This window comes from Silene latifolia, chromosome Y, assembly GCF_048544455.1.
Source record: "Silene latifolia isolate original U9 population chromosome Y, ASM4854445v1, whole genome shotgun sequence".
Classification (NCBI taxonomy): Eukaryota; Viridiplantae; Streptophyta; class Magnoliopsida; order Caryophyllales; family Caryophyllaceae; genus Silene; species Silene latifolia.
The window spans coordinates 394,043,233-394,115,321 of NC_133538.1; the positions used below are offsets into that span (position 1 = coordinate 394,043,233).

Consider the following 72,089-nt stretch of genomic DNA (forward strand, 5'->3'; position numbering starts at 1 on the left):
TTCTTTTTCTTTCTGTGTCATCACCTCCAATGTTCTTATGTTGGTTTGGATCTCGACATTGTCGGATAGTGCTTACGTAACTCCACCGTAATATCTTCGAAAGTGGGGAAGTTCTTAAGGTCCAGATTGTAGAACCACGCCTTTGGGTGTTCATCCAGAGATTGGGCGAAAATTTCGAGAGCATGTCGCAGTACTCCCTTCAGTGCTAAGTACCCCTTATAGGCCTTAACATGGTGGACTGGATCTTCTGTGCCCTTAAACTTTGGGATATCAGTGAGTACCATGTTCGTGGGCAACTTATCTTGAATTGGGGCATAGGCCCTAGCATTTTCGTGATGGATGTTCTTCCCCTGGGAGAGTTTCAGACGGTCCTCAATGAACTTGAACCGTTTCTCCAGATCAGTCACAGGTGGGGTAGATGAAGAGGAATCTTCACCCAGCTTGGATTCGATCACATCCATTCTAGCCATCATGAGGTTCACGGCCTCAGTGAGTTTGTTAACAGCATCTTCCATTGCTTGAAGTCGGGTTTTTGGCGGCCTTTCTACAAGAAAACCCCGAACTGAGTCAATATTCAAATGTAAGAGCCTCTGCACACTTAAGGACACGACACCAACTTGACTCAAGGAAAGACTCGACTTAAGACTGACTAACCAAAAGGTTCGACTCACGGTTGGATTTAGACCTCGATTCATTTTAGACTCGACAAAACAACATGACTCAAGCTGTCATAGCTTGATTCTAAATTGGACTCGGTGTGACTAAACCCATGATTGGACTAACATAGCCCATAGGTTTAAGTGAAACGCCCTAAATGGCCTAGCTTGGACGTTTCTGTGGACTATCCTAGACCAACTGGTCGACCAACATGACTCGAATCCCAAGAGGTGAGCTTGGGTGACCCAACAGGATCGTGTTCTAGATACTTAGAACGAAACACGCCTAGCCAAACACGGCCAGGACCCGGACACGACTCGACGCATTTCATGCTTGGTTAAGGTTCGAGAAACATTTCGGATTGAATTTGAAAAAAAAAAACGAGAGATCGATTTGAAAATGAGATTTAAAATGGGCAAAGATGCGCTATAAAAGCTCATTTTGGGCCGAAAAATCTAGTCCTACTTGGGCAGCATTCCGCGTTTTTAAAACCATGCTATTTTGAAAGTAAGTTGTTCAAAAGTTCGGTTTTGAAATCGATACGGAAAATTTGAAAAGGCTCGGGAAATTCATTTCGCACATTGTCATTCTCATGTTATAAGGATGTATGCTCCTAGACATCTCTAAGTCTCGGCAAGTCTTCTATAAGAAGGTCTATGCCCTCCATCCTTTTTGGGTCTTATAGAGCAAGGGCCTTTAGGTAGAGTACCTAGAAGAGCATCCCCACCATCAAGAACCACGACAAGGCGGAGCGGAAGCAAGCAATGTGCAAGTTCCTGGCATAGTGGGACGTCGCCCCCCACGCGTCACAAAGAAGCGCTGGGACGGCCCGGGAAAGTCCTTAAGGGTTTATGCATGAATCGTAGCACTATGAGTAATGTTTTACTTTCCAACACTTTCTTTTCAAGTTTCACCTCGGAGGAAAAGACCCTAGAAACAAAGTGTAACTAGTCCTCTTTTCCCCGGTGAGTCGCCAAATCAGGACAACGCCCTCGAACTCGCGTCCTCGGGATCCACACTAGGCATAATCGACTCGAGGTTCCTTCGAATCGAATTAAGACAAATTAGAGTCGCCACCAAGTTTTTTTGGGAACTTGGAACCGTTCAAGTCAACTTTACACCTTTCATCGAAAAGCATAAAGCCAATTGACTACGAGTGATTAAAGATAAAGACTTGTACCCTATATCACTCGATTTGAATGACTCTCGTAATCCAATGGTATTTAGACGGATCCACAAACCATAGATCTTGAGTAAGGGGTGAGGGTACGTGTTAGGAAGCCCATAAGGACACCTAACCCCGCCCGTCGATAACGGCCTCTACTAAGTCAAGTATCGGATTTCAAACAAGGTCGTAGCTACTGCGATATATGATATGCAAACATCGTTTTAAAACCCTAACATATGAGGTTTCTATGTCGATTTAGATGCAACTAAACTAACTTTGTCAAAGTTGTAATTTAGCATGTGGGTTGATTGATCTAACAACACATAAAACAGAGCAAACAAGGCTTAAGGGGAATGGGGGAGCCGTTGGGATCTACCCTATTACAACCCAGGCATTTCATGCCGACACAACGAGAAATTAGAGATACAACTCGATCTAAATACAATTGCTATATACGACACCATACACGATACATGGCCATTCGGCCTAGGAAAACGTGCACAAAGGGGTGGCCCACGATTTACATAACTCACGGCCTTGGGTCACTCCTCGTAATGCGTGCTTTCGCTTAATCTTATCGAATTAGACATTAGGCCACACACCAAAGCATGCATTAGCATAAATCGGGCCATGTCGCTTTAAACAACATGCGATTTACTACGCTCCTACATGAATTAGAGCACAACTATCTAACCAAATAAAACTAAGGTTTTTGAAGAAGTTTTGACTCGATAAAAGTAAAACAAACTTGAAAATTACAACTCGATGAACAAACTATAAATTACAAGCTACGAAACCACAAAGAACAAATGATATTAAAAAGACGAAGCAAGAACGACAAAAGGCACGGCCACCCTCACGGCCAAGCCACGTCCACCCTAGTTCCAAGGTTAGGTTTATTAGTTAGATCAAATGATTGCGAAACGAGTTAGGAAACGAGTTAGAAAACAAGTTAGAAACGACGTTGATCGATTGAGAAGATGTCACGCGAATGTGTATCCTACACGGCCTAAAGGGTCCAACTAGGTCACAATATTACAAGATTAACGCTTACTCATCGAGTGTTAATAGGAAGGTGCTAATCACGCACTCCTATGCTAGCGAGAAATCGAGTGAAAAGAGAGATGTATTCAATTAGGTTATAGAATTGTTGATCATTTTTAATGCTTGTGTCGAAGCACCCTAACATGTCTAATTAGGTTATTTAATCTATCTAAAGTCGTCTAATTAAGTCATATGTTAACAATCAGAGGTCGAACTAACATGTGAAGGGTCCTAGGGTAGGTCGAATTGAACGAAACAAGCAAGGGGTCAAAAGCGAGGAACGAAGTTAGGATTCGTTTTATTAATGCCCTACCTTGAACACGAGGATATGTAAATGAGACGAGGGATACGACCGACCGATGTGGCTGATTTCTTTCCCATCTCAAGTCAACGCGGGTGTTCATGGTGGTACTTTAACTCATACTCGGACTAAACTAGTTTCATAGTTAACGATGTCAAACGATAAACAAAACGATAAACAACGTAAAACTAACAATAAAAAACAAACATAAAAAGAACGAAATAAAAGAGAGAAGAAGAGGATTTGATGCACCCTCAACCTACATGTGTCGTTGACACCGTCTTGGGTCGTAATCGATCGTAGATTTTATCTCGAGAGGCCGTCGTCAACGAAGGAACAAAGCAATAACACGTTTTTTTTGCAAATCTGGACAGCAACTTTCAAACTGCAATTTCTCACTCGTTTCACGGTGAAAATTAGATTTAAAAGATGTTTTGAAAACTATAAAGAGAGTAGAACAAAGATCTTAAAACAATCCCTGCTTGTTTTGAATTATTTGGCACGAAAAACGAGCACAAGCAGAACTGGACAGACAGGAAAAGCCGCGAAAACAGAGTGTATGTCACTCTGCTTTTTGAGGGGATTCGTGTACTCTCAAGGGCAATTTGGCTCGTGAATCTTTGTCTAAGATGTATATGAATGTTGTGTGGTTAATTAGGAACAAGAAACTCGAATTTTGATGGAGGTTTGAGGGTTGAACGAAGGGTTCCAAAGAGGACACACAAACTGATTCTCAGTTTTGTATGTCGGTTTTGTCGAGGGTTTTTGAGAGGCAATTAGGGTTTTTTTCTGGAGTTTAAAGCTTGTAAGTGACGGTAGTATGTATGTAGAACTTAGAGGAATGAAAGTATGGTAGAGGGGAGGTATTTATAGGGAGTTAAAGTAGAGTAAAAGGGAGCCACAAGCAGTCGGGCTCGGTTTGCATAGCTGCTGTCCATCAGCTATTTCGTGGGGTTTTTAGGGTTTTTATGGGGGGTTTGCTTGGTGGTTAAGCTAAGATAATATGGGTAGGATACTATGGTATGGTTTAGGGTTAATGGGCACGGGTTTAAGTGGTGTTTGGAGCGGGTTTTGGACTCGGGTTTGAGCACGCAAAACAGGGGGGGCTGCTTTTGTTATTTGCGGGCTGTTTATGGATTATTTGGGACGGGAATTGGATGGGTATCGTGGTGGGTTTGGTGATGGGTTGTTGTGGGTAATGAGGGGCAGGAATTGGGTTGGTTGTGGCGGGTTTGGGTCAAGCTTTGAAGCACACAAAACGGGTTGAAGGTGGGGAAGAGCTAACGCGGGTTGGGGTGTTTGTATGGGCTGTTTTGGTCGTGATTTGGGACGTGGGTATGAGGGTTCGAACTGGGGTTGGATGGGTAGAAGCCTAGGTTGGTTAGTGTACTCGAGATTCGTGCCAACTCGTAAAGAAAACGGGCTCAAAAACCGAGTTATAATCGAGCTCCAAAACGTGTGATTAAAACGAGTTTTCAACTTTCAAATTCGATTTTTCAAATCAAATAACACATTAAAATGAATGATTTTTCAAATCAAAAATATAGTTTATTTTCAATAAAATAAATTTAAGAAAATAAATTCAAATTAAAACAATAAAATGAATTCACTTTTTTTAAAAAAACATTTAATTTAAATATCATTTAAATTAATAAAATACTTCGTCGACAACGCTCATTCTACATCGTAAAACGAGCCCAAATAATGACAATGACAACTAAAGAATACATGTGTCCTATCATCATCGGGTGTTTGTCGGGTTCTCTATAAATTCCAATATCGACGGATACGGGTATCTACACATGTCCTTGTAAGACCAAGCGAAAACGTCTTTGAACTCGTGTAGGATGTCAATGAAATTGGCCCTTTTAGTTGGGTCTAAGGTCGTCCCTATCGTAAGTTCTTGGGGTTCTAGTTCGGTTCAAACGTTGATGGGTTCGGTGTTCTCTATAATTGATGCCCCTTCCCCCTCTTGTAGTATCTCTTTAATTATATAAAGAGGTAATTCGATTGAGTCTGGGTTAGGATCATCCTCATCATCATCGTAAATAGAATTGCATTCAGAAAAACACAAGGAGTAAGCAGAATCAGATTTATTCCTATTACACTTTGAAAAGAGCGGAAACAAAGAAGTCATCTGTTCAGTAGTCAGTGGCGGTAAAGGCAAAACTGCTGGGACATTTCCCAAGTTGTTGTTACTATGTGATGATATGCTAGGAGAAACAACGGGATAGGGAGTGACGACAGAAGAAGACTCTCTAGAAACTTCTCTAGACTCAGACTCTGATTCCGACTCTGACTCTGACTCTGACTCTGACTCGAATTTATCGTCTTCGGGTTCTCCTTTGAACATCTCTCCTTCTCCAGTAGTGACCTTGAAGAGCTTTCCTTGGTTGATGGTCCATTTGATCGACTTTCTCCATCCTTTTCTGCTGATTTGAGCTGGTGTTATTAATTAGCGTTGTTGGGTTGAAATGGTCATCTTGAAGTATCATGGTAATGATGTCATCCTGTGCTGCTCTGACGAATCGGTCTTCTCCAAACAGAAGGCTAACGGCTTGTTCGTCTAGACAAGGTGTTTGACGAGTTTTGATGGTAGGAACCTTTTCTGAAGGGATGAAGTAGCAATCGTGGAAGACCTGGATTCCAGCTAGTTGTGTTCCCCTATAATGCCAAGGTTTGGGAAATCCGTGAAAGTAGTCATGACTCCCCTCCCTGACGAAGTATCCATTTAGGGTAGGGAGATAGGATCGCACCTGGATTCCTTTGTCTTTACGGTTTTGGAATTGAGTAAGCATTTCTAAGGCTCTGCTTTCGTGGGCTTGTATCCCAAACCTAATGGTATCCTTTGAGAATTTCCTTCCTTATAAGGTGTAAAGGTATTCTTCTTGGCAGGGTTTATTGGCATTCCTTGGAAGTATCCTTGGGATTTTAGTATGTGGTTGACCACTAAATTGGAGTATGGGTTAAAGTATAAGGGCGCCAGCTCGCTCTCTATAAGATTTATGCTTTGAAATCCCCCAAGCTTGTATATTGGGTCTATGAATACTTGGTTGCTTAACATTTTCTCTATCACGGCCTTGATAGGTGACGAAGTGATCGTTACTACTTTGCCATCTAGAGGAATCTTGATCTTCTGGTGTAAGGTGGATGTTACCGCTTTAGAAGTGTGAATCCAGGGCCTTCCTATAAGTATATTGAAGGACGCCTCGATGTCTACTATCTGAAAATTAACCTTTCGCTCGATTAGCCATGTGGCTATAGTAAGGTTAATACTTTACGTCGTGTACCATCGTATGCTCGAACACGTTGATTAGTAGGAGTCCAATCTGATTCTTTCATGCCCAATTTGTATGTTGTCTTCAGTGGTATGACGTTGACTGCGGAGCTATCAGCCACCAAAGTCATTGGTACGTTCTTCTTTAAGCATGTGACTGTAATGTATAGAGCGAGCTTATGACTGGCGCCGAAAGGAGGCAAATCCTCATCTGAAAAAGTAACTGGGTTACTTAGCTTGACTGAGTCTTGGAAGACTAGGTCGACTATGTCATCAGGTGTAGAATCGTGCGCTACGTTCAGTTTAGCCAATGCTTGCAGTAAAGCTTGACGATGGGGAAATAAACTCGCAACTAATTGTCAGAGTGAAAGATCAGCCTTTGTCTTCTGTAGATGTTTTAGTAAATGGTCATGACATTGGTGTTGGTACCTGGACCATTAACAGTAGGACCGTTCTGAGAGACATTTTGATATGGACGTCCTGAGCGAGTAAGGTGGTCTATATCCTGACCCTCACTAGCCTTGACTATATCCTCACTGATCTTGACTAGGTAGTGTTCCGTGAGGTATTCGTCTTCATCATCGTCTGCCCATATTCCATTGACGATACTGAGCTCTCTCAACCTGATGATTTAGCTTCTAGGCTAATTATTTGCTCGACTAGATTGTCGACTACTGCGATTACCTCTTGCATCGTAGATTCTTGAGATAGAGTTGGGGCCAGTGACGTGTTTCCCTTAGGTATAGTGCTTGGATTGCGTAGGGATGCCACTACAGCTTCTAGCTATGAAACTTGCCTACTTACACACTTTGCCCATGTGATAAAATCAGCAATGGTAGGAGAGATGGTGGAATAACTCCCCTCATTTTCTAGTGGATGAATCTCGTCCTCGACTGGAGAAATTAGGTTTGAACAATCCAAGGTGGATTCTTCATCTGTGATTGTCAGAATTCCAAGAAGATTCTGAGTATTGTTAGGCTTGCTTGCGGGAGGTATGGGTAAACGACCATCTTTAATCATATCCTAAATGACATGTTTCAATTTGAAGCATTTCTCCGTATCGTGTCCCTTGCCTCTGTGATATTCGCAGTATACGTTCTCATCCCAGAATTTAGACTTCTTCTCTGGGTCAGGTGTAGGTCCTATGGGTTGGAGCATACCTTGTTTCATCAGCCTTTTCAGAGCAGCGGAATATGATTCACCAACATAGGTAAATTTTCTCTGTGGGTTATTCTTCTTAGCAAATGATTCGACAAGGTTAACCTCATCGGTCTTGCTAGTGGAGCCATAAGAACGACTCGTTGAACCCTGATATCCGCGACCTACCGTTTTGGACAAGATTCCTTTACTAAGGTCGTCTTCAATTCTTGTTCCTAGCACAGTCAAATCTTTGAAAGACTTTATGTTTTGGTACCTCAAATGGTTTGCATAAATGGGTCTCAAATTATCCACGAACTTTTCCACAAAAGTGGCTTTGTCTGGGCGTTCAACAAGTTGTGTGCTAGTCTTTCTCCATCTAATTTGGAAGTCGGTGAAGCCTTCTTTCTGATCATTTTGGGTAAGAACCTCTAGAGTACGCATATTGACTTGGATTTCGGCATTATCCGCGTACTGTTTGGTGAACTCAATTTCGGCATCGTCCCAAGTAGCAATTTTCTTATGTTCCAAAGAGTAGAACCATTGTCCAGGGATAGTGTCGAGAGATGAAGGAAAGATCCTTAAGAACATCTCTGGTTTAATGCCTTTGACAGACATGTAATTTTTGAAAGCACGGATATGGTTCAAAGAATTTTCATGCCCCTTAAACTTTGGGATGTCAGTCATGTTGAAGTTAGTTGGCAATTGAGTATTTACCGCCTCATACTTGCGATTATTTTCCCTGTAAATGTCATCTCCCTTGAGATACATTAGTTGCTCCTCCAAGTATTGGAGTCGCTTTTCAGCTTCAGTGAGACCTGGAGTGGTGTCTGGTTATCCAACAAACGGCGGAAGGTTATCATGTATGACCATGTCGGGAATGTCATTCTCTGCAGGAAGAAGTCTAGTTTCTACAGCAACAATCCGACTTTCAATAGGATTGAGGCGAGCATAAGCTTTGTCTTGGCTTGTTTGGACACGAATGAGAGCAACTAGGATTTGATCATTACCATTCACGGGTTGTTCGGATCGACCATTAACGCTTCCTTGACTAGTTCTCACCATTTTGGAACTGGGGATAAGAAATCGACGACGAATCAAAACACGATCAACCATTTTCGCACACTTACTCAAGAAAAGACTTGACTCGTGAAGTGGGTGTGTGCCACTGTGTCAAGTGAGGTTTGAAAAGGACAAATTTTAAAAGGTTGATCCTAGACAACTGTAGTTGTAGGAGTGCTGACTCGAAGTGAAGTTTGAAATGGGTTTGAGGCCCGAATTTTGACTCGACATTTGGACAGAGTTTCGGCTTATTTTGCGCTATTTTAGGCCATTTCGAAAGTGTTTACATTTTGAAAGGATTTTATTTTACAAAATTTTGTCATATTTTTGTTTTACGAAACGGTGATCACGTATATGATACAAGCATACATATGAGGCATTATAAAGGTATGCTGAGTGCATTTAAAGGGTTTTGGCTTAAAAGGTGGGTTGCCATACCAAGCAATCAAACCCTGGTCTGTGGAGAGGTCCGTGGCAAACATGAGTAAGGTCGGTTCCTAGTCCATTCCCTCGAGTGGTGAAAGCCGTTGATACAAACATGAGTATGTACCACGGTATGGTTGACGTCAATTGCTATCTATCGTTAGGCCCAGATAAGAATTTTGACCGTCTAGACGGGACGATTGGTCGAATGGATTGGGTTAAGCCTAGGAAGGGTAGCTAAAACGACCTAAGAAGGTCGAGTAAGGAGAACCGACAACTGTCTCGTATTAATCATGTGAAGTCCAACTATTTACTCATATCAAATCCGACAATTCCGACACAACGAGCCCAATAAATTAAATATGTGAGAGAGCGATATTTAACGAATTACGTTATATAAAATACGAGGCAGATATATTTAAACAATTCGAATGAACTAAACTTGGTACCGGAAGTACCCATAGTCTAAATGTGGCCCAATAAGCTAACTCATAAATCGGTCCACTTATAACACATAACAACATGGCCCAATTTACCAACCCAACCATTAGAAAGGAAAAGGAGAAAAGGAATAAAGGAAGGGGAAAAAGGAAGACAGGGAAGTACGAGTATAGGGACTCCATCCCGTGACTACCCCAACACAGCCAAGGCGTGGCCACACCGTCAGCCCACAGTCGACCACCAGCCCAACCAAGCTATGTCCACTACCTATCCCCCTTTACCAACTAGCTCAACCAAGCTCAACCCGACTACATCCAACCGCACAACCCGCTCTAAAATAAAGGAGTAAAACCGTCCTATAGACGATATAAAAACAGGGCACCAACATCCTAAAACCCGAGTTTTCAAGCGTTAAAAATCGAGTTTATGGGTGACGACCTTAGCATGAACATACAAGCGAGAAAAACAGACTAGAGGTCCACTTAATCCGCCCCAAAACAGAGAACACCAGCCGTAAAACGGAGGATAAAAACAGGGTGAGAAGCTTCGCAAATAAGTGATTTCAGACAAACAACCCAAAGACAAATTTGAGACGGAGTGGGTACGACTTAAACAAGGATGACGCCATTAGATTTCTGCCATAAATGAGCCCAGAAAACCAGCAAGGAAAGCACACGGTTCCTCGAAATGACAACGAGCAACACTCGGGCTTCGGAGGTGACAAAACCTGGACAATTAAGCCATGGGAACGACTAATCACCAATTAAAAAGACCCCAAGCTTAACACAATTAATTCCATAAATGAGAAAACACATAAAGATTAAAACTTTAAGACGAATGAGTATAAAACCGAGTTGAAGGGGATGGAATATCGACTCATTGTCGAGTAACCTATCACCGTTACCTTAACTCTTCGAATTCCCGAGTAAAAACGTCCATAACACGAGCCTATCTTCAGTCTTCAACTAAAAAGAGGAAAAACGAGTAACATAGGTCACAAAACCGGGTTTGTAAAAAGGTGCCCATTTCGAAAATTCAACAAAATAGGAGCTTTCTTACCTTAAAAGAACGAGGAAGGGATGAGGAAGCTAAAGGTACAAAAATAAGGGAGTTTGGTTAAGAGACGAAGGCGGGATCGGAGTTTTTGGAGGTCGAAAAATGGTGGTTCTCTAATGTTTGTTTATGCTGCGTGTGTTTGTCTTTCGCAGGGAAAAAGGAAGAAGAAAAGGGGAGTGGGGACGGGTCCTTGTAAGCAACAACAATGATTCCAAAAAAAAAATAAGAATAATAGAATATAAAATAATAATATATAATAATAATAATAATATATAAATCAATATATAAAAGAGATATTTTAAAAGTAGAGTGTAGGATGTTAGGTGGGTGTGATATGTTGTCGAATTCTGGTTGGTCCGGATCAAAGTAGGTACAAAGTGATATCTGACGGTCTATAGCTAGACGGAAAAGGTCTCGAGTTTAATTTTAACTTGAGACGGAAACTAATATTATTACTGTCATCATTATTATCCGACCAAAAATACGTATACATATATTCTTATATAAATTATGCCTCAAAAATATAATTTAATAATAAGTATTTTTTATAAAAATGAGCTTTTATATAATACGTTCATAAAAATCGTGTTTGACATAAAATTAATTAAATTGAATAATTCAAAAATATATAATAAAGTGATTAAACGGTTTAATAAATTTTAAATGTCGAAAAGGGAAATTCGCGGGTGTTACAATCACCCCACCTTTTAAAAAGTTTCGTCCTCGAAACTTGAAAGTAGAAATGAAAGGTTATAAAAATAAAACTGGAATTTTGGAATCAGTAACCAAAACATTAAAAGGTCATTTATCGCAAGAATTAAAATTCTTTCAAAAGCTTCAAATAAAATTTTCCGACAGAACTCGATCGAAAGGTAATTTATTTGTATAAATCAAAATCAAAACACTTTCAAAAACATTAACTGAGAGTTTTCAAAAGTGTAAGTCTCATTCATGGAACGAAATTGCTCTTGTCGTGCACACAAGAACGCTAACTTTCCAAGTCAAAGACAATTTAAAACAAAAATCACTCGCCGACAAGCGTAGAACAAGTTATCAAACGTCTCCAATAACGAGTTCTAACATCCGGTCAACCTTAAAAATTAAAAGAAAAGATAATCTACTCAAATTTTATTTTGCAAAAGCCAAAATGGAGGTAAGGGTTTCACTTTTAAACTAAAAAGGGACTCAAATTTTTGAAAATGTAATATTAAACTTTGACAAAAGGTAATAAATAGATCAAAGTTAATGGAAATTGGATAAAATTTAAAGAAATCTCGGGTTTAGCAATTAAAATCATGGTAAAGAAGTCTATACTCAAGGAACAAATATGAAATTAAATCAAATTTTCATTTTCAAATCCTTAAAATATGTAAGGTTTTTTTTCAAAAGTAACATCAACTTTTGACAAGGGATCAAAACTGGTAGCTTGAAAGTTTAGAAATTGAACAAAAGAAAAGTAACTTGGATATCATAGATACAAGTATGCTAAAAGGACTCAAACTTAACTAATCAAAAGAGCTACGATGAATTTCATAGAGTAAGAATTGAAGTCAATTCAACAAGGATGTCAAAGATAGAGTTTCACAGGTTACGAGTGTCAAACTTAAAGGAGGAGCATGATGAAGCGAGGAAGAGAGGTATGAACGGTAACGCTTATGGTCAAACAAGAAGGGAGATTAGGCAACCAGGGAACGCCAGATACTCAAATCTCAAACAACGACATCATCCAAATGGTTCTGAAAACTTCCTAACAACAAAACTTATGACTACAACGCACTCAAGGGTTTCCTCAAAACACTTATGTTGCTTCATCCTAAGTTATTCCATGAAACAAGGTACCTCACTATAAGTGTGATTTAACCACTCTAAATCCTCATACATCTACAAACCACTTCCACGAAATCAAGGTCAAATCTTCTAACAAGGCTACACTCATATCCAACTAGGCTCAACCATGGGTTCCTCAGAATAGTAAAACCCCCAATCAAAAATCCCAAGGTATATTATTTCAAATCCGATATCCTAGAACTTTACTTACCATCGAGTTTTCAAGAAACAAGGTCTTAGTTGTAACAACACTTTACCACTTCATATTTCCTCATCCTAACACCATAAATTTAAACTATGTTCTTTAACTTAACAATTGGCATCAACCACACCATTATCCTTTCTAGTTGCTAAAACAAGCGCTAAGCTTTCCCACAATGTAGCTTAGTCTCACTCTTATACCATACCTCAAGTAGTAATTAAGATCACTCACTTAGACTAACTAATACCTCTAAAATTGGCATTTCTCATATGGTAACATGTACATTATCAAACTCTCATGCCCAAAGTGATTATGGAAGCCAATCACATCTCGACTTACTTAGTCAATCCTACATCCTCAAATTCACCATTCAATTTCATCCATTTTAAGTCAGGTACTAAGCACTAGTATCCCAAGACGTGTCTCACTACACTTCCCGAGCCTTTCAAATCCCAAACACAAACAACAAAGCCAAGTTCTCTAACCTTAATAACATATGCAACTCATACTTTACAACACAAATAATTTCACCGATCTATTATACTCACTTTACCAGGGGACTAGGTATAAGAATCACCAAGTATGTCTCACCACACTACCTAAGTCTTTCCAACATCACAACCTCTCAAAACCAGGGTTAAGGTCAACCACAACAATCTCTTCAAAAGTCAAATTCTCCAATCAAAGTCAACATTCTTCAAAAGAAAGAGTACTATCAAAAAAGCGTTAAGGGAGGATAAGCAAGGAACAAAGGACAAGTTAGGAGTCTAAGAGTAACTTTCAAAGTAAAACAGAAGAGAGTTTAGAAGGGGGATAAGCATCAAGAGATAAAGGATAAGGCAAGGTACACAAAGAATGAGAAACATCTTCGAGAAAGTAGAAGCATTCTTCAAAGTTGAACAAACCTTCAATCCTCGGCAATAGGCACCAAATCTTGATCACCACATTGGTAAGTTTACAGTCATTGATCCACGAGCATAACAATTATTAAATGACAATTAACAAACATCTTAGGTCCTAACAAGGATCAAAGACACTACAGACTACCACCTTAGGTCCTTAAGTCTACCCATCTCTCATTCATTATTCAAGGTCAAGTTCACATTAAATTTGGGGTACACGTGTGTGCGTCAGGAGCAACATAGGCTCTGATACCAACTGTGACACCCCGCGATAAAGCGGAAAATATAACTAATAAATTAAAGCGGAATTTTATGAGATTTTAGAAACTTTTAGATTACTAGTTAAATACTAACACACGGGTGCCAAAATGAAATGAAACAAATACAATAATAAAAAAAATTATGTTATTACAACCCAAGTCTAGAAGGCGGGGAAAATATATCCCACGAATAAACATATAAAGGGTTTCTAAATTAGAAACTAAGGTCCAAGGGTTTAGTTCTCGCTAGCCCACACGTCTTCCCCACGTAAGCATCTTCACAACCTGTCATTCATATAAACATGAACGCCACAATCAGTGGGGAGTAACTCAAGGTTCTCCCAGACACAATATGTCGAAACGAACATAACAAAGAACATAAACAAACAATCATATTAGATAAGACATGAGTGAATCGAACCATAACTAAACATGGGCTCATACGTGTTTAAACCAACAAGGAATAAAGAAATGATGGAATAAACAGGTAAGGCATAAGCAACAATAAATAAATGGAGAAGAAAGACAAGGAAACAGACACGACCACTTAGCCACGAGCACGTATCTCAAAGAGATATGACCAAAGTAATCATCCAAATAATGCAAGACATTTATTACTCTTAGACTATAATTTCCCCGGGTAGGACTACGATAATAAAACGGTCCTAGTCTAAATCTGCAGATTCTCGGGTGTACATCCCGATTCGACGTGCGCCAGCACAGCACACACCCAAGACTCGACTACTAAGGAGATCGAGTACCCCAATCGCCAGAACAGCACGAAAGTGGCGGAAAGACTAAGATAAGACTCACTTGCCAGAACAGCACAAGTGGCCCAAAAGCCGTACTTGCCAGAACAGCACAAGTAGGCCAAAACCGTACTTGTCAGAACAGCACAAGTAGGTCAAACCCGTGCTTGCCAGAACGGCACAAGCAGGGCAAAAATGTATGCCAAGCACGTACGATGGTAATATAGCATTTCTACAAGAATACGACTCTTACAAGTAATTATTTATAATAACCTTTTCATGCTTGTAACATATAAAGAAACATTTCATTTCATAATTATACATGCCGGTTAAATAGAATAAACAAGTACAACAAACAAGTACATGGGACGGGATTATTAATGTCACACTCATACTTATGGCTTGCATCTCACCATAAGTACGAATGGGAACATCGGTCCCGACGATCATATCGCAACTAGAGGGCCTATGGCTCACCCCTAGTGTCCGATAGGACCACGACTCACACCACCGAACAATACAAGACATTATCAAGGATATGACTCTTCACAAATAACTATTTAATAATAAATATCTCGTACTTGTCTTGTAACACCCCTCATACCAAGGTGCCTTACCAGGACCACCCTACCATGAAAGTGTGTTACCATCTCGGTTGCCCGAGGTTAGTACATATCAAAAGCGTCTGAACTGAGCACATTTATTAAGGTACCATAAAGTATAAAAGTTTACGTCGACCAAATCCCAAACTGTTACAATAAAATAAACCAAATGTCTGACAACTAAGAAATCCAAAACTACGACTCGGACAGTGATGCTACGACTGGTGATGACAACTCTCCCATGACCGCCCCAATCTCACCAAGCAAAACTCCAAGTCAAGTCCGCTCACCATCCCCGAATGGATCACCGCCGATTCCACAAACAACAACGGGTCGGTGATACTCAATCAATATAAGACAAACAACAAGGTAACCAAATGATCATCCTCCAACCCCGCCTCTCCGATCTCACACAAGAACCGACTACACACCGGAGTGTGTAGCCTTGCCATTACCCATCGCAACAGTAAATCTCTCGCCGCCATGGGTGACCGCAGCCAATCCCACCTAGTCCAGCTCATCAACGAGCGACTAACAATCCCTATCCCTTAATGTGCACATCCCCTCCCGTGGCGGATTCCACGGAGGACGAACTAGGGTGTGAAGCCACTCCCGCAAGTGACTCCACAACAATCACAACCACACAGTAACACAACTGTCACCACTTCTCCACATCAACACCGCCACAACAACGCCCATACTCCGATGATCAGCAGATAACAAATAACACAACAAGTATGTCTTAACAATGAACAAGAACCGAGTAGGAGAACCCTACCTTAGCAATCAACAGTAGCACGAAACTCGGACAATCAGAAAGGCTCCTCTACGAAGTCTTCTCCTATACAATGATCACATAACACAATTACACATTGCAAAATCCCCCATATTCCCAATTCCATATATGTATACAGTAACCCCAAAGAACACAAACAACATAGAAATAGAACTTACCAACAGTAAAATGAGGAATTATACACAAGAACCACGAAGATTGCACACACCACGATGCTAGGGAATGATTAGGAAGTGATTAGGGAGTGATTAGGGTAAACGTTGAAGTTTAAAATAAGGTTTTAGAAACTGACGCGGGATATAAAAATAACCCCAAACATTCCCTAATCAAACCGTCAAAATACGCTTCGCCAGATCGGATACTCAGTCGAGTAAAGTGTATACTCGGCCGAGTATCCTCTACTCGGTCGAGTATTAACTATACTTGGCCGAGTAATCCTCGGCAGAACCAAAACAGACTGAAACAACAGCACTACTCGGTCGAGTAGTCACCAAAGAAAATCCGTAGTATTACAGTCTTCCCCCCTTAAAAAGAACTTCGTCCCGAAGTTCACACTTCACCCTTAAACAAGACACTACACAACACAAAAAGACTACACTGACAAACATTTATCAACGCCAAAGAACCACACAAGACACCACAAGACTCACTAACCCGACACAAACTAAGACAAAACACAACCGCGACCATCTCCTACCCCCCTAAAAAGACAACGGTTACGTCCCCGTAACCAAACATACCTGATCAAAAAGGTTAGGAAAACGTTCTCGTATAGCTTCCTCGGATTCCGATGTGGCTTCCTCCACATTATGATTAGACCAAAGGACCTTGAGTAAGACCGTCTCACCATTCCTTGTCTTACGCACCTTGCGATCAAGAATCTCTTTAGGAATCTCGGCATAGGACAAGAATTCATCAAGCTCGATGTTCTCCATCTCAAGGATATGCGATGGATCACTCACATACTTCCGAAGCTGAGAAACATGGAAAACATTGTGGACTTTATCCAAAGCTGGTGGCAAGGCTAATCTATAGGCTACCTCGCCTATACGGTCCAACATCTCATAAGGACCTATAAACTTTTGACTTAGCTTACCCCGCTTCCCAAATCTCATCACACCTCGCATAGGTGACACTTTCAAAAGGACCTTGTCACCTACTGCGAACTCAATGTCCTCATGTAAATCGGCATAGCTCTTCTGACGATCTTGAGCCGCTCTCATCTTTTGCCGAATTAACTGGACTTGCTCCACCATATCCTGTACCAGCTGTGGCCCTAAAACCACTATCTCAGAACTATCATCCCCACAAACTGGACTTCGGCACTTCCGGCCATACAAAGCCTCAAAAGGTGCCATCCCGATGCTCGTATGATAACTGTTGTTGTATGAAAACTCGATCAGATCAAGCCTGTCTTCCCAGCTGCCCCCAAACTCCATGACACATGCCCTCAACATGTCCTCTAAGGTCTTGATGGTTCGTTCTGTCTGACCATCAGTTACTGGATGAAAGGTTGTACTCATCTTCAAGGTTGTACCCATCAACTCCTGCAGTTCTTGCTAAAACTTGGATATGAACCTCGCATCACGATCAGAAACAATATCTTTAGGTATAACATGTAACCGAACCACATGCCTCCTGTAACCCAGTGCCAGCTGCATTTTAGACCAAGTATCTTTCATAGGAACAAAGTGAGCTGACTTGGTTAACCGATCAACAATCACCCAGATCATGTTGTTACCTTGCTGTGACCTAGGCAACCCCACAATGAAGTCCATAGAGATTGACTCTCACTTCCACTCAGGTACTTCCAAAGATTGTATCTTACCTTGTGGTCTCCTTTGTTCACCCTTCACCCTTTGACAGGTCAAACATCTGGCCACAAACTCAGCTACATCTTTCTTCATGTTTGGCCACCAGAAAGTCTTCTTAAGATCTTTGTAAAGCTTGTCACCACCCGGGTGAACTGAATAAGGAGTACAATGAGCCTCCGTCAAGTTCACTCTCCTCAACTCTACATCCTCAGGAACACACCATCTCCCATTAAAACGAACACTCCCATCTGTATGGATAGAAAACCTGGAAACCGTCCCACTCTCTACTCTGGACTTCCACTCCTGAATCTTAGGATCAAGCTCCTGCTTACTCTTGATGTTCTCGTACAACTCTGGCTCGATCGTGAAATCCCCGATGGAATCCCCCTTCCTTAACATAAAGATTCCCATCCTAGACACCTCATCCCTTAGCTTTAGCAAGGACATGGCTGTACATAGCGAATGAACGCTCTTCCTACTCAGTGCATCTGCAACAACATTAGCCTTACCCTCGTGATAAATGATCTTCATATCATAATCTCCGATAAGCTCCAGCCACCGTCTCTGTCGCATGTTAAGCTCCTTCTGAGTGTAGATATATTTTAAGCTCTTATGATCGGAAAACACCTTAAAGGTCGCTCCATAAAGGTAGTGCCTCCAAATCTTAAGAGCGAAAACAACTGCAGCCAGCTCCAGATCATGAGTAGGGTAGTTGTCCTCATATGGCTTCAGCTGCCTCGAAGCATAAGCGATGACTTTCCCTGCCTGCATCAAAACACAACTAAGACCATTCTTTGAAGCATCGGTATAAACCTCAAAGTTCTCACATCCCTCTGGCAAAGCTAGGATAGGAGCTGTGGTCAAGCGTTCCTTTAAGGTCTGAAACGCCGTCTCACAACTCTCATCCCAAACAAATCTGGTCTCTTTTTTCATCAAAGATGTCATAGGTCGTGCTATGGTAGAGAAATCTTTCACAAATCTCCTGTAGAGCCAGCAAGGCCTAAGAAACTCCGAATCTCAGCAACATTCTTCGGTGATTCCCACTTGGTTACGGCCTCAATCTTACTAGGATCCACAGATACCCCCTTCTTGGATATCACATGACCCAGAAAAGCCACCTCCTCCAACCAGAACTCGCACTTAGATAGCTTGGCATAAAGTTGATTCTCTCTCAAAGTCTGTAAGACTATCCTCAAGTGCTCCTCATGTTCTTCCTTAGTCTTAGAATAGACTAAGATATCATCGATGAAAACAACCACAAACCTATCCAAGAACGGTGTAAAGATCCGGTTCATTAAATCCATGAAAGCTGCTGGTGCATTGGTCAACCCAAAAGGCATCACCACGTACTCATAATGACCATATCGAGATCGGAACGCCGTCTTAGGAATATCCTCATCTGCTATCCTCAGCTGGTGATAGCCCGACCTCGATCAATCTTGGAAAACACACCGCTCCACTTAGCCGATCAAACAGTGTCATCAATCCTAGGCAAAGGATATTTGTTCTTCACTGTGACACGATTCAGCTCTCGGTAATCAATGCACAGTCTCATACTCCCATCTTTCTTCTTTACAAAAAGAACTGGGGCTCCCCACGGTGACACACTAGGCCTGATATAACCCTTGCTTAGCAACTCATGTATATGCTTTTTCAAATCCGCTAACTCTTTAGGTGCCATACGGTAAGCTGCTTTGGATATCGGACCTGTTCCCGGTTTAAGCTCCACGCTGAAATCAACATCCCTCTTAGGAGGCAAACTCGATATCTCCTCAGGAAAGACATCTTCGAACTCTCTCACCACAGATATCTCAGAAGCTGTCGGCAGCTCTACTCGGTGATCTCTCACATGACAGAGAATCAAGAGGCACTTCTTCCTCAAACATGACTTTAAAGTCATCACAGCTATGAACTTACACTTAGGTTTTACCACAAACCCTCTCTAAGACACCCTAACACCCTTAGGACCCTTTAAGGACACTCTCTTTTGCCGACAATCTATCCTGGCATCATACTTACCCAGCCAATCCATCCCGACAATCACCTCAAACCCATCCATAGGAAACTCTAACAGATCTATCGGTAAATCTACCCCTCCAACCACCATGGACACACCCTTATACAACTTGAGACACGACACAGACTCCCCTGAAGGTATGAACACATAATCTTTTACAACCTCAAACTTACCCAAACCCATAGACATGGCATGACTCTTAGACACAAAAGAGTGTGTAGCCCCTGAATCAAACAAAACAAAGGATGGTACATTATGAACAAAAAAGGTACCAGTAACTACATGAGCATCATCATGTGCTTCCTGTTTGTCCATCATGAAAAGCTTCCCACTGTTTTTTGTCCTCCACCTTGAATCAAGCATTGGAGGTACTTGGCTTGGCTCGTCTGCTTTGAATCTCGGTGGTCTTTGTTGTTCTAACGTTGATATGACCCACCACCACCGCGGTTATAACGCCCGGTAGCCCTGTCCACTTCTTTGCCCTATGAACCTCCCCGTGCCGTTACTAGCAAAGCTCGAGTTGGCCCCGAGAGAAATTCCCTTGCGAGCTCCCCGAGCCGGTGGCGGGCCTGTAACTCGTGCATTCCCGTCTCATGTGGCCTACACCACCACAGTTGAAGCATGTAAGGTTAGAGTTGTCACTCACACTCCGACCTCTATTCTTTCCCCAGCCACGAGATCCCCCCGAGAAACCAGCTCTACCAGAAAAAGCCTTTGCATGGTTGAAGTTCCCTTTCTTGTTGGCCGACTGACTATTGCTTACACTATCAGCCTTCCTTTTTTCAGCAGCAGTGCTCTCATCAATCTCTCTTGAGAGATCTACCATTCTCTCAGCTTGGCCCGCTCTCACGTACACTTCCTTGAGGTCAGTAGCAACCCTAGCTGGCATACGATTCACGATCTTGGCAGATAAACCCCTCTCAAAACGGAGAGCTAAACCCCTCGGTCCTAGTCGCATTGTCAAAAAAAAACGAGATAGCTCCGTAAACCGATGATAGTACTCGGATCGTCATCTCCTCGGTCATGGTGAAGGAATCAAACTCGGATCTCATCTTGTGTCGGATATGCTCCGACAAATCGCTCTCTCATAGCGCTCTTCAACCCGGACCAAGGAATAGCTCCCGGACCCTCGGCTGGTAATAAGCTCTAGCATCCTCCTTGACATTTTGCCACCAAACTAGCGCTTCACCTCTCGGGTAGTATACTACCTATTCAACGATCATGTCCTCGGGGCACTTAACCATTTCCATGAGAGCTTCAATCTCACGGTGCCACTTCTCGAGTAGCTTTGGTTCACCCACCCCTTCATATGTGGGAGGGTTGAAGCGAGCAATGATGATGCTGAGCTGAGTAGCATCCATCGACTTCTCACTCCCCTTTCCCACATTTTTGAGAGCTTCAAGGAGAGCCTCTTGTTGCTCAATCATGCGAGCAACCTCATCAAGAGTCATCTCGAAAGCTTGGATCTCTTGGGGGTCCTTTTGGGCGGCATTTTGAGCTGGTAAGAAACAAGAAAACATAAGCACAAAAGCCTACGGCTCAAAATGTAACAATCTTCCGCCAAAGGGACACTCGGCAGAGTATACGACGACACTCGGTCGCGTAACGACTACTCGGTCGAGTATCCCAGATACTCGGTCGAGTAATCGACTCCAGTAGCTAACATCAAAAACCCATAAAGAATACTCGGTCGAGTAAAAACAATACTCGGCCGAGTGGTCACTACTCGGTCGAGTACACCCATTTACTCGGTCGAGTAAACACGCATCTGAGCTAGCCATTGTTACTCATCGCAAACAACACTCGGTCGAGTGGTTGGTTACTCGGCCGAGTACTCCCGACTCGGTCGAGTACACCGCCGGCCGAGAGCCATACTAAAGACGGGTTAATACAGTAAAAGTCCCCTATAATGCTTTCTATTCCCTCATCGAACATACATCAACATTAACTTAAATGCCACGTTATAAACATACAACCATACTACTCATTCACAGGCTAACAAATAACTCAAAATTTTGCACACCCGTCCTTCTACTACTTTTCCAATCATCAACTTACGAATTTCCACATATACATTTTCAACCATCCATTATTACCAACATTAATCCTCACGTACATGCACATGCAAGACACATCTCTTGACACACTTCCCCATGTGACCGGCTCGAGTTAATGAGGGCCAAGTTCCGACTCCAGGACGTCTCCCGAGTCTTTGCGGTAGCTCCAAACAACTCTCCCCGGGTTCATTTTATTTAGACTCCCTAAGTTCATTAGATTCATTTGTTTAGGTGCTGGAATCTTCGGCTCTGATACCACTTTGTAACACCCCCTCATACCAAGGTGCCTTACTAGGACCACCCTACCATAAAAGTGTGTTACCATCTCGGTTGCCCGAGGTTAGTACATATCAAAAGCGTCTGAACTGAGCACATTTATTAAGGTACCATAAAGTATAAAAGTTTACATCGACCAAATCCCAAACTGTTACAATAAAATAAACCAAATGTCTGACAACTAAGAAATCCAAAACTACGACTCGGACAAAGTGATGCTACGACCGTGATGACAACTCTCCCATGACTCGCCCAAGCTCACCAAGCAAAACTCCTGTCAAGTCCGCTCACCATCCCCGAATGGATCACCGCAGATTCCACAAACAACAACGGGGTCGATACTCAATCAATATAAGACAAACAACAAGGTAACCAAACATCATCCTCCAACCCCGTCTCCCGATCTCACACAAGAACCGACTACACACCGGAGCGTGTAGCCCTGCCAGATTATCCATCGCAACAGGTAATCCTCGCCGCCAGTGGGTGACCGCAGCCGATCCCACCTAGTCCAGCTCATCAACGAGCGACTAACAATCCCTGTCCCTTAATGTGCACATCCCCTCCCGTGGCGGATTCCACGGAGGGTGAATTAGGGTGTGAAGCCACTCCCGCAAGTGACTCCACCACAATCACAACCACACAGTAACACAACTGTCACCACCTCTCCACATCAACACCGCCATAACAACGCCCATACTCTGATGATCAGCAGATAACAAATAACACAACAAGTATGTCTTAACAATGAACAGCAAACTGAGTAGGGAGAACCCTACCTTAGCAATCAACAGTAGCACGAAACTCGGACAATCAGAAAGGCTCCTCTACGAAGTCTTCTCCTATACAATGATCACATAACACAATTACACATTGCACAATCCCCCATATTCCAAATTCCATATATGTATACAGTAACCCCAAAGAACACAAACAACATAGAAATAGAACTTACCAACAGTAGAATGAGGAATTATACACAAGAACCACGAAGATTGCACACACCACGATGCTAGGGAATGATTAGGAAGTGATTAGGGTAAACGTAGAATGATGAAGTTTGAAATAAGGTTTTAGAAACTAACGTGGGATATAAAAATAACCCCAAACATTCCCTAATCAAACCGTCAAAATACACTTCGCCAGACCGGATACTCGGTCGAGTAAAGTGTATACTCGGTCGAGTATCTTCTACTCGGTCGAGTACTCACTATACTCGACCGAGTATTCCTCGGCAGAACCAAAACAGACTACAACAACAGCACTACTCGGCCGAGTAGGCTCTACTCGGTCGAGTAGTCACCAAAGAAAATCCGTAGTAATACATGTCTTATATTAATAAATATTCCATTTTATAATTTAACATGCCGATTAAATATAATATAATACGTGATAATAAATAATTTATGTCAGGTGAAATCTACGGAATAAACCGTGACCAAGTCTAAGTGACTCATTTATGAGTCCAATAAACAACTATAAGGAGCCCATTAATTAAATCACCTTAAGCCCAACAACAAGGCATGCTAAACCCAACATACTACTCATGTAAAATCCAGACATTTAATCATGTGAATTCCAACTATTTACTCATATCAAATCCGAATATTCCGACACAACGAGTCCAATAAATTAAATATGTGAGAGAGCGATATTTAACGAATTACGTTATATAAAATACGAGGCGGATATATTTAAACAATTCGAATGAACTAAACTTGGTACCGGAAGTACCCATAGTCTAAATGTGGCCCAATAAGCTAACTCATAAATCGGTCCACTTATAACACATAACAACATGGCCCAATTTACCAACCCAACCATTACAAAGGAAAAGGAGAAAAGGAATAAAGGAAGGGGAAAAAGGAAGACAGGGAAGTACGAGTATAGGGACTCCATCACGTGACTACCCCAACACAGCCAAGGCGTGGCCACACCGTCAGCCCACAGTCGACCACCAGTCCAACCAAGCTACGTCCACTACCTATCCCCCTTTATCAACTAGCTCAACCAAGCTCAACCCGACTACATCCAACCGCACAACCCGCTCTAAAATAAAGGAGTAAAACCGTCCTATAGACGATATAAAAACAGGGCACCAACATCCTAAAACCCGAGTTTTCAAGCGTTAAAAATCGAGTTTATGGGTGGCGACCTTAGCATGAACATACAAGCGAGAAAAACTGACTAGAGGACCACTTAATCCGCTCCGAAACAGAGAACACCAGCCGTAAAACGGAGGATAAAAACAGGGTGAGAAGCTTCGCAAATAAGTGATTTCAGACAAACAACCCAAAGACAAATTTGAGACGGACTGGGTACGACTTAAACAAGGATGACGCCATTAGATTTCTGCCATAAATGAGCCCAGAAAACCAGCAAGGAAAGCACACGGTTACTCGAAATGACAACAAGCAACACTCGGGTTTCGGAGGTGACAAAACCGGGACAATTAAGCCATGGGAACGACTAATCACCAATTAAAAAGACCCCAAGCTTAACACAATTAATTCCATACATGAGAAAACACATAAAGATTAAAACTTTAAGACGAATGAGTATAAAACCGAGTTGAAGGGGATGGAATATCGACTCATTGTCGAGTAACCTATCACCGTTACCTTAACTCTTCGAATTCCCGAGTAAAAATGTAATACTCCGTATTTATAGGTCTTGGGGTACTCTATCGAGTAGGCCTTACTCTGTCGAGTAAGGGTAAGTTGCGAAATAAAATAGTTTCTGACCTGTTGGGTACTCGATCGAGTAGCTGGGGCACTCGATCGAGTAAGGGGGTACTCGATCGAGTACCTTGGGTACTCGATCGAGTGTCCGGTTTTACGGGGAGTTTTCTCGGGTTTTGTTAATTATGCGATTAAGGTATTTAAGCTTCATCGTCATTATTCTAAATCACTTTTACAAAACCTAAATTCCTGTTTAAGAGAGAAAGCAAACAAGTTCATCTTCTTAATCGCATTCTTAGCAATTCCGGAGTTCGACGGTCGGTTCTTGTCGTTGTGTATACCGTTGAGTTCCTTGCGTCGAGGGTAAGATCTATGTACCCTTTTATTGTATTTCCTTTGATTTGGTTAAACCCTAATTTAGAGATTGGGGTTTTTATGTGTAGTATGTGATTGGTAGCCTCTATGTGTTATATGATAGGAGGAGGGTTCATAGAAGAGGCTTTTTGACTCAAAGAGAGAGACCGTCGATTGTGTGCATACCAGGTAGGATTTCCTACTCAGTATTAGTCCCATAATGGGATATTGGTTGATGTATTGTATTTGGTTGTTTGATATAATAGTTGTGTTGTGATTGTGGTTGTGATTGTTGTTGATGGTTCGTGAGGCGTGGCCTCGGCTGAGGGGGTCACTTGCGGGAGTGACTTCACGCCCTAGTTTCGCCTTCTGTGGAACCCGCCACAGAAGGGATGTGCACATTAATGGACAGGGTTATCGCTCACTATGTGGAGCGGGGATTTGGTGGGTACGGTCATGCGGTCCCCATCACTGGCGGGGTCGGGTCCAAAGGTGGACGATCATAGATAGAGATGATGGGACTTGGTTGGTTGTGTGTGTGTGTGTGTGTGACAGTTAAGCTGTCTGTTTATCTTATCATTGTTGTTTATATTGATTGTGTGATTAGTACTGACCCCGGTGTTGTTTTGTAAACCTGCGGTGATCCATTCGGGGATGGTGAGCAGATATTGAGCGGTATTGAGATGAGTCTGGATAGTGGGATTCCACGACATGATGATAGGAGTCTTCCGCTGTAGCCTTTAGTTTATTTACATTTCAGTTAGAACAGTCAGTTTGAGATCATTTATCGTACTTTTGGTTTGGTTTTGAGGATTATAACTATTCGCTAAATTATTTATAATAAACGTTGTTTCTTTATTGTTGTTTGATTATCATTGCCTCGGGTAACCGAGATGGTAATGTCTTCATACCTGAGTGGTCTTGGTAAGGCACTTGGAGTATGGGGGTGTTACAAATGGTATCAGAGCGACGATCCTGAAACCTGTAACCAATGAACCCAATGAACATAGGGAGTCAATTAAAATGAACCCGGTGTAAAAGTTGTAGGAGCTAGTGCAAAGGCTTGGGAGACGTCCTAAAGTCGCAGGGGTCGCCCTACAACTTTGAACCGGTCACATGGGGGAAGTGTTTGTCGAGTCGTATGTGTGTTTGGTTAACTTGTGTAAGAATGTGATGAAATGTGTTAATTGTTGGGTGTTGAAGTAGAAAGTTGAGCATGTGAAAGAAAATGGTGATATGTGGGAACTTGTTGATGAGATGATAACATGTTGGATGATTTACAATGTGGCATTTAATAACATGATGAAATGATCTCGTAGATAGTAGAAAGATGCGTAGCATGTTTATTATGATATAATGTGGTTTATAAAGTTTAGCATGTTAGCATATGACGTAACATGCGGGTAACTTTTATGTATTAGCGTGACTCGATCGGGTGGGTTTTTAACGATTTTGAGTCCAGAATCGCGTTTTTGGGCACTCGATCGAGTAACTAGGGGTACTCGATCGAGTAGGGGGTCACTCGATCGAGTAGCCTAGATACTCGATCGAGTAGGTAAGAGATCGAAGGTCCGCTGTTAGGTCCGATGTTTGGGTACTCGATCGAGTATGTTGGGCACTCGATCGAGTAGCCCGTTACTCGATCGAGTATGTTTGGGAACTCGATCGAGTAGGTCCTGGGTGGCGTGTCTTCGTGTTTTGAAGTTTAGTACGTATGTTCATATCTACCCTTTCTTATATATGTATAGTTTCAAGATGCCGCCCAAGAGAACTACTTTGTATCGAGAGCCGAACTTATGACCGTGGATGACATCGTTAAGATGTTAGAGCACCAGGATGCTCTTACCGAGACCCTAAAGAAAGTGAATGAGGACAAGAATAAGGATAAGGAGAAAGAGGTTGATCATTCAAAAATCAGCCTCTACATTGCGAGGTTTAACCCGAAAGAGTACAAGGGAGTTGGGAACCTAAGCTTCTTGATAGTTGGTGAGAGAGATGGAGAACATATTAGATTTGGTTCACCGTCCCGATGAGATGAGAGTGGAACAGTGCGTTTTATCCGAGGGAGGCAAAGCAAGTGGTGGGATTCAGAGAAAGTGAGTGCTAAGGAGATATATACAAACCAAGGCTTACCTGCTATACCTTGGGAGGAGTTTCGTAGGGGTCATGAGGAAGGAGTTTGTCTTAGGAACATGTGAGGAGTAAGATGAGAGAAGAGCTTGATGGTTTTAAGATGACCGCCGAGATGTCCGTGGGTCGAGTACTACAGTGTTCAATGAGAAGTCTAGGTATCTTTGAGGATATGGGTTTGAGTGAGGAGAATCTGGCATTGAGGTTTGAGAGAGGGTTGACCCCTAAGATTATGGATAAGTTACCCGTGGGAATCCTTACAGATGTTAAGGAAGCTTATGAGAGGGCCGGGAGTCTTTGAGAGGTTGGTGGAGATGGCTCAGGAGAGGTTAGGTGGTGAGAAGAGGAAGTCCGAGAGCGAGGGTGGTGGCCAATCTAATCACAAGAAAGGCAACCACAATCGATCTAAGGGATTTTTTTCTGGGTCTGGGTTCAGTGTTGGGGCTTCCTTTGGGCGTGGCCGTGGAAGTGTGAGTAATAGTTGGGGAGTGACCTGCTATAGCTGTGGTGGTGTAGGCCACAAGAGACATGAGTGCACAAGTGCACCGGATCTTTCCGAGACTGCGCGAGCTTGAGCAACAGACCGGCTGGATCATGGCCAAACCGGGAAGTCGAGTTACAGTGGAGGCAACCGCAACGGCGGTAATTCTTATCAGAAACCACCAGCGAGCAACAACAACAATCAAGGGTCGGGTGCTAAGCCGACCACCTCGGCCCGATCTTGTCCGGGGAGGTGGGCGAGAAAACCATGGCAAGTTATTCATGATGAAGAAGAAAGCGGTGAGGAAGATGCGCACGTTATCACCGGTACATTCCTTGTTAATGGTATTCCTACCTTTGTTTTGTTTGATTCGGGGGCTTCTCGGTCGTTTGTGTCTTGAGTCGTGTCAAACATTGGGTTTGAGAGTATATGAGTCATTAGTGAGCAAGTTTGCATACCTTCGGGTGAGTCCGTATCGTGTGGGAGATTGTTCGAGAGATGTATCTTTGATAGTTGGGCAAGTTGATTTCCCTGTAGACTTGCTAGAGTTTCCTTTTAACGGTTTTGAGATGATAGTCGGGATGGATTGGTTAGGAAAGTATAAAGCTAAGATTGACTGTCATCAAAAGAAAGTGTCTTTAAGAGGTCCTAAGGGTGTTAGTGTGTCTTATCGTGGGTTTCTAGTCAAACCCAAAGTTAAGTTGATTGCGGTTGTCACATTGAAGTCTTATCTGAGGAAGGGATGTCCTTCGATCTTGTGCCATGTGAGAGATGACCGGATAGAGAGTCCGACGATTGATGAGATACCGGTGGTGGGAGAGTTTGCGAGATGTTTTTCCGCAGGATATTCCGGGTTGCCACGAAGAGGGAGATAGATTTCACTTTGTTGAGTTGAAGCCGGGGACGGACCAATCTCTAAGGCACCGTACCGTATGGGTCCTAAGGAGATGGAGGAACTTAGGAAGCAGTTGGATGATCTGATAGAGAAGGGATACATTAGACCAAGTGTATCGCCGTGGGGAGCACCGATTCTTTTTTCGTGAAGAAGAAAGATGGGAGTTTGAGGTTGTGCATAGATTACAGGGAGCCGAACCGAGTGACGATAAAGAACAAGTATCCTTTGCCAAGGATAGATGACTGTTTGATCGGTTGAGTGGTGCAAACCCTTTTCTAATATTGATTTGAGGTCGGGGTACCATCCGGTGAAGATTAGAGAGGTGGACATACCAAAGACAGCTTTCACGTCGAGGTATGGCCATTATGAGTATGTGGTGATGCCGTTTGGGTTGTCTAATGCGCTGGCGTGTTTATGGATTTGATGAACAGAATCTTGACGTTCTTGGACCAGGTTTGTAGTGGTGTTTATCGATGATATCTTAGTCTACTCTAAGACTAAGGAGGAGCATGAGGAGCATCTGAGGATCGTGTTGCAGACTTTGAGGGATCACGATTTGTATGCTAAACTGTCCAAGTGTGAGTTCTGGTTAGAGAAAGTTGCTTTTAAGGGGCATGTAATCTCTAAAAAGATGGGGTAGCCGTGGATCCGGCGAAGATTGAGGCGGTGACAAAGTGGGAAGCACCAAGAATGTTCTTGAGGTTAGGAGTTTCTTGGGTTTAGCCGGATACTACAGACGGTTCGTGAAAGATTTCTCCAAGATAGCTAGACCGATGACAGCGTTGATGAGGAAAGAGAACAGGTTTCGTTGGGATGAGAGTTGTGAGGCGGCGTTCCAAACATTAAAGGAGCGTTTGACAACAGCTCATGTCTTAGCATTGCCTGAAGGGAGCGAGAACTTTGAGGTTTATACAGATGCCTCGAAGAATGGGCTGGGATGTGTGTTGATGCAGAATGGTAAAGTGATTGCCTATGCGTCTAGGCAATTGAAGCCTTATGAGGAGAACTACCCTACTCATGATCTGGAGTTGGGTGCAGTGGTGTTTGCTCTCAAGATTTGGAGACATTACCTTTATGGAGCAATCTTTAAGGTATTTTCTGATCACAAGAGTCTCAAGTACATCTTCACGCAGAAGGAGTTGAACATGAGACAGAGGAGGTGGATGGAGCCGATTGGCGATTATGACATGGAAATCATCTACCATGAAGGAAAGCCAATGTTGTAGGCGATGCTTTGAGTAGGAAGAGTGTACATTCCTCGTGCATGCTCTATCTTTGATGAGGAGAGGGATGAGGTAGCGAGTTTTAGGATACATATGATGCGAAAAGGAGATGCCATGGGTGATATGACAAAGACATCCGGGTTTTATGATGATATTCGGGGTAAGCGGCTTTGGATCCTAAGATAGTGGAGTGGAGAGTGGAGTAGAGAAAGGGACAGTGTCCCGGTTTTCTATTCATAGAGATGGTAGTTTGAGGTTTGATGGTAGGTGGTGTGTTCCTAATGATGAGGAGTTGAAAAAGACTATCATGACAGAGGCACATTGCACACCATATTCAGTTCATCCAGGTGGAGACAAGCTATACAAGGATTTAAAGAAAACGTTTTGGTGGCACTCGGATGAAGAAAGAGACAGCCGAGTTTGTGTCCCGTTGTTTGACATGCCAGAGAGTTAAAGGGGAACAAAGACGACCACAAGGTAAGATTCAGTCTTTAGAGGTACCCGAGTGGAAGTGGGAATCCATTTCCATGGATTTCATTGTGGGTTTGCCAAAGAGTCAACAAGGTAACAACATGATTTGGGTGATAGTGGATCGTCTGACCAAGTCAGCTCACTTTGTTCCAATGAAAGATACATGGACTAAGGCACAATTGGCTATGGCCTATCGAAAGAACGTGCTTAAGTTACATGGAGTCCCTAAGGACATAGTGTCCGACAGAGATGCGAGGTTTATATCGAGGTTTTGGAAGGAGTTGCGGGAATCGTTGGGAACAACTTTGAAGATGAGTACGATTTCATCCTGCGACGGATAGCGGATCGAGAGAACAATCAAGACTCTTGAGGATATGTTGCGAGCTTATGTGATGGATTTTGGTGGTAGGCTGGGAGCGAGGGTTGGACTTGATAGAATTTTCTTACAATAACAGTTATCACACCAGTATAGGTATGGCACCGTTTGAGGCTTTGTATGGGAGGAGATGTAGGAGTCCAATCATTGGGACGATAGTCTTTGAGGCATGGTTTTAGGACCGAGAGATGGTGCATGAGATGGTGGAAAGTTAAGATGATCGGGGAAAGGATGAGAGCGACCCGGGATCGACAAAAGAGTTATGCGGATCTACATCGTCGGGACATAGAGTTTCAAGTTGGGGACAAGGTTCTTTTGAAAGTTTCTCCTATGCGCGGGGTTATGAGATTTGGGAAGAAAGGCAAGCTAAGTCAGAAGTTTATAGGGCCCTATGAGATCTTAGAGCGAGTTGGGGAAGTTGCTTATCGTCTGGCTTTACCAGCTGCGTTAGAGAGAGTGCATAATGTGTTTCATGTATCGCAGCTGCGGAAGTATGTGAGTGACCCGTCACATGTGTTAGAGGCAGAGAGCTTAGAGCTAGATGAGTCCTTATCATATCTTCAAGTGCCTAAGCAGATTCTAGACCGAAAGGTTAGAAAGACTAGGAGTGGTGAGACAGTTTTGCTTAAGATCTTGTGGTCTAACCACGAGACCGAGGAAGCTACATGGGAGCCAGAGGATGCTATGAAAGAGCGCTACCCTTTCCTTTTTGATTAGGTATGTATGGTTACGGGGACGTAACCTTGTTTCTTTTAGGGGGGTAGGAGATGATCGCGAGCAGTTTCTAAGAGTTTTATACCCCTTTTTATATGTTGTGTCGGTATGTTTGTCGGGATGAGTTGGGTTAGTATCATGTTTTATGTTGAATTTTGTTTGGCGTTTGAGTCGGGAATGTTGTGGGAGTACCTTTGTTTAGTAGTGGTTTGAACTTCGGGGACGAAGTTCCTTTTTAAGGAGGGAAGACTGTAATACTCCGTATTTATAGGTCTTGGGGTACTCTATCGAGTAGGCCTTACTCTGTCGAGTAAGGGTAAGTTGCGAAATAAAATAGTTTCTGACCTGTTGGGTACTCGATCGAGTAGCTGGGGCACTCGATCGAGTAAGGGGGTACTCGATCGAGTACCTTGGGTACTCGATCGAGTACCTTGGGTACTCGATCGAGTACCTTGGGTACTCGATCGAGTACCTTGGGTACTCGATCGAGTACCTTGGGTACTCGATCGAGTGTCCGGTTTTACGGGGAGTTTTCTCGGGTTTTGTTAATTATGCGATTAAGGTATTTAAGCTTCATCGTCATTATTCTAAATCACTTTTGCAAAACCTAAATTCCTGTTTAAGAGAGAAAGCAAACAAGTTCATCTTCTTAATCGCATTCTTAGCAATTCCGAGTTCGACGGTCGGTTCTTGTCGTTGTGTATACCGTTGAGTTCCTTGCGTCGAGGGTAAGATCTACGTACCCTTTTTATTGTATTTCCTTTGATTTGGTTAAACCCTAATTTAGAGATTGGGGGTTTTTATGTGTAGTATGTGATTGGTAGCCTCTATGTGTTGTATGATAGGAGGAGGGTTCATAGAAGAGGCTTTTGACTCGGCGGTAGAGAGACCGTCTGATTGTGTGCATACCAGGTAGGATTTCCTACTCAGTATTAGTCCCATAATGGGATATTGGTTGATGTATTGTATTTGGTTGTTTGATATAATAGTTGTGTTGTGATTGTGGTTGTGATTGTTGTTGATGGTTCGCGAGGCGTGGCACGGGGCCGAGTGGGGTCACTTGTGGGAGTGGCTTCACGCCCTAGTTTCGCCTTTCATGGAACCCGCCACGGAAGGGGATGTGCACATTAATGGACAGGGTTATCGCTCACTATGTGGAGCGGGGATTTGGTGGGTACGGCTGCGGTCCCCCACTGGCAGGGCTGGTCCAGTGGACAGTCAGTATAGAGATGATGGGACTTGGTTGGTTGTGTGTGTGTGTGTGACAGTTAAGCTATCTGTTTATCTTATCATTGTTGTTTATATTGATTGTGTGATAAGTACTGACCCCGGTGTTGTTTTGTAAACCTGCGGTGATCCATTCGGGGATGGTGAGCAGATATTGAGCAGGTATTGAGATGAGTACTGGGATAGCTGGGATGCCACGACATGATGATAGGAGTCTTCCGCTGTAGCCTTTAGTTTATTTACATTTCAGTTAGAACAGTCAGTTTGAGATCATGTATCGTACTTTTGGTTTGGTTTTGAGGATTGTAACTATTCGCTAAATTATTTATAATAAACGTTGTTTCTTTATTGTTGTTTGATTATCATTGCCTCGGGTAACCGAGATGGTAATGTCTTCATACCTGAGTGGTCTTGGTAAGGCACTTGGAGTATGGGGGTGTTACAAAAAATGTCCATAACACGAGCCTATCTCCAGTCTTTACCTAAAAGGGGGAAAAACGAGTAACATAGGTCACAAAACCGGGTTTGTAAAAAGGTGCCCATTTCGAAAATTCAACAAAATAGGAGCTTTCTTACCTTAAAAGAACGAGGAAGGGATGAGGAAGCTAAAGGTACAAAAATAATGGAGTTTGGTTAAGAGACGAAGGCGGGATCGGAGTTTTTGGAGGTCGAAAAATGGTGGTTCTCTAATGTTTGTTTATGCTGCGTGTGTTTGTCTTTCGCAGGGAAAAAGGAAGAAGAAAAGGGGAGTGGGACGGGTCCTTGTAAGCAACAACAATGATTCCAAAAAAAATAAAATAATAAGAATAATACAATATAAAATAATAATATATAATAATAATAATAATAATAATATATAAATCAATATATAAAAGAGATATTTTAAAAGTAGAGTGTAGGATGTTAGGTGGGTGTGATATGTTGTCGAATTCTGGTTGGTCCGGATCAAAGTAGGTACAAAGTGATATGTGACGGTCTATAGCTAGACGGAAAAGGTCTCGAGTTTAATTTTAACTTGAGATGGAAACTAATATTATTACGGTCACCATTATTATCCGACCAAAAATACGTATACATATATTCTTATATAAATTATGCTTCAAAAATATAATTTAATAATAAGTATTTTTATAAAAATGAGCTTTTATATAATACGTTCATAAAAATCGTGTTTGACATAAAATTAATTAAATTGAATAATTCAAAAATATATAATAAAGTGATTAAACGGTTTAATAAATTTTAAATGTCGAAAAGGGAAATTCGCGGGTGTTACATCAGAACAGGCGCAGCATCTGCTGCGTCCTCTGGAAGAGGCGCAACTCCTCCTGCGTCTGTTCTTGAGTTGGGCTCTATCTGTGAAATCAGAACCATGGTCTGTTAATGTTCATTGGTAATTTTAAGATCAATTATTGATTGGGAACTCGAGTAAAAGTGATTTAGCAGGTTATATACATCTGGAACCGTTGTGAAAGCGACAAAAACAGATTAAAACGAATTGAAACATGTTAGACTTTATTTACGGTGTCGGAATTAATTTATTTGCTAAACTTGGTATTAAGACGGTTGGAGAACAAAACATAACAGAATATGAAAAGTATGTACAAAATACGAATCCCAGAAACTTGATATGGACGAATCGAGTTCCTAAAATCCGGGTTTTATTTGGTGACAAAAACCCGCAAATATTGAATTATAAGGGATTTAAGTCTAAATAAAACGTTATAATTTGAAGGGATTAATAAAACACGATTATGTACTGATACGAAGAAAGAAAAGAAAGAAATAAGAAAAACAAGAAAGTTGCAGAAGGTCGAGGAAGAAGAAAAAGAGCAGGAGCAGCGGTAGCCTCTGAAAGAGGCGGAGCATATGCTGCGACTCTTCGAAGAGGCGCAGCTGCTGCTGCGTTTCTTCTCGACGTCATATCCCCGCTATTTTGTAAATACGGTTTTGAAGGATGGTTTTTAAAATCGGTTTTAAATGTACTTTTGACGTAAACCTTACATTAATGATACAAAATGAAAGTATAATAAATAAAAGGGGGATTTACACCCTCAGACTTACATGTTTGACGGAACGAGATTGACTAAGTTAACGTTAGTGATTGCTCGACTCAAATGTATGTAGAAAGTGCCCTCGTTGGAGGATTTTAGATTAATTGATTGATTGATGTGCAGTGGTCAAATTAGTCGGTCATGCAACATCAAAGGTACTCAGAATGATCTGAGCTTACGTGGTCGATTGATCAAGCACATAGGCGTCAAAAGCTTAGAGCAAGGTCTAGAATGCAAAGAGAGAAGAGAAGGGCGGACACTCGCAAGCAAAATATGGAGACCGGAGGTCTCTATTTATACCAAAAAATGTGAAAGAGTTTTGGAATGACACAAACTTTGGAAAGAAATCACAGAAATATTTCGTAAACAGCCAAAAAGGGCTGGAGAAAAGGCGCAGCAACTGCTGCGGTCCTTCCAAGAGGCGCAGCATCTGCTGCGTCATTTCCCCAGAGGTTTTCTCCTCCGGAAGAAAGATTTACGCGTTTCTGTTATAGAATTGCGGTAGATCTATACTTCCTTATTCCGTAAAATATAATATACGGAAGATATTTTACCAAAAGATATAAAATTTGATTGCGAATAAATATTCAGAATATTCTAGAATATTCTGACTCGGCATTTTAAACGGTTTCTTAGTTAACGAAGCGGTTTTTGACCCGGACTCCAAATGAACTCTAATTACTGTCAAAACGACCGTATCGGTGCGTATATGACGACCAAGGGGTAGACTCGAGTGTTTGAGCTATCACCTGACGATAAACTTACGAACTATCATAAATCGTTCCGTGTACCAAACATGCGGCCCAATCATCACTGGGTGGTTGGAAGAAGGTGTAGAAATGAGGTATCTACACACTTCTTTATCAAACATGACTTTAGAGTCATCACTGCGATCATCTTCATCTTGGGCATTACAACAAACCCCATATATGACACTTTGGCTCTCTTAGGCCCATTTAAAGACACTATCTTAGCCTCGTACTTCCCCAACCAATCCATCCCGACTATAACTTCAAACCCATCCAAAGGAAACTCTAACAGATTGACTAGTAAGTCTACTTGCCCAACCACCATAGACACCCCTTTATATAACTTAGTACATGACACGGACTCTCCCGATAACTTAGTACATGACACGGACTCTCCCGAAGGTATAAACACGTTATCTTTTATCAACTCATACTCCCCCAAATACATAGATAAGGCATGACCCCTAGACACAAAAAAATGGGTTGCCCCAAAATCAAATAAAACAAAAGACGGCGTATTATTAACAAGGAAAGTACCAGTAACCACATGAGCATCCTCCTCTGGCTCCTGTTTGCCCATCATAAAGAGTTTACCACTATTTTTCTGACCTCCACCCTGGACCGTAGTTACTGAAGTAGTAGGCTTAGTCGCCAAGTTCTGAGTCACACTGTTGTTCGGACGCTGATAAGACTCTCTATTATTGCGGTTGTAGCCGCCATTGTTGTTGCTTTGGCCTCCATGATTACCTCATGACCCAGCTGGCCTATTACTCGCCAGACTCTGACTCGGAGCGTGTGAGTAGTTTCCTTGATATGATCTCGGAAAACCTTCTCCTCCCCTTGCAGCGCTCGTACACTCAAACCGTTTGTGACCCGTCTGACCACAGTTGAAACATTGAAGAGTGGAGTTCTCACTAGTAATTCGGCCGCCTCTTCCCAAAGCACGAGATCCCCCGTCATTGCTAGACCCTCCAGAAAAATTCCTAGGTTGGTTGTGATTGCCCGTCTTGTGGCTTGACTTATTGCCACCCTCACTCTCAGCCTTTCTCTTTTCAACGCTTTTTTCTTTGGCCTCCTTGGCCATGTCCACTAACGTCTCAGCGTGCCCCGCCCTTGCATAAACATATTTCAGATCTGAGATTACCCCAGCTGGTAGCCTTTCCATGATCTTCATTGCTAACCCTCTCTCAAAACAAAGAGCCAAACTCCGTTGACTCATTTGCACGTCCTCCGCATAGCATGACAGCTCGATAAACCCGTGGTAGTACTCTGTGATAGTCATGTTGTCAGCCATCGAGAAGGAATCAAACTCAACCCTCAACTTAGCATGAACGTGCTCCGGAACAAAGTGGTCCCTCATATCCCTCTTGAACCATGCCCCCAGAATTGCAGGTTGACCCAGATTCCTGTAGTATGGACGAGCTCCTTCCCTCTCGTTGTGCCACCAAACCCCAGCCTCATCCCTTATATAGAACGCAGCCTGTTCTACCATCATCTCTAGCGGACACTGAACTACCTCTAAAACACTCTCCATCTCTCGGTGCCAGTTATCAAGTAGCTTAGGCTCACCGGTGCCCTCATAAGTAGTAGGATTGAAGCAAGAAATGGTGGTGCTCGGGCAGGATGAATCCACCGGTTTCCCTAGCCCTTTTCCCACATTCTTGAGTGCTTCCATGAGCAATTCTTGCTGCTCAATCATTCTAGCAACCTCCTCAAGACTCATCTCAGATGCCTGAAGATACGTGGCTGATCTCTTTGGCGTCATTTTGAGCTGATATACCCAAGATAAACGTAAGCACATAGCCTACGACTCAAAATAAATAACACATCCACCAAAGAGGTACTCGGTCGAGTACCTGGGGGTACTCAGTCGAGAACGAACTGCTCGGTCGAGTACCAAAACTACTCGGCCGAGTATCTCACTCCAGTAGATGACCTCAGATAACACATAAAGCATACTCGGTCGAGTACTCTATGTACTCGGTCGAGTACGCCCCACTCGGTCGAGTGCTCCACTTACTCGGCCAAGTGGTCATAACTAGTAGATACTGTCCAAAAACTCACATATTACCCTCACTCGGTCGAGTGCCTGGCTACTCGGCCGAGTATCCCCTACTCGGTCGAGTACCCGCCCTGCTCGGCCGAATGATGCTAGAAAACGCTACAACCCGTCACTAAACATCATGTATACATATCATCTTTCCTATTCATATTACTAAACATTCAAAAAGCCAGATAATAACATCCATCATGCTCATACCATTCATAATACTCTATATTCATGCAATCATATAACTTCCATTCTATCCAACATTCTCATAAGAAACATACACAACACATGTAACTACTTCCCCAACGCCCTGTAGTGACCGGCTGAAAGTTGTAAGGGCCAAATTGTGGCTTTAGGACGTCCTCCAAGCCTTTGCGGTAGCTCCAAACAACTCCTACCGGGGTTCATTTTAGTTAGACACCCTATGTTCATTTGTTCATTGGCTTTAGGTTCCAAAATCGTCGCTCTGATACCACTTTGTAACACCCCCATAAACCAAGGTGCCTTACCAAGGACCACCCTAGCATATCAAGGTGCTACCATCTCGGTTGCCCGAGGTAGAGTATATCAAATTGACCATCAAAGAACAGTTATTATAAAAATACCAAAACTGTTTAAAGTATTGATACAACTAAAGTTTAACTCAAACGGTTACAACCAAAACTATCAAAAGAACTAAAGTATAAATTGTCAACGGAAGCTAGATAAATGATCGGTGATGACTCGACCCTCATCCAAACCCGCAAACTATCCACATCTATACCTGCTCAATCAACTGCTCACCATCTCCGAATGAATTACCATAGTTTTAAAAACAATAAACGGGGTCAGTCAAATGTATAATCAAGATAAGAATTCACAACACAAGTAATAAAACTAATCCAATTTCATTATCATTCCCCCAAACTCCATTACGAATCAATAACCGACTACACACTTAAATGTGTAGTCCTGCCAGATTACCCATCGTAACAGGTAAACCTCACCGCCAGTGGGGGATCGTAGTCGTTCCCACCTAAGCCCCGATCATCGTAACGAGCGCACCCAGATCATTAATGTGCACATCCCCCTTGTAACGGGAACCACAAGAGGCGGACATGGGGTTGGAACCATCTCTCGAACATGGTCCCATCACAACACTACCAATCACAATATTACTCAACCAACATCAATCCAACGTAGCGTATTAATCAATCAATCAGTACAATCTCAAATTAATTACGCAATCGACTGAGTAGGGAAACCCTACCTTATTCGCAAATATGAAATCAACAATCAACAACGAAGGCTAGAATTGTTCCTCTACGAATCCGTCACCTAGCAAAGCATAAGCAACAATACTATATCATAAATCATTCCAATCAACCTTTTTTCCCCATCTTAAACAATTAGGGCAAACCCTAAAGGACAATCATAAACTAATTAACAAGGTACTAGAGACTTACTAACGAAACCGGTACGGAAAGACGGAATGTAGACTCAAGATCGATCGCACTTGACTTTGGAGTGATTAGGGTGATTAGAGAGATGGTAAACGTAGTTTAGGTTTTGGTAAAAATGAATTCGTAACTGTTAAACACGAAATATATATAATCTCCAATCACCTTAATCAAACCGCGGAAATAATCCCGTCAGACCGGGTACTCGGTCGAGTACACCCAAGTCGGCCGAGTATCTCACTACTCGGCCGAGTGCTACTGGACAGTAACCTGACCAGAAGTCACACGACGACTTACTTGGTCGAGTACTACCTACTCTACCGAGTAACTAAGGACCAGAAAACCGTAGTATTACAGAAGGCGCCGATTTCATTGGTAGGCTTTCCACTGTCATCTTCGTCCTTATCGGTTTCTTCATCTTTTTCGGTATCACCATTCTCGCTCGGGTCTTCCTGTCACGGAGTGCCACCACCTCTTTTTTGAGCTCGTCAATTTTTTTATTATTTTCTTCATTCTCCTTTGCCATCTTTTCAAAGAGTTTATTCATGTTCTGGATTTGCTCCTCAAGAGTAGCGCTACTTATCACCATGACTGAAGCAGCTGTAGGAGTCGAGGTTTCTTTCTTCTTTGGCGATGCCTTGGGTTTGCAAGGGGAAGCCTTCTTGTCAACCTTTACACTTCTAGTCTCCTCACGTGAAGAAGAAGAGGCAGCGAGGAGTGTTGTAGCGGCAACAGCTACGGAGGCTACAGAGATCTTGCCCGGCCTAGTAGGGACGTGTGTAGAGCGTAGACTGGCAGCAGCAACGTTGACAACAACCTTCTTCGCCATTCCTCCTGTGCAGATGCCAACTGACTGCACAGCTGAGGAGGTAGCAGCAATGGGTGTACCCTGCAGGATATCTACGTAGGTCTTCTTGGATGCAGTAGAGGAGATGCTTTGATTGGTAGACATCTTCTTGTTATGGTAGACTTAATTAAAACGGCAGTAGAGATGAGAAGTAGAGATTTTCACGTCGGGTTTTGTATCAAAAAATAAATATAATACAAAATACGAGACAAATGAATTTTTATTAATATCAGAAAGTTTATGTGTACAATCTCTAATGTATCCTTTGATTATAATATGCCGTGGTAGATTACGTAAACGTTGTCTGTAGTAGAGGCGCGAACGTTACATTTGAATGACACTTGTAGAGGTTGTATGCACTATGTAGGAGGTGTCGATTTGTATTCTTGAGAGGGTTGCTGTGACTTGTTCTCTTTTGAATGTTGTAGCTTGAATTTCATGGGCAGGCGGCACAATTTTGGTGTGCTTGTTGAGTGCTTGCAGAGGTGTCTTGTAGAGAGAATTTATAGAGCTTTTATATCTTCTTCTCTCTAAACTTTGTGATTATGATTCCTCCACTTGAAATGAATGAGAATGGCTCTATTTATAGAGTTCCAATTCCCCTTGGTATACTTTGGCATTCACAGACCCATTTATGGGTTTACTAGTGAAGTTGGCCCAAATTTAATCATTTCGGGTTTAATGATTCGGATAACCCATTTCGTAAACCAAATTGACCCGTATTTCATTTAATCGGAGCAAAATAAATTAAATCGAGTTATAATTTCATATTATCTCAAATTTATTAATTTATTTTATTTATTCGGCACTCTAATAAATTTTCAGTGCCTACAATTATAAAACTGTCTCACACAATAATTATTTTCGTGTAAAAATGCGTTATTTAAATAACTAAGCTCAGAAAAAACAAGAATACTGTCTGTAAAACACTAAAGAGAGAGAAAGAGAGTTGACCGCCATGTGAAGTGCAACCACATTGGTCGATTATCCAAAAATTTAATCAAATTAATTAATTAATCTCTTGCATTTGCTCTAAATTCAATTAATTCTTCAATTCAATCACAAATTTCTGAACTATTAAGTTAACAAATTACAATTCGATCGTCAATTGATCGATTACTACAACGGACACGTTTGCTTGCGGTAATTTTAACGATAAATGAAGAATTGATTGTTTAATTTTTCTGGAGATCTGAAAATGGAGTCAAGAATGGATCAATACGAGATAATGGAGCAAATTGGGCGTGGTGCATTTGGTGCTGCTATTCTTGTTAATCATAAAATCGAGAAGAAAAAGTAATTCTTATTCGAATTTAGTATTTAATTGCGATTTTATTCAGTTTAATTGTTAATATTGATTTTGATTTGATTTGATTTTGAAATTGAATGTGTGTAGATATGTGTTGAAGAAGATTAGACTCGCTCGACAGACGGAACGGTGTCGTCGATCTGCTCATCAAGAGGTAATTTGGTTATAATTATGTTATTTCGATACTTTACTTTGGTTGCGGGTTGTGTGTTTGACACTGTGAAATGACACGACCGCTTTGAGATCATTTTAGTGCGAAAGCTGAAAACTTCATCAAGATTTGAGACCGTGTTATGTCCGAGTGTCCGACACTTGTAGCTGGGTCGGAGTAACATAGATTACACTATAGATGCCATTGATCCTGTGGACACTGGCAGCTGAGTCGGAGTAACAAAGATTACAGTTTAGATGGTTGTGGACCCAGCTGAGTCGGAGTAACATAGATTACTGTTTAGATGGCACTGATCTTGTGGACACTGGCAGCTGAGTCGAAGTAACTAGATTATAGATGGCAGTGATGTTGTGGACATTGGCAATTGAGGGTAACATAAATACAGTTTAGATGGCACTGATCCCGTAAAGTGAACAGTAAATGTGGTTGTTGATGCATAAAGCTGAAAACTTTATTGTTTGAATTTGCTAAGCACATTAATTATATAGTGATTTACAATAATGTAGATGGCACTGATCGTGTGAACACTGGCAACTGAGTCGGAGTAACATAAACTATAGTTTAGATGACACTGATCATGTTCATAATTGTGGTACTTGATGCATAAAGCGAAAAATTTGTTTGATTTTTGTTGAGTATTAATTTGATAGTGATTTGCGACAATGTAGATGGCACTGATTGCACGTATCCAACATCCCTACATTGTTGAATTTAAAGAAGCATGGGTTGAGAAGGTGAGGATTTTATTTTGAGTTTTTCTGTTTCTTTTTCAATGCTGCTTTTTTCGTGTTTCGTGTTTGTGGGGATGAAACGTGTGAATTTGTGAAATGCAGGGTTGTTATGTTTGCATAGTCACGGGTTACTGCAAAGGCGGAGACATGTGAGTACATTGCATTTTTAAATGTGTAATGTTAGGAGAAAAGTTCAAATTTTTCTCTGGAGGTGTATGAATGTTGTTTATGAATTATTATGAGGTATTGAGGGTGTTTGAATGTGTTGTAGGGCTGAGTTGATGAAAAAATTAAATGGTGCATATTTTCCTGAAGAGGTAATGCTTTTGATTTCTACTTTTTGAGGGTTTGAATTTCCTACATTTTTTAAGGTAATTTGTTTGTTTTTAAATATTTTTGCCTATTGGTATTTGTATGTGCAGAAACTCTGCAAGTGGTTTACGCAAATATTATTGGCTGTTGAATATTTGCATTCGAAATTTGTCCTTCATCGGGATCTTAAAGTATGTAAATGACCATGGTTTCAGTTCATTGTATTATATCTTCTCCGGATTCCAAGTGTAAAACTTTTATGGTTATTGTATTAATATTTTGCAGTGTTCGAATATTTTTCTAACAAAAGACCACGATATTCGCCTTGGTGAGTGCTCAAAACTTTTAACTGATGTGCTCTTAGCAATTAAGTGTGTTTTTTTTCTTTGGATTCTAACAAAAATATTATGCCTTACTACAGGGGATTTTGGGCTCGCTAAAACACTTAAAGCAGATGATTTAGCTTCTTCGGTAAGCAGATTCGCTTCGTACAACTCTTCTCATTATTATCCTATTACTCTGCCTTTGTGGTTGTTATGTATTTTTCCTGGTTTTATGGAGAATTTGTTAGTTAGCAGAGGTGATGAACTTGCATTATAAAGTGTGGAGTGAAATTTGTGTAATAGTTATCTTTCGGTGGCCTCTCTCCCTCTCCGAGCTGGCTTTTAGGAGCGTTTTTTGTTTTTTTTACAAGGCAAGATGAAACTGAAACTAATATGCACCTTCACCTCTGCTTTAGGTGGTTGGAACTCCGAATTACATGTGTCCTGAACTGCTGGCTGACATACCTTATGGCTTCAAATCCGATATTTGGTCCTTAGGTATGCTACGCGTTTTTCTGTTAAGACCGTTTTGTGGGATTTTGTTCTGTGTGTATAGCTTATTGTCTTGTTTTGGTCAGGTTGCTGTGTGTACGAAATGGCAGCACATAGGCCTGCATTCAAAGCTTTTGTAAGTTTCTTGACTTTTTAACTTACCAAGCGAGAAATTATTGTATGTGGTTTTGATGTAGAGTTGTAGACATAGGCACAATTGCCTGTAGCTTTGCACCAGTGGCAGTGAGTGTGGCACGTTGTCCGGTTTGTCCGCCTCTTCCTTCCTTCGTGCTTTCCGGAAGTTCATCATTCGGAATTCCATTTTAGTTGGATGTCTTATTCTTGCATGAAATTGACTGCATTTGGCTGCGGGAATAGTCTGATTTGGTTTAAACCACGAACGGGACTTATTCTACTGCTTTTTCTTTGATTTCTATCAATAGCTGGTAGACTGGGATCCTGGACTCTGTTACCGCTGTGAGGAGTTTTAGTTAAGCTCTCTTTAAGCTCCACCGCTCCTGGGTGAAGTTATCAAGAAAAAAAATCGGGAGTCAGTGTCTTTAACACCCCCATACTCCAAGTGCCTTACCAGGACCACTCAGGTATGAAGACATTACCATCTCGGTTACCCGAGGCAATGATAATCAAACAACAATAAAGAAACAACGTTTATTATAAATAATTTAGTGAACAGATACAATCCTCAAAACCAAACCAAAAGTACGTTACATGATTTCAAACTGACTGTCTAACTGAAATGTAAATAAACTAAAGTCTACAGCGGAAGACTCCTATCATCATGTCGTGCCATCCCAGCTATCCGAGTACTCATCTCGATACCTGCTCAATATCTGCTCACCATCCCCGAATGGATCACCGCAGGTTTTCAAAACAACACCGGGTCGATTAATCACACAATCAATATGTATAACAATAATAAGATAAACAGACGAATCACACACACACACACACACAACCAACCAACTCCCATTATCTCAATCCCGATCGTCCACCGGGACTACCACGCTGGGGACCGCAGGCCGTACCCACTCAAATCCCCGCTCCACATAGCAAGAAATGAGCGATAACCCCGTCCATTAATGTGCACATCCCCTTCCGTGGCGGGTTCCACGAAGGGCGAACTAGGGCGTGAAGTCACTCCCGCAAGTGACCCCACTCACCGAGAACGCATCTCGAGAACCATCAACAAGAATCACAACCACAAACACAAGACAATCATTATATCAAACAACCAAATACAAAACATCACCAATATCCCATTATGGGACTAATACCGAGTAGAAATCCTACCGAAAGCACAATAGTCGACGGTATCAACAAATTTGTATCAAAAAGCCTCTTCTACGAACCCTCCTCCTATCATATAACACATAGAGGCTACACATCACATACTACACGCAAAACCCCCAATCTCTAAATTAGGGTTTAACCAAATCAAGGGAAAAACAATAAAAAGGGTACGTAGATCTTACCCTCGACGCAAGGAACTCAACGATACGAATAACGACAAGAACTGACCGTCTGAACTCCGGGAATTGCTAAGAATGCGATTAGGAAGATGAACTTGTTGCTTTCTCTCTTAAACAGGTTTTAGGTTTTGTAAAAGTGATTTAAAACAATGACGACGATACTTAAATACCTTAATCGCATAATTAACAAAACCCGAGAAAACTCCCGTAAAAAATCGGACACTCGAGGTACTCGATCGAGTACCCCTTACTCGATCGAGTACCCCAGCTACTCGATCGAGTACCCAACAGTCAGAAACTATTTTATTTCGCAACTTACCCTTACTCGATAGAGTAAGGGCTACTCGATAGAGTACCCCAAGACTTATAAATACGGAGTATTACGGTCTTCCTCCTAAAAGGAACTTCGTCCCCGAAGTTCAAACCACTACTAACAAAGGTACTCCCACAACATTCCCGACTCAAAAGCCAAACAAAATTTAACATAAAACATGATACTAACCCAACTCATCCCGACAAACCTACCGACACTACATATAAAAGGGGTATAAAACTCTTAAAACCGCTCGCGATCATCTCCTACCCCCCTAAAAGAAACAAGGTTACGTCCCCGTAACCATACATACCCGATCAAAGAGGAAAGGGTAACGCTCTTTCATAGCTTCCTTCGGCTCCCATGTAGCTTCCTCGGTCTCGTGGTTAGACCACAGGATCTTAAGCAAAACTGTCTCACCACTCCTAGTCTTTCTAATCTTTCTGGTCTGTAATCCGCTTAGCACCTTCGGATATGATAAGGACTCATCTAGCTCTAAGCTCTCTCTCCTCCAACACACGTGACGGTCACTCACATACTTCAAATGCGATACCCGAAACACATTATGCACTCTCTCTAACGCACTCGTAAAGCCGGACGATAAGCAACTTCCCCAACTCGCTCTAAGATCTCATAAGGCCCTATAAACTTCTGACTTAGCTTGCCTTTCTTCCCAAATCTCATAACTCCACGCATCGGAGAAACTTTCAAAAGAACCTTGTCCCCAACTTGAAACTCTATATCCCTACGATATAGATCTGCATAACTCTTTTGCGTCGTCCCGAGTCGCTCTCATCCTTTCCCCGATCATCTTAATCTGCTCCACCATCTCACGCACCATCTCTCGGTCCTAAACCATCGCCTCCGCACTGTCGTCCCAACAGATTGGACTCCTACACCTCCTCCCATACAAAGCCTCAAACGGTGTCATACCTATACCGGTGTGATAACCGTTATTGTAAGAAAATTCTATCAAGTCCAACCTCCGCTCCCAGCTACCACCAAAATCCATCACACAAGCTCGCAACATATCCTCAAGAGTCTTGATTGTTCTCTCGCCGCCTGCGTCGCGGGATGAAATGTCAGTACTCATCTTCAAAGTTGTTCCCAACGATTCCTGCAACTCCTTCCAAAACCTCGATATAAACCTCGCATCTCTGTCGGACACTATGTCCTTAGGGACTCCATGTAACTTAAGCACGTTCTTTCGATAGGCCATAGCCAATCGTGCCTTAGTCCATGTATCTTTCATTGGAACAAAGTGAGTGACGACTTGGTCGACGATCCACTATCACCCAAATCATGTTGTTACCTTGTTGACTCTTAGGCAAACCCATAATGAAATCCATGGAAATGGATTCCCACTTCCACTCAGGCACCTCTAAAGACCGAATCTTACCTTGTGGTCGTCTCTGTTCCCCTTTTAACTCTCGGCATGTCAAACAACGGACACAAACTCACCGTCTCTTTCTTCATCCTGTGCCACCAAAACGTTTTCTTCAAATCTTTGTATAGCTTGTCTCCACCGGATGAATCGAATATGGTGTGCACGCGCCTCCGTCGTGATCGTCTTTTTCAACTCCTCATCATTAGGAACACACCACCTACCATCAAACCTCAAACTACCATCTCAGATGAATAGAAAAGCGGGACACCGTCCCTTTCTCTACTCCACTCTCCACTCAACTATCTTAGGATCCAAAGCCCGCTTATCCCGAATATCATCATAAAACTCCGGATGTCTTTATCATATCACCCATGACATCTCCTTTCTGCATCATATGTATCCCAAAACTCGCTACCTCATCCCTCAGCCTCATCAAGGATAGCCTCATCAAGGATAGAGCTGTACACAAGGATAGAGCTGTACACAGAGAATGTACACTCTTCCTACTCAAAGCATCAGCAACAACATTGGCCTTCCCTTCATGGTAGATGATCTCCATGTCATAATCGCCAATCAGCTCCATCCACCTCCTCTGTCTCATGTTCAACTCCTTCTGCGTGAAGATGTACTTAAGACTCTTGTGATTAGAAAATACCTTAAAGATTGCTCCATAAAGGTAGTGTCTCCAAATCTTGAGAGCAAACACCACTGCACCCAACTCCAGATCATGAGTAGGGTAATTCTCCTCATAAGGCTTCAACTGCCTAGAAGCATAGGCAATCACTTTACCATTCTGCATTAACACACATCCCAGCCCATTCTTCGAGGCATCCGTATAAACCTCAAAATTCTCGCTCCTTCAGTAATGCTAGGACAGAGCCGTGGTCAAACGCTCCTTTAATGTCCGGAACGCCGTCTCACAACTCTCATCCCAACGAAACCTATTCTCTTTCCTCATCAACGCCGTCACCTGGCCTAGCTATCTTGGAGAAATCTTTCACGAACCGTCTGTAGTATCCACTAAACCCAAGAAACTCCTAACCTCAAAGAACATTCTTTGGTGCTTCCCACTTTGTCACACGCCTCAATCTTCGCCGATCCACACTACCCCATCTTTAGAGATCACATGCCCTTAAAAGCAACTTTCTCTAACCAGAACTCACACTTGGACAACTTGGCATACAACTCATGATCCTCAAAGTCCAGAACACGATTCTCAAATGCTCCTCGTGCTTCTCCTTAGTCTTAGAGTAGACTAAGATATCATCGATAAACACCACTACAAACTGGTCCAAGAACTGTCTGAAGATTCTATTCATCAAATCCATAAACACCGCCGGCGCATTAGACAACCCAAACGGCATCACCACATACTCATAATGGCCATACCTCGACGTGAAAGTCGTCTTTGGTATGTCCACCTCTCTAATCTTCACCTGATGGTACCCCGACCTCAAATCAATCTTAGAAAAGACCGTTGCACCACTCAACCGATCAAACAGTCATCTATCCTTGCAAAGGATACTTATTCTTTATCGTCACACGGTTCGACTCCCCCGTAATCTATGCACAGCCTCAAGCTCCCATCTTTCTTCTTCACGAAAAGAACTGGTGCTCCCCAAGGCGATACACTTGGTCTAATGTATCCCTTCTCTATCAAATCATCCAACTGTTTCCTAAGCTCTTCCATCTCCTTAGGACTCATACGGTACGGTGCCTTAGAGATTGGCCCCGTCCCTGGCTTCAACTCAACGGTGAAATCTATCTCCCTCTTCGGTGGCAACCCCTAATCTCCTCTCGAAAAACATCTCGCAAACTCTCCCACCACTGGTATCTCATCAACTCGTCGGAATCTCTATCCTCCAGGTCATCTCTCACATGGCACAGATCAAAGGACATCCTTCCTCGGATAAGACTTCAAGGTAACAGATGCAATCAACTTAACTTTGGGTTTGACTAGAAACCCACGATAAGACACACTAACACCCTTTGGACCTCTTAAGGACACTTTCTTTTGATGACAGTCTATCTTAGCTTTATACTTTCCTAACCAATCCATCCCAACTATCATCTCAAAACCGTTAAGAGGAAACTCTAGCAAGTCTACAGGGAAATCAACTTGCCCAACTATCAAAGATACATCTCTAAACAATCTCCCACACGATACAGACTCACCCGAAGGTATGAAGACTCGCTCACTAACAGATTCATATACTCTCAAACCCAACTGTTTAACATGACTCGAAGACACAAACGACTGAGAAGCCCCCGAATCGAACAAAACAAAGGTAGGAATACCATTAACAAGGAATGTACTTGATAACGTGCGCATCTTCCTCACCTTCTTCTCCATCATGAATAACTTGCCATCGGTCTTCCGTCCACCTCCCCGGACAAGATCTTGGTGATGCGGTCGCTTAGCACCCGACCCTTGATTGTTGTTGTTGTTTGTCGGTGTTTTCGATAAGAATTACCGCCGTTGCGGTTGCCTCCACTCTGCAACTCGACTTCCCGGTTTGGCCATGATCCACCCTGGTCTCGTTGCTCGCGAAGCTCGTGCGGGTCTCCGAAAGGATCCGGTGCACTCGTGCACTCATGTCTCTTGTGGCCTACACCACCACAACCATAGCAGTCACTCCCCAACTATTACTCACACTTCCACGCCACGCCAAAAGGAAGCCCCGACTAAACCCCCTGGACACGGAAGAAAATCCTTTAGGCGATTGTGGTTGCCTTTCTTGTGATTCGATTGGCCACCACCCTCGCTCTCGGACTTCCTCTTCTCACCACCGACCTCTCTCCCGAGCCATCTCCACCAATCTCTCCGCTCTCCCAGCCCTCTCATAAGCTTCCTTAACATCAGTAAGGATCCCCACGGGTAACTTATCCATAATCTTGGTGGTCAACCCCCTTTCAAACCTCAATGCCAAATTCTCCTCACTCAAACCCATGTCCTCGGATACCTAGACTTCTCATTGAACGACCTCTAGTACTCGACCACGGACATCTCGGCGATCATCTTAAAACCATCAAACTCTTCTCTTAACTTACTCCTCACATGTTTTTGGTACAAACTCCTTTCTTACAAATTTCTACGAAACTCCTCCCAAGGTATAGCAGGTAAGCCTTGGTTGGTATATATTTCCTTAGCACTCACCTTCACCGAATCCCACCACTTGCTTTGCGCTCCCTCGGATAGAACGCACTGTTCCACTCTCATCTCATCCGGACAATGAACCAAGTCTAAGATGTTCTCCATCTCTCTCGACCAACTATATCAGCGATTAGGTTCCCCAACTCCCTTGTACTCTTTCGGGTTAAACCTCGCAATATAGAGGCCGATTTTAGAATGATCAACCTCCTTCTCCTTATTCTTATCCTTGTCCTCATTCACTCTCTTCAGGGTCTCAGTAAGAGCATCCTGGTGCTCTAACATCTTAACGATGTCATCCACGGTCATAAGCTCGGCTCTCGCATACAAAGCGTTTCTCTTGGGCGGCATCTTGAAGCTATATAAGAAAGGGTAAACATAAACACACGTACTAAACCTCAAAACACGAAAACACGATGCCCAGAACCCACTCGATCGAGTTCCCATACACACTCGATCGAGTAACGGGCTACTCGATCGAGTGCCCCACGTACTCGATCGAGTACCCAAACTTCAGACCCAAACAGACCTTCTGATCTCTTACCTACTCGATCGAGTATCTAGGCTACTCGATCGAGTGACCCCCTACTCGATCGAGTACCCCTAGTTACTCGATCGAGTGCCCCAAAACTCGATTCTGGACTTAAAATCGCCAAAAACCCACCCGATCGAGTCAGTCTCACTCGATCGAGTAACACTAGTTCATAGAAGCTACCCGCATGTTACGTCATATGCTAACATGCTAAACTTTATAAACCACATTATATCATAATAAGCATACTACGCATCTTTTCTACTATCTACGAAACCATTTCATCATGTTATTAAATGCCACATTGTAAATCATCCAACATGTTATCATCTCATCAACAAGTTTCCTCATATCACCATTTTCTTTCACATGCTCAACTTTCTACTTCAACATCCAACAATTAACACATTCCATCACATTCGTAAACAAGTTAACCAAACACACATACGACTCGACACACATTTCCCCATGTGACCGGTTCAAAGTTGTAGGGCGACCCCGCGACTTTAGGACGTCTCCCAAGCCTTTGCACTAGCTCCTACAACTTTTACCCCTGGTTCATTTTAATTGACTCCCTATGTTCATTAAGTTCATTGGTTACAGGTTTCAGGATCGTCGCTCTGATACCATTTGTAACACCCCCATACTCCAAGTGCCTTACCAGGACCACTCAGGTATGAAGACATTACCATCTCGGTTACCCGAGGCAATGATAATCAAACAACAATAAAGAAACAACGTTTATTATAAATAATTTAGTGAACAGATACAATCCTCAAAACCAAACCAAAAGTACGTTACATGATTTCAAACTTTTGTCTCTAACCAAATGTAAATAAACTAAAGGCTACGGGAAGACTCCTATCATCATGTCGTGCCATCCCAAATATCCCGGTACTCATCTCGATACCTCGCCAATATCTGCTCACCATCCCCGAATGGATCACCGCAGGTTTTCAAAACAACACCGGGGTCAGTACTAATCACACAATCAATATGTATAACAATAATAAGAACAATAATAAGATAAACAGACAGCTTAACTCTCACACACACAGAGCCAACCAACTCCCATCATCTCAATCTTGACTGTCCACTGGACCAGCCCTGCCAGTGGGGGACCGCAGCCGTACCCACCAAATCCCCGCTCCACATAGCAGTGAGCGATAACCCTGTCCATTAATGTGCACATCCCCTTCCGTGGCGGGTTCCACGAAGGGCGAAACTAGGGCGTGAAGTCACTCCCGCAAGTGACCCCACTCAGCTGAGAACGCATCTCGAGAACCATCAACAACAATCACAACCACAAACACAGTACAATCATTATATCAAACAACCAAATAGAGCACATCACCAATATCCCATTATGGGACTAATACTGAGTAGGAAATCCTACCTGGAAAGCACAACAATCGACGGTATCAACAAATGTATCAAAAGCCTCTTCTACGAACCCTCCTCCTATCATATAACACATAGAGGCTACACATCACATACTACACGCAAAAACCCCCAATCTCTAAATTAGGGTTTAACCAAATCAAGGGAAAAACAATAAAAAGGGTACGTAGATCTTACCCTCGATGCAAGGAACTCAACGATACGAATAACGACAAGAACTGACCGTCTGAACTCCGGGAATTGCTAATAATGCGATTAGGAAGATGAACTTGTTGCTTTCTCTCTTAAACAGGGTTTTAGGTTTTGTAAAAGTGATTTAAAACAATGACGACGATACTTAAATACCTTAATCGCATAATTAACAAAACCCGAGAAAACTCCCCGTAAAACCGGACACTCGATCGAGTACCCAAGGTACTCGATCGAGTACCCCCTTACTCGATCGAGTACCCCAGCTACTCGATCGAGTACCCAACAGGTCAGAAACTATTTTATTTCGCAACTTACCCTTACTCGATAGAGTAAGGGCTACTCGATAGAGTACGTACTCCAAGACTTATAAATACGGAGTATTACAGTGTCATACTCACAAGTCATACTTCGTAGTATTTTATTCAGTATAGTCCCAGACTCCCTGTAGACTTCTGGGCTCATTCTCTTTTTTTTTTTTTTTTTTTTTTTTTTTTTTGTGTGTGTGTGGAGATTTTTATTCTATTTGATTCGACTTGGTAATCTTCAATATTTAATGTGTTAATTTTTCTCTTCTGTTCCTCTAGTTTTGGAATGTTTTGCACTTGTGCCAGTAGATAGAGGACTTGTTCACTCCATTATTTTTTCTTATCTTCCTTTTCCATTTATTTGTCTCATTGAAAAACTCACTTTTTCAGGATATGGCAGGATTGATCAGCAAGATAAATCGATCGTCCATGGGCCCCTTACCTTCCTGTTATTCTCCCTCATTGTAAGTCCCGGTGATATTGTCCTTGTGTTAATGTGTTGGCAAGATGTTGCTGTTTCTTCAGTCTTCACAAACATCAATTTTCTTTTTTTCTTCTACCCTGATATATGTCAGAGTAGAAAACCAAGCTGTTATTCAGTTAGGTTCAAAATGTTGTTTTCCTTTATGTATGTTGTTACCGCCATCAAGTGGGTGATTATAGCTTACTACATTTGTGGTGCTACATATTTGTGAGCAAACTTTTGTAATGAAATGCATGTGATCAACTTGCGAGTTGAAAATTAAATTCATTTTGGAAGTGACGCTCTATAGTCGTCGTCGTAGCGTATTTGCTGTTTGATATTCTTCTTTGTTCATTGCTCATTCATTATTACAAATTTGCTGTGTGTGCAACAATATCTTATCTAATCTTTGTACTTGTAGGAAGACAGTTATAAAGGGTATGCTGAGGAAAAATCCTGAGCATCGACCAAATGTATGGTATTCTTTTCTCAGATTGGTTTTTGGTATATTAAGCTTTAGAACTTTTTCTGAATAATTCTGTTTATATGAACAGGCATCGGAAATTTTAAAGCACCCTTACTTGCAGCCTTATGTAAATATATTTCGGCCTTCCAATTCTCCATCTCCTGAGAAACCTTTATTTAGAGCTCGTGAAACACGGAAACCCATGGTTGAAAGCCAAAACAGTAGCAGTTCTTGCAGTGATAAAAATAGTTCAGTATCGACTGATAAAAACATCCCAGTCTTGGTTTATTCTGAGAGCAAGGCCACTGAGACTGATATCTTTTCTGATGATGAATTCGATTATGAAGATCCGCCTCAAAACAATGAACACCCCTGTGCTGATGAGTATGTGACTGATGTGCATGAACAGGTCATGAAACCTTTCTCTGATGAGCCGAAGCCCAATACTGAAGTAAAGCAACCAAAAACAATAAAAAATATTCTCATGACTCTGAAGGAAGGCAAAACTAGAGATAACAGTTCACCAATGAGAAATAATGGATCAAGAGTTACCCAAAGATCTAATGTTGAAGCTTCACCTAAAGTCCCCAAGCCCACCATAGTTCCTCCCACTGTCAAACCTGCTGCTAATTTCCAAGCAATTGTTCCACCAAAGCCAAGTCCTGATACTGTGAAAAGTGCTCATGGATCCTCTCTGAAACATCAAGTAAGCATGCTTTCTTTTTCTATATCAATGGTTATTCGGATATATTGGGGCCAAGACTCACTATTCTTCGTCTTTAAGAATATGATTGAATAATGCAAAATGAATTCTAAACTTTGTAAAAGGTAGAATGTCAATGCATATGTTGTGATTAGTAGAATTCAGTGCATTATATGTTGCGATTATTATTATGGATTGAATCAACAAATGAGTCTGGCTTACGTACATCCGAGTTCCTTGCCATAGGCAGTCGCCTTTTTGGCACCCGCATAGTGTTACCAGCGTTTGTTTGCTCATTTACTCTTCTGAAATTTGACTAATAATATGTTTTGGCAGTTGGCTGTCATTGAATACTCTCCGAAGACTAGACCTAGACATGATGTCATTCTTTCTCCTACGAATACCAAACAAGTTGCTGAAGATGGACTTGCTGCTAAGTCAAGGCAAAAAACCCCGCCTTCCAACCTGCTAAGACGGTCCTCATTTCCGGGGAGAATAAGGCAAGCTGGATCTGATGTTCCTGCTCCAATTAATGATTCGGGTAAGGTTGATCATGGTGAAATGGCTCAAGAGTCTGAGAGCAATGGTTTGGCAAGCAGAAGTCCTCCAACCTATGCTACTCGTGAAGCAAAGCAAGAAACAACTAAAAGTTTGCATGTCCCTCCAAGACCAACACGAGCTGATAGTAGCAATTCTGCATTGTCATCCATGTCTATGCAAGCATTTGAATTAAGCGATGACGCATCAACTCCTCTTCGAAGCCCATCCGAAAAGGCTAGTCGTGGGTATGAGCTAGAGAGCCACTTTAAACAGTGTGACCCTAAGACGCTTGAAAATAGTTCAAGCAAAGCTAATCATTATCAGGATACAATCGCACATGACAAACTCTTTGAATTGCCACGGCCAAGCAGTGCTGCTTCTTATATCTACCCTGAGATCCCTGAAAATAGCTCTGGTAAGAATATAATCAATCATAGATTAAAATCAAATCGGTCAAGCAGTGCAACATCTTCTCACTCGTACCACGAAGTGCCTGAAAACGTCACTGGAAAATTTCACACTCATGGCGAGACATTTTCCTTTACTTGCGGTTCTCATTCTATGACACTTAATGATTTGCCCAGAGATAGCCCTTCTGTTGTTGGTCCTTCCTCAGAAGTGGAGGTTACCCGTGAATGTCAGAATGTTGGTTCTACTTCTAGTACAGAAAATATAAACATGGAAGCGAATTCTTTGTCGAAGCTGCCATTTAGGGTTTCTGAGGAAAGATCTATATGTAAAGATTACTCTTCTGCCAGCAGATCTAATCGTAGATCTGATATATTCCCTTGCTTGAATCCTGTCTCTCCATCTGATGATGAAGACAAGTTCACTGTAAAAGAATTCTTATCAATAGAAGGGGAAAAAGTGGCTCCACATGTTTCTGAATCTTCCGCCAGAAAGAGTTTTCTGGCAGAGAATGCATTTGTCTTGCAAAATACATCAGTCGGAAAAGCTGTCTCACCCAGTAATGCATCGGCTTTTAAAGATGTTATGCATGTCAGAGAGCTTACTAATTTCCACACCAGAAAAGAACAACCTGTGATCGAAACTGTGGAGAGAAACATGGATGTCAGTGTTCTTAACAACGTTGTCAGAAATAATCCCGAACAGATTTGCGGGACTGTTCCAGCCTCTGTGATGTCATCAAATGTCATTTCTGAGAGTGCTGAACCTGAAAAGCCTGACATCAAAAGTACGGGACCTGCTATGGATGATGTAGCACAAGTGGGACCCCAATGTCCGTCAAAAGAAAGGGATAGTCCATTTATGGAAGTCATGGATGTCAAGTCATTCCGACAGAGGGCAGAGGCACTTGAGGGACTCCTAGAGTTGTCGGCCGAGTTATTGGAGCAAGACAGACTGGGAGAGCTTGCAGTTGTGTTAAAGCCGTTTGGCAAAAACAAGGTTTCTCCAAGAGAGACCGCCATCTGGCTTGCCAGGAGTCTTAAAGGTATGATGTTTGAAGATTCATCTCGCGCTTCATAAATTTTGCCCAGGCGGTAAGTTCACATATTGTGTCCCTAGTTTCCGTTCAGTTTTAGTAAATTCATAGCTAATTCTTGTTCTTTTTGTGGAAATTTTGGACTGAAGAAGGGACCGACTTTTTTTAGCATTCTTTGGATACGGAATGTTGTACATAGTGGTGGCAAGGATACAATAACTGTATGTTTTATTATGAACAATTGGGCCAATTTATGCTGTAAATTTATAGCAGCACATTAAATTTTCAATAAATTTTCCATCAAGTCCATTGCACGGCGACCATATTTCAACTCTATTGGGTCACTACTCACTACTACTATAGCTTACAAGAGCAACGATCAGTCTGTGCAGCCTTGTCCGTCAATAATGCACTGCCATGTGCTATCGAACACGTTTGACCGGGGCCATCTCAATGATTTTGGGGGATCCATGCGAAAGTAGAGAATTATGCCCTCCAATTCTATTTAAAATAGTCGCTGCATAATATTGTAGATTTGTAGGAGAATTTGGCTCATTTCCATACCTTGAAAGAGATTCAAGCTATGTTAGAAAATCCGACTTGGAAGGTGGAAGTCGATCATATTTATCAAGAAGTAATTCGTGTGCAGATTGGTTGACTAATCTTGGCATTGATCAAGAAGGAAAGATTGAGGTGTGGGAGGATCCCCCCTCAAAGTTGTTTCACCTCATGTTTGATGATGCTGGAGGTGGAGGACTCTTGTGGCCTTGTGTGACGATCCACACACTTGAACCCTTAGATTTATTTTATGCTTATGTAATTTCATTTCCATTGTACATTTGTAGTAAGTATTTCCTTAGTAGTTTTAGAATAGGTTTCCATAAATAGGTATATCGCTATTCTACACTAAACTTGTAAATTCAATGTTTCCTGCTACCAGGACCAAACTATCAAATTTGCCTCTATGAGAGGTGCTAGTCAATGAAAAACCGCTTCTCATCCAAAAGCTTGTTGTTGCTTGTTGCTTGCTTTCAATAATCGTATTGCTTACTTTTATTGCTTTCGTGTGCCGGACTTGATAATCGTGACTAGGATTCCCGACACACACCGACCCGAGACCCGAGTATCGTGCTAGTGGGCGATCCCTCACTAGTACGAAGATCCTTGTCGCTTGCATCTTGCCTTGAGAAGGGGCAAGGGTGCGCGCCACGGTCCGGCAAAAGTAGCGGACCGTGACATTTGGTATCAGAGCCCGGTCTTCAGACGGGCGTCTGCAAGCCGCATTTGTTTATCGAGATCGAGAAAATGGGCGAAACAATCGAGGACCGAGTGGATGCCTTAGAGGACGCAATCGACGTTAAGCTTCCCAAACTCGAGGACATCGTGATGCGGATGGCCGCGAGCCTCGAGGAGTTGCAGAAGACGGTTTGTGACCTTGAGACGAAGGTAGATGAGATGGACATTCGCATCCAAGCGATCAGTGGTGCGATCCCCGACGATCGGGAGGAAGAGATCAATCATCTGCACCGAAAGGTCGAGATGTTAGAGAACACTTGTGCCACGCTCGTGAAAGCGGTGGGCAATGACGGGAAATCTATGGGGAGCCATAAGGTGAAGGCACCCCCACCTCGTGCCTACGATGGGGCGAGGGATTCGAAAGCGGTGGATAACTTTATCTTCGATATGGAGCAATACTTCCGAGTAAGTGGGCTCGACGAAGACGCGGAAGTTGTCACGGCAAGCATGTATCTAGTCGACGATGCCAAGATGTGGTGGAGGGCTAGGTACAAGGAAATTGATGCGGGCACGATTACGGTGACATCGTGGGCCGACTTCAAGAGGATCTTGAAGGATCACTTCTACCCCGAGAACACGGAGTTTGTTGCTCGGAAGAAGTTGAAGGAAATCAAGCACACCAAATCAATCCGGGAATATGTGATGGAATTCTCAGCGTGCATGCTCGAGATTAGCGAAATGTCCGAGACGGATAGGACATTCGAGTTCATTGACGGGTTGAAGAGGTGGGCACAACAAGAGGTCATGAGGCGTAATCCCAAAACTCGTCTTCGGCCATATCGGCCAAGGAGCGCCTACTCGACTTTCACGGAGAGCGAGAGGCACCAAGAGTGGTGGCACCAACGGGGAATACTGGTGCGTCACAGAGTGGGTACAATGGACAAAGGCCACAAAACAGCGCCATTTCAGTTGGGAACAGTCGGTTCCGCTCACAAGGAAGTCAAGCCCAATCGGCGAGCACTACGAACTCGCCCTCAAGCTCGTCTTCGAAGGGGGAAACTCTCACGCTTCCACAACGAAGAGACCGTTCGCGTGTTTTGTGTGCAAGGGTCCTCACAAGATGGCCGATTGTCCGAACCAAGCGGAGTTCAATGCCATGTTCAAGAAGATGCCGAAAAGGGCTCAAGAACGTCTTGATGGGGCGTTGGCCGACTATCACCAAGAGTGTAACGAAGACTCGAGTGATGGTGAAGACCAACCACGGATGGGCTCACTTCGGAGGATCGCGCGATGGGGAAGTACGAAGCTTCCTCCGCCAAGAAATCCGACGGGCTCATGTACGTGGACATGATGGTGAATGGGAAGCACGCACGAGCTTTGATCGACTCGGGTGCCTCCCACAACTTTGTTACGAAAGAAGAAGCTGATCGGTTGGGGCTTGTTTTGCGGGATGCTAACAACTGCCCGGCCGGTCAATGGGAAAATGAGACGCGTCCAAGGAGTGGCTAAGAAGGTCGCGGTCCAAGTGGGTGAGTGGGCGGGGAGCTCGACTTCACCACCGTTCCCGGATGACTTCAAGTTAGTACTGGGATGCGCTTCTTTCGAAAGCATTGGTGGTATTGAAACCGAGTGACGGATCGATGCTACTAATGGGGTCTATCGTAGTGAAGACGGTAGACAGCGACGAAGACAAGGGGCAGTATCGAATTTCGGCTATGAGGGTGATACCGACGCCGAAACAAGGGATGCGACCTTGGAGAATGCCTAAAGGTTCGGTGGAGCCGAGGGCGAACAAGACCCAGGCTAACTACGATGCTAAGTGGCCTAGGGGACGAAAGAAGAGTCTACCCTCTCACCGAGGAGTAGACAATGAGGGCCGAGATGCCCAAAGAAGTAGGCCTCGTACCATCGGGGGCCGCGTCGATGTCTTGAATCGACGTCTGGTTTGCGGGTCGGTCGACCCAAGAGATAAGGCCTCGTACCATCAGGGGGCCGCGTCGATGTGTTGAATCGACGTCCTGGTTTGCGGGTCAGTCGACCCAAGAGAGAAGGCCTCGTACCATCAGGGGCCGCGCCGAAATGCCGATTCGGCGTCCCCGGAGATCTCACATTCCCTTGAATGCGAGTCTTTGAAGTGACGAGAGACAAGACGAAGGTCCGTTGGGGCCGGTGACTTGAAGGAATCTCGAGAGAGGACTTTCTGCCAGCGGCAAAGTGGACTTTCCCGAGAGACAAGGGGCACGTGGTGGACTTGGAGAACATGATGTTCGGCAGCTTCTATGTCAAGGAACTCCACCTATCCTTGAAGGGACGAAGAGGCCGATCATTGTGTGGGACGAAGCGCACATTCAAGCCGAGTTGTACAAGCCAATCCCCAACACTGCATGGACAGTCAGAGCTCACCGAGGATGTCTCACTGAAGCACCGTTCAAGATTTTTTGTGTTACCGAGGGCGGCAACAGATTAGGTGGGGGAGAGTGTGACGATCCGCACACTTGAACCCTTACATTTATTTTATGCTTATGTAATTTCATTTCCATTGTACATTTGTAGTAAGTATTTCCTTAGTAGTTTTAGAATAGGTTTCCATAAATAGGTATATCGCTATTCTACACTAAACTTGTAAATTCAATGTTTCCTGCTACCAGGACCAAACTATCAAATTTGCCTCTATGAGAGGTGCTAGTCAATGAAAAACCGCTTCTCATCCAAAAGCTTGTTGTTGCTTGTTGCTTGCTTTCAATAATCGTATTGCTTACTTTTATTGCTTTCGTGTGCCGGACTTGATAATCGTGACTAGGATTCCCGACACACACCGACCTGAGACCCGAGTATCGTGCTAGTGGGCGATCCCTCACTAGTACGAAGATCCTTGTCGCTTGCATCTTGCCTTGAGAAGGGGCAAGGGTGCGCGCCACGGTCCGGCAAAAGTAGCGGACCGTGACACCTTGCATGATTCCTTTTGCTATTTCTATCTACTAATGTAGTTTTCGTTTTTGTTTTGTTTTAGGGCTGTGGCCCACTTCCTTTCACCAAAAATAAAAATAACAGTCAGTTTTGCTTAAGACCATCTTACCTTGAGACGGTTCACAAGTCACAACCTTCTTCTATTTCCAGTAAGACCGTCTCGACTAAGAATTGGTGTAAAAATAAAAATCAGACGCTCCAGAAAAGTTGAAGCTGCTATTTCGACACCCACAAGGCTGAACAATAGAGATTCCGCGTATTACATGATTCTGCAAACTTTTCATATCAACGATAAATGATTGCAATCCAGGTGGTATTGAAGATTGAACAACCCAAACCCGAACAAGATTGCAATCGAGGTGGTATTGAAGATTGAACAACCCAAACCCGAACAAGATCCACGGATCACGTCTTTAGGATTAGAACATAAATCAATACAACCAGCCCTGAAATCGTAGGCATTGTTGTTTTCTGATTGTATCCTTCTAGTCTCCAGACATACAAATATATATTTCCTCCATTCAACTCCATTCTACCACTTTACTTTTTGTGTATTTTACCCGATAAATATCGTTAGCTATGTATTTGCAAAAAATATAAAAGTTAGATATTTTTAATGTACTCGTAAAGGCGAATCAAACAAGATCCTACGTGAATATATTTTCACTTATGTATTGAGAGAAAATTAAACTGAATATTTATTTGTGAATAGTGTTGAAAAGTGTTAGAGTGGAGTTGAAGGGAGAAGTACATAATCACCACACCTAACAGTAAGACCATCTTCAACCATGCTCAACTCTCTTACTCACCCCACTTTCTCTCATTATTTCTCACTCATCCATCTCATTATTCCTCAACTTTTTAATTTATAACAAAAATACTCCTCTAACAATGATTTACACTCATTCCACATCCCACTATCTTTCATCCTTTATCTCTCCTACTTTAACATACCTAACACATTTGTTTATATTAAAAACCTATCTTCGTAATTTACCCGGATATTCAACTCGATATATGATAATTCAATTTATCAACAAATTTTTATTGAATATCGGCTTTTTAAAAAAATAAGAACGATTTTTTAAAATAATGTTCAAAAATAAAGTATTTGTTGTTTTGGGTCGGTTTTGAAAATATTTGTCAAAATGGTGTCCACGTAGGCTCGGGTTTTCAAAACCTGAAACACAGAACAGACACGTCATTACTAATGGCGTGTTTATAGTAAGTAGGAAAAATAACTTCAATAAAATGGACTAAAGGAAACACGCCATTAAGAATGACGGGTTTTGGGAAGGAAACACGCCATTCTCATTGGCGTGTCTATGTATATTTTTTTTTTTTTTTTTTTTAAGTTCATGGGAGTTTGTCAATTAGGAAAAAAACTACTATAAAGACACGTTGTAACACCCCCATACTCCAAGTGCCTTACCAGGACCCCCCAGGTATAAGGATGTTATCATCTCGGTTACCCGAGGCAATGATAATCAAATAAACAATAGAGAAACAACGTTTAAATAGAAATACTTAGTGAAAGGTTACAATCTCAAACCAAAACCAAAAGTACAATACATGTTCTCAAACTGACTGTTTACTGATCTAACTGAAATGTCATAAAAACTACTAAGCTACAATGAAGACTTCTATCATCGATAGTGGTAATCCCACTATCCCAAGTACTCATCTCATACATGCTCAATATCTCTCACCATCCCCGAATGGATCACCGCAGTTTTAAAACAATAATCGGGTCGACTATTTACATAAATCATATAACCAACTGAATAGAAAACAAGACAGCTCATACAATCATACACATTCATCCACTCCACTCCATCTCCGTCACCGATCGTCCACCGACCACCCGCCAAAGGAGAGACCGCAGCCGTTCCCACCTAAGCCCCGCTCATCATACCGAGCGATAACCCTGTCCCATTAATGTGCACATCCCCTTCCGTGGCGGGTTCCATGAAGGGCGAAACTAGGGCGTGAAGCCACTCCCGCAAGTGACTCTACTCAGCCGAGAACGCATCTCGAGAACCATAGACAACCAATCACATCCATCAATCAACAATCAATCAACAACCGTTACGAAACCAAACAACAAGCACTAATTATAGCACAATCACCACACATTATGTAACTAATACTGAGTAGGGAAACCCTACCTGGAAAGCACAACAAACAGACGATCTCACAGCTGATATCAAAAAGCTTCCTCTACGAATCCTCCTCCTAACATACAAACATATAATCACTACCAAGCATAACATACTACAAAACCCCCAATTCCCAAATTAGGGTTTAACTAACTTTAAAGAAACATTATAAAAATGGTATACAGGTCTTACCCTTGACGCAAGGATCACAACGGTATAAAGAACGATGAAATCCGACCTTCCAAACTCCGGGATTTGCTAACAATGCGATTAAGGTGATGAACGTACTTTGCTTTCTCTCTTGACAGTAAATTAGGTTTTGAAAAAGTGTTTAGAACAATGACGGAAAATATAATATACCTTAATCGCGTAATTAACAAAACCCGAGAAATAACTCCTCGTAAACCGGCTACTCGATCGAGTAGCTAAGGTACTCGATCGAGTACCCCCTTACTCGATCGAGTATCATAGTTACTCGATCGAGTACCCAACAGGTCAGAAACTATTTTAAAACGCAACTCACCCTTACTCGACAGAGTAAGGCCTACTCGATAGAGTACCCAAAGACTTATAAATACGGAGTATTACAGTGTGATTGTGCTGTAATTAGTGCTTGTTGTTTGGTTTCATAACGGTTGTTGATTGATTGTTGATTGATGGATGTAATTGGTTGTCTATGGTTCTCGAGATGCGTTCTCGGCTGAGTGGAGTCACTTGCGGGAGTGGCTTCACGCCCTAGTTTCGCCCTTCGTGGAACCCGCCACGGAAGGGGATGTGCACATTAATGAGACAGAGTTATCGCTCGGTATGATAAGCGGGGCTTAGGTGGGAACGGCATGTCCCCATTAGCGTGGTGGTCCGGGGATGGGCGGACGGTGACGGAGATGGAGTGGAGTGGATGATTGTGTATGATTGTATGAGTGTCTTGTTTTCTATTCATTGGTTATATGATTTATGTAAATACTACTGACCCCGATTATTGTTTTAAAACCTGCGGTGATCCATTCGGGGATGGTGAGCAGATATTGAGCAGGTATGAGATGAGTACTGGGATAGCTGGGATTGCGACGATCTGATGATAGAAGTCTTCCGCTGTAGCTTAGTAGTTTTTATGACATTTCAGTTAGATCAGTAAACAGTCAGTTTGAGAACATGTATTGTACTTTTGGTTTTGGTTTGAGATTGTAACCTTTCACTAAGTATTTCTATTTAAACGTTGTTTCTCTATTGTTTATTTGATTATCATTGCCTCGGGTAACCGAGATGGTAACATCCTTATACCTGGGTGGTCCTGGTAAGGCACTTGGAGTATGGGGGTGTTACAAAATGGTATCAGAGCGACGATCCTGAAACCTGTAACCAATGAACCCAATGAATATAGGGAGTCAATTAAAATGAACCCGGGGTAAAGGTTGTAGGAGCTAATGCAAAGGCTTGGGAGATGTCCTAAAGTCGCGAAATCGCCCTACAATTTTGAACCGGTCACATGGGGGGTGTATGTCAAGTCGTATGTGTTGTTTGTCAACTTGTGTGTATGTGGATGTGATGAAGTATGTCGTAATGGTTGAATGTTTGGAGTAGAGGATTGATATATGAATGGGAGATTGATGAGATATACGGAATTGTTGTTGGAATAGAAAAGCATGTTGGATGATTACTATGTGGCATTTGATAATATGATGTTACTGTTTAGTAGATTATATGAAAACTTGATGAAATTTCATGCTTAGCTATATCGTATGTTGCGTTTATAATGTTGAGTAGTATGTTGGGAGATGTGAGTTAACATGCGGGTAGATTATGCGAGTCAGCATGACTCGATCGAGTAGGGGGATACTCGATCGAGTAGGTGAGATACTCGGTCGAGTGGGTTTAGCTCGATCGAGTGGGTATTTGACGATTTTGAGTCCAGAATCGTGTTTTTGGGCACTCGATCGAGTACCTCGGGCACTCGATCGAGTAGGGGGTCACTCGATCGAGTAGCCGGGCTACTCGATCCAATATGTTAGAGGTCAGAAGGTCTGTTTGGGTTCTGGAGTCGAGGCACTCGATCGAGTATGTTGGGCACTCGATCGAGTAGCCTCTTACTCGATTGAGTATGTCCTGGGCAGTTTGTTTTCGTGTTTGAGCTTTAGTACGTGTGTTTATGTCTACCCTTTCTTATATATAGTTTCAAGATGCCGCCCAAGAGAAACGCTTACTATGCGAGAGCTGAGACCATGAACATAGATGATGTTGTTAAGATGTTGGAGCACCAAGATGCCCTGAAAGAGGCCTTAAATAAAGTGAATAAGGATAAGGAGGTTGATCACTCTAAGATCAGTCTCTATATAGCGAGGTTTAACCCAAAAGAGTACACGGGGACCGGGGAACCAAACCTTCTTGACAACTGGCATCGTGAGATGGAGAACATCCTAGACCTGGTTCATTGTCCTGATGAGATGAGAGTGGAGCAAGCTGCATTCTACCTGAGGGACGCAGCTGGCAAGTGGTGGGATACGGTGAAGGTGGGTGCTAGAGAGATGTATGTGTACCAGGGCTTACCTGCTATACCTTGGGAAGAGTTTAGGAGAGCTATAAGGAAGGAGTTTGTACCGGAACATGTGAGGAGTAAGCTGAGAGAGGAGTTCGATGGGTTTAAGATGACGTCTGATATGTCAGTCGCTGAGTATTACAAGCAGTTTAATGAGAAGTCTAGGTATCTTTGAGGATAGGGTTCGGGGGAGGGGGAACCTGGCGCTGAGGTTTGAAAGAGGGTTGACACCCAAGATTATGGAGAAGTTACCCGTGGGAGTCCTTACCGATGTTAAGGAAGCCTATGAGAGAGCTGGGAGAGCTGAGAGGCTGGTTGAGATGGCTCAGGAGAGAGTAAGTGAGAAAAGAAAGGCTGAGAGTGAGGTTGGAGGCCAGTCTAGTCACAAGAAAGGCAACCACCATCAAGCTAGAGGGTTTTCTTCTGCGTCAGGGTTTAGTGCTGGGGCTTCCTTCGGGCGCGGTCGTGGGAGTAGCAGTAGTAGTTGGGGTGTGACTTGCTTTGGCTGTGGCGGTGTGGGCCACAAGAGACATGAGTGCACGAGTGTGCCGGGAGCTTTTCAGGGATCGGCTCGGGGGAGCTATTCTCAGGGACCTGCTCAGAGTTATGCGAGTAATAAACCGACTGGGTCATGGTCTAACCGGGGAAGTCAGAGCTATCAGAGTGGAGGTAACCGCAATGGCGGTAATTCTTATCAGAAACCAGCTACGAACAACAACACCAACAATCAGGGGTCGGGTGCTAAGCCGACCACATCAGCCAGTACTGTCCAGGGAGGTGGACAGAAGACCAGTGGAAAGCTGTTCATGATGGACAAGAAAGCAGCTGAGGAGGATGCCCATGTTATCACTGGTACTTTTCTTGTTAATGGTATTCATACCTTTGTTTTGTTGATTCGGGGGCGTCTCAGTCGTTTGTTTCTTCGAGTCATGTTAAACGGTTGGGTTTGAGAGTGTATGAGTCTGTAAGTGAGAAAGTTTTTATACCTTCGGGTGAGTCTGTATCATGTGGGAGGTTGTTTAGAGATGTGTCTATGATAGTTGGGCAAGTTGATCTACCTGTAGACTTTCTAGAGTTTCCTTTTGACGGTTTTGAGATGATAGTCAGGATGGATTTGTTATGAAAGTATAAAGCTAAGATAGACTGTCATCAAAAGAAAGTGTCTTTGAGAGGGCCTAAGGGTGTTAGTGTGTCTTATCGTGGGTTTCTAGTCAAACCCAAAGTTAAGTTGATTGCAGCTGTCACCTTGAAGTCTTATCCGAGGAAGGATGCCCTTTGATCTTGTGCCATGTGAGAGATGACCGGATAGAGAGTCCGACAGCTTGATCGATACCTGGTGGTGGGAGAGTTTGCGATGTTTTTCCAGGAGGAGATTCCGGGTTGCCACCGAAGAGGGAGATAGATTTCACCGTTGAGTCGAAACCGGGGACGGGCCAATCTCTAAGGCACCGTCGGATGATGGGTCCTAAAGAGATGGAGGAGCACAGAAGCGCTTAGATGATCGATAGAGAAGGGATACATTAGACCTAGTGTATCGCCGTGGGGAGCACCAATTCTTTTTGTGAAGAAGAAAGATGGGAGTTTGAGGTTGTGCATAGACTACGAGAGTCAACCGAGTGACAAGAAGAACAAGTATCCTTTGCCAAGGATAGATGACCTGTTTGATCGGTTGAGTGGTGCATCAGTCTTTTCCAAGATTGATTTGAGGTCGGGGTACCATCAGGTGAAGATTAGAGAGGTGGACATACCAAAGACAGCTTTCACGTCGAGGTATGGCCATTACGAGTATGTAGTGATGCCGTTTGGGTTATCTAATGCACCGGGCACTGTGTTTATGGATTTGATGAACAGAATCTTGAGGCAGTTTTGGACAAGTTCGTGGTGGTATTTATCGATGACATCTTAGTCTACTCTAAGACTAAGGAGGAGCATGAGGAGCATCCGAGGATCGTGTTGCAGACTTTGAGGGAGCATGAGTTGTATGCTAAGTCTGTCCAAGTGTGAATTCTGTTAGAGAAAGTTGCTTTTAAGGGGCATGTGATCTCTAAGGAGGGAGTAGTCAGTGGATCCGGCGAAGATTGAGGCAGTGACAAAGTGGGAAGCACCAAAGAATGTTGTTGAGATTAGGAGTTTCTTGGGTTTAGCCGGATCCTCTGAGACGGTTCGTGAAGGATTTCTCCAAGATAGCTAGACCTATGACAGCTTTGATGAGGAAAGAGAACAGGTTTCGTTGGGATGAGAGTTGTGAGAAGGCGTTCCAAACATTAAAGGAGCGTTTGACCACAGCTCCTATCTTAGCATTGCCTGAAGGGATTGAGAACTTTGAGGTTTATACGGATGCCTCAAAGAATGGGTTAGGATGTGTGTTGATGCGAGACGGTAAGGTGATTGCCTATGGTTCTAGGCAATTGAAGCCGTATGAGGAGAATTATCCTACACATGATCTAGAGTTGGGTGCGGTGGTGTTTGCTCTCAAGATTTGGAGACATTACCTTTATGGGGCGACCTTTAAGGTATTTTCAGATCACAAGAGTCTCAAGTACATCTTCACTCAAAAAGGAGTTGAACATGAGACAGAGGAGGTGGATGGAGCTGATTGGCGATTATGACATGGATATTATCTACCATGAAGGGAAAGCCAATGTTGTTGCAGATGCTTTGAGTAGGAAGAGTGTACATTCCCTGTGTACAACTCTATCTTTGATGAGATTGAGAGATGAGGTGGGGAAGTTTGGGATACATATGATGCGAGAGGGATGTCTTTGTGGGAGATTTAACATTCACCGATCTTTATGATGATATTCGAGGTAAACAGGCTTCAGATCCTAACATGGTTGAGTGGAGAGCTGGAGTAGAGAAAGGGACAGTGTCCCGATTTTCTATTCATACAGATGGTAGTTTGAGGTTCGATGGTAGGTGGTGTGTCCCTGATGATGAGGAGCTGAAAAAGACAATCATGACAGAGGCACATTGTACACCGTATTCAGTACATCCAGGTGGTGACAAGCTATACAAGGATTTAAAGAACACGTTTTGGTGGCCTGGGATGAAGAAAGAAACAGCAGAGTTTGTGGCCCGTTGTTTGACATGCCAGAGAGTTAAAGGGGAACAGCGACGACCACAAAGTAAGATTCAGTCTTTAGAGGTACCTGAGTGGAAGTGGGAATCCATTTCTATGGATTTTATCGTGGGTTTACCAAAGAGTCAACAGGGTAATAACATGATATGGGTGATAGTGGATCGACTGACCAAGTCAGCTCACTTTGTTCCAATGAAAGATACATGGACTAAGGCACAATTGGCTATGGCTTATCGAAAGAATGTGCTAAAGTTACATGGAGTCCCTAAGGACATAGTGTCTGACAGAGATGAGAGGTTTATATCACGGTTTTGGAAAGAGTTGCAGGAATCTTTGGGAACAACTTTGAAGATGAGTACGGCTTTTCATCCTGCGACAGACGGTCAGACTGAGAGGACAATCAAAACTCTTGAGGATATGTTACGAGCTTGTGTGATGGACTTTGGTGGTAGCTGGGAACAGAGGTTGGATTTGATAGAATTTTCTTACAACAACAGCTATCACACCAGTATTGGCATGGCACCGTTTGAGGCTTTATATGGGAGGAGATGCAGGAGTCCGATTTGTTGGGATGACAAGATCTTTGAGGCGTAGTTCTAGGACCAGAGATGGTACATGAGATGGTTGAACAGATTAAGATGATCAGGGAACGGATGAGAGCAGCTCGGGATAGGCAAAAGAGTTATGCAGATCTACATCGCCGGGATATAGAGTTTCAGGTTGGGGATAAGGTTCTTCTGAAAGTGTCTCCTATGCGTGGGGTTATGAGATTTGGGAAGAAAGGCAAGCTGAGTCAGAAGTTCATCGGGCCCTATGAGATCTTAGAGCGCATTGGGGAAGTTGCTTATCGTCTGGCTTTACCTGCTGCGTTAGAGAGAGTGCATAATATGTTTCATGTATCGCAGCTGCGGAAGTATGTGAGTGACCCGTCACATGTGTTAGAGGCAGAGAACTTAGAGCTAGATGAGTCTTTATCATATCTGGAGGTACCTAAGCAGATTCTTGACCGAAAGGTTAGGAAAACTAGGAGTGGTGAGACAGTTTTGCTTAAGATCCTTTGGTCTAACCACGAGACTGAGGAAGCTACATGGGAGGCAAAGGATGCCTTGAGAGAACGCTACCCTTTCCTTTTTGATCAGGTATGTTTGGTTACGAGGACGTAACCTTGTTTCTTTTGGGGGGTGGGGGGGGGGGGGGTAGGAGATGATCGCAAAGAGTTTGAAGAGTTTTATACCCTTTTTATGTTGTGTCGGTATGGTTGTTGTCGTTTGAGTCGGGTTGCGTTTGAGTTAATAACATGTTTTATGTTGAGTTTTGTTTTGGTTGTTGAGTCGGGAGTGCGTAGTGTGAGTCTTTGTTTTGTTGTGGTTTGAACTTCGGGGACGAAGTTCTTTTTATGGAGGGAAGACTGTAATACTCCGTATTTATAAGTCTTTGGGTACTCTATCGAGTAAGCCTTACTCTGTCGAGTAAGGGTGAGTTGCGTTTTAAAATAGTTTCTGACCTGTTGGGTACTCGATCGAGTAACTATGATACTCGATCGAGTAAGGGGGTACTCGATCGAGTACCTTAGCTACTCGATCGAGTAGCCGGTTTACGGGGAGTTATTTCTCGGGTTTTGTTAATTACGCGATTAAGGTATATAATCTTTTCCGTCATTGTTCTAAACACTTTTTCAAAACCTAATTTACTGTCAAGAGAGAAAGCAAATTACGTTCATCACCTTAATCGCATTGTTAGCAAATCCCGGAGTTTGGAAGGTTGGATTTCATCGTTCTTTATACCGTTGTGATCCTTGCGTCAAGGGTAAGACCTGTATACCATTTTTATAATGTTTCTTTAAAGTTAGTTAAACCCTAATTTGGGAATTTGGGGTTTTGTAGTATGTTATGCTTGGTAGTGATTATATGTTTGTATGTTAGGAGGAGGATTCGTAGAGGAAGCTTTCTGATATCAGCTGTGAGATCGTCTGTTTGTTGTGCTTTCCAGGTAGGGTTTCCCTACTCAGTATTAGTTACATAATGTGTGGTGATTGTGCTGTAATTAGTGCTTGTTGTTCGGTTTCAGAATTTGTTGTTTGATTGTTGATTGATGGATGTGATTGGTTGTCTATGGTTCTCGAGATGCGTTCTCAGCTGAGTGGAGTCACTTGCGGGAGTGGCTTCACGCCCTAGTTTCGCCCTTCGTGGAACCCGCCACGGAAGGGGATGTGCACATTAATGGGACAGGGTTATCGCTCGGTATGATGAGCGGGGCTTAGGTGGGAACGACTGCGGTCTCCCACTGGCAGGGCTGGTCCATTGGACAGTCGGTGACGGAGATGGAGTGGAGTGGATGATTGTGTATGATTGTATGAGCTGTCTTGTTTTCTATTCAATTGGTTATATGATTTATGTAAATAGTACTGACCCCGATTATTGTTTTAAAACCTGCGGTGATCCATTCGGGGATGGTGAGCAGATATTGAGCAGGTATGAGATGAGTACTGGGATAGCTGGGATCGCCACGATCTAATGATAGAAGTCTTCCGCTGTAGCTTAGTAGTTTTTATGACATTTCAGTTAGATCAGTAAACAGTCAGTTTGAGAACATGTATTGTACTTTTGGTTTTGGTTTGAGATTGTAACCTTTCACTAAGTATTTCTATTTAAACGTTGTTTCTCTATTGTTTATTTGATTATCATTGCCTCGGGTAACCGAGATGGTAACATCCTTATACCTGGGTGGTCCTGGTAAGGCACTTGGAGTATGGGGTGTTACACACGTCAATGCTAATGGCGTGTTTCCTTCATAAAACACGACATTGGTAATGGCGTGTTTGTTCCGTATTTTAGGTTTTAAAAACCCGAGCCTACTTGGACACCATTTTGACAAATATTTTCAAAACCGACCCAAAACGACAAATACTTTATTTTTGAGCATTATTTTAAAAAATTGTTATAACATTTTTTTTAATGTTTAAAAAAACGATGCTAAATTAAAAAAAACTCGAGAAAAAAATTACAGATTTTTAAACGACCATTAAAGAAACGATATATAGGAGAGTAAAGAAAATCAGAGAAGAAAGAGGAGGAAAAGTGTGTTGATATATGTCAATACTAGTTTAGGACCCGTGCAAAGTTGCACGGGCGTGTATAGATTGTATATTTAAAATTTTTCGTAAATTCTTAAATTTACAACATTGTTTTGGTTTCTTATTTGAGGTAATTGATTTCCCATATGTTACATGGAAATTATATACTTGACAATTACAATTACAAATACAATACTTCTATAACAATATAAACTACATATTTAATTATAGTATTAATTTTTTTTTTTTCAAAATAACATTAGTATTAAGAGAGTATTAATTGTAAAAACATAGTTATACTCTTGTTGTATATTATGCTTACACCGCCGTATCTCATATCTTTGATTAGAGCATGCATATGTCGACATGTTTACACTTATGTTAAAGCATGTTAATAATTTCAAATATCGGCAAATTTTACCATATAGGATAAGTTTTGAAATGTAAAACCTCTCTGAGCTTTTGAAATTATTTTACGACCCGTTAATCGCGAAACATATTTGGTCTCTATGTCCCATAGCATTACTGGTGTCTCATATCTTTTGATTTACACATTCAAAAGTCATAAAATAAGTTGAATTTATTTTTTAGTTTCAAGGTATTCAATATTTGACTGGTAGAAATTGGTACAAAATAAATTTAAAAATCAATTTGAGGTTCATTTTTGTTAACATGGTGGGGTCATTTCATAGTTAATATTAGTCATGTATGAGTTAGTAGATATAAATTTGATGATCATTGTGGGCCATTTGATTAGTGGGCTAATGAATTTTGGTAAAATTGTGCTTAGTATGAGGTGAGTATTTAGGCGGGAAATTAAAAAGATATTTATGGTTTGTGTTTTATTATTTATAAGAAATAAGATATTGATCACTTTTATCAATGTATGTAGAATATAGATTGGTAAAAGTGACCAATTTATAAGAAATAGTGAACAATATGTGTAAAAATGATTGTTTTTTTAAAGTAGTCACTATTACTAACACAATAGTGGTAACTTTTAATATCAAAAGCTAAATTTTTACCATAAAATGGTCATTTTTATGTGGTCTCACCATATTAGGGTATAATATCATAGTATAATTTGTGATTGAGAATTAGGCCATTGAAACTCTAGAGTACCCCTTATTCATGTTCGCTAACGTTAAATATACATCCAATCAAAACTCTTTAATACATACCCTTTAATCCTTTATTAATGTTTAAACAATGTCAACCTACCCATAGTCAAATTTCATTCGTATAAATTGCATTAACTAATAAATTTTTTTGAGGGAAATCAGATATAGTCTTTAAAGAAGTTATCGATATAACATTGTAATCATTTATCATTTTCATGACCATTATATAATTATATTGTTAATCACGACTCTTTAACTTTGTATATATTCTTATAATAAGTGTACTCATTTTATTTTTAACCATGTTTTCATCTGTTTTATTGCCCGTGGTATTGTTTTGTATTATAATCATAAAATAAGCTCATAACAAATTTATTATGAGACCTTCTCTAAAGACATTTAACCAATGCTTCTCAAATTCAATTTGTTAGTTGTT

General features: G+C 42.3%; 1 protein-coding gene across 1 annotated transcript; it reads left to right on the plus strand.

Moving 5' to 3' along the window:
• The first annotated feature begins 40,622 nt into the window (after positions 1-40,622).
• LOC141630455 (serine/threonine-protein kinase Nek5-like) lies at positions 40,623-55,794 on the plus strand. Its single transcript, XM_074443273.1, has 14 exons — positions 40,623-41,055; positions 41,156-41,222; positions 41,909-41,974; positions 42,074-42,120; positions 42,243-42,288; positions 42,394-42,474; positions 42,569-42,611; positions 42,705-42,754; positions 43,023-43,104; positions 43,185-43,234; positions 52,260-52,333; positions 52,754-52,805; positions 52,887-53,504; positions 53,838-55,794. Exons 1-14 carry the CDS (start codon positions 40,958-40,960, stop codon positions 55,527-55,529), a joined length of 3,066 nt encoding a protein of 1,021 aa, XP_074299374.1. The 5' UTR covers positions 40,623-40,957; the 3' UTR covers positions 55,530-55,794.
• Positions 55,795-72,089: the final 16,295 nt, after the last annotated feature.

What these genes read in the sequence shown, in the direction of transcription:
- LOC141630455 (XM_074443273.1), top strand. Translation starts at nt 40,958, where the DNA reads ATGGAGTCAAGAATGGATCAATACGAGATAATGGAGCAAATTGGGCGT. An exon ending in TCCTTCATCGGGATCTTAAA is followed by an intron (nt 42,475 to 42,568) that starts GTATGTAAATGA and finishes AATATTTTGCAG; the next exon opens with TGTTCGAATATTTTTCTAAC. An exon ending in ATCCGATATTTGGTCCTTAG is followed by an intron (nt 43,105 to 43,184) that starts GTATGCTACGCG and finishes TGTTTTGGTCAG; the next exon opens with GTTGCTGTGTGTACGAAATG.